The 72089-nt window shown below is 43.5% G+C and overlaps 1 protein-coding gene and 1 pseudogene across 2 annotated transcripts; one reads left to right on the forward strand and one right to left on the reverse strand.

Annotated features, from left to right (window-relative positions):
* The first annotated feature begins 24867 nt into the window (after window positions 1-24867).
* LOC117502104 (C3a anaphylatoxin chemotactic receptor-like) lies at window positions 24868-52761 on the forward strand. Of its 2 annotated transcripts, XM_034161121.1 has the most exons (4): window positions 24868-24981; window positions 28642-28830; window positions 29484-29639; window positions 51969-52761. In XM_034161121.1, exons 2-4 carry the CDS (start codon window positions 28651-28653, stop codon window positions 52707-52709), a joined length of 1077 nt encoding a protein of 358 aa, XP_034017012.1. In that variant the 5' UTR covers window positions 24868-24981; window positions 28642-28650; the 3' UTR covers window positions 52710-52761. The 2 variants fall into 2 exon arrangements, with proteins under 2 accessions (XP_034017012.1, XP_034017011.1); XM_034161120.1 differs by lacking the exon at window positions 51969-52761 and having other exon boundaries at window positions 29484-30458.
* On the reverse strand, window positions 51121-51774 carry LOC117502109 (annotated as a pseudogene).
* Window positions 52762-72089: the final 19328 nt, after the last annotated feature.

Below are 72089 nucleotides of genomic sequence, written 5' to 3' on the forward strand. Positions count from 1 at the left end.
TTCTGCCTTACAGAAACTTGGTTACAGCAGGATGAATATGTTAGTTTAAATGAGTCAACACCCCCGAGTCACACTAACTGTCAGAATGCTCGTAGCACGGGCCTAGGGGGAGGATTAGCAGCAATCTTCCACTCTAACTTATTAATTAATCAAAAACCCAGACAGAGCTTTAATTCATTTGAAAGCTTGACTCTTAGTCTTGTCCATCCAAATTGGAAGTCCCCAAAACCAGTTTTATTTGTTATCTATTGTCCACCTGGTCGTTACTGCGAGTTTCTCTGTGAATTTTCAGACCTTATGTCTGACTTAGTGCTTAGTTCAGATAAGATAATTATAGTGGGCGATTTTAACATCCACACAGATGCTGAGAATGACAGTCTCAACACTGCATTTAATCTATTGTTAGACTCGATTGGCTTCGCTCAAAATGTAAATGAGTCCATCCACCACCTTAATCATACTTTAGATCTTGTTCTGACTTATGGTATGGAAATTGAAGACTTCACAGTATTCCCTGAAAACCCCCTTCTGTCTGATCATTTCTTAATAACATTTACATTTACTCTGATGGACTACCCAGCAGTGGGGAATAAGTTTCATTACAGTAGAAGTCTTTCAGAAAGCGCTGTAACTAGGTTTAAGGATATGATTCCTTCTTTATGTTCTCCAATGCCATATACCAACACAGGGCAGAGTAGCTACCTAAACTCTGTGAGTGAGATAGATTATCTCGTCAATAGTTTTATATCGTCATTGAGGACAACTTTGGATGCTGTAGCTCCTCTGAAAAAGAGAGCCTTAAATCAGAAGTGCCTGACTCCGTGGTATAACTCACAAACTCGCAGCTTAAAGCAGATAACCCGTAAGTTGGAGACGAAATGGCGTCTCACTAATTTAGAAGATCTTCACTTAGCCTGGAAAAAGAGTCTGTTGCTCTATAAAAAAAGCCCTCCGTAAAGCTAGGACATCTTACTACTCATCACTAATTGAAGAAAATAAGAACAACCCCAGGTTTCTTTTCAGCACTGTAGCCAGGCTGACAGAGTCAGAGCTCTATTGAGCCGAGTATTCCTTAACTTTAACTAGTAATGACTTCATGACTTTCTTTGCTAATAAATTTTACTATTATGGAAAAACATTACTCATAACCATCCACAAAGACATATCGTCCCTTTGGCTGCTTTCAGTGATGCCGGTATTTGGTTAGACTCTTTCTCTCCGATTGTTCTGTCTGAGTTATTTTCATTAGTTACTTCCTCCAAACCATCACATGTTTATTAGAACCCCATTCCTACCAGGCTGCTCAAGGAAGCCCTACCATTAATTAATGCTTCGATCTTAAATATGATCATCTATCTTTATTAGTTGGCTATGTACCACAGGCTTTTAAGGTGGCAGTATTTAAACCATTACTTAAAAAGCCATCAACTGGACCACGTATCTTAGCTAATTATAGGCCAATCTCCAACCTTCCTTTTCTCCCTCAAAATTCTTGAAGGGTAGTTGTGAAACAGCTAAACTGATCATTTGCAGAGGAACTGGTCTATTTGAAGAGTTTCAGTCAGGGTTTAGAATTCAATCATAGTACAGAAACAGCATTAGTGAAGATTACAAATGATCTTCTTAGGCCTCAGACAGTGGACCTCATCTCTGTGCTTGTTCTGTAGACCTCAGTGCGCTTTTGATACTGTTGACCATAAACTTTTATTACGAGATTAGAGCATGCCATAGTATTAAAGAGCCCTGCGCTGCGGGGTTTGAATCATATTTATCTAATAGATTACAATTTGTTCATGTAAATGGGAAATCTTCTTCACAGACTAAGGTTAATTATGGAATTCCACAAGGTTCTGTGCTAGGACCCAATTTTATTCACTTTATACATGCTTCCCTTAGGCAGTATTATTAGAAAGCATTGCTAAAATTTTCATTGGTTACGCAGATGATACCCAGATTGATTATCCCTGAAGCCAGAGGACACACACCAATTAGCTAAACTGCAGGATTGTCTTACAGACATAAAGACATGGATACCTCTAATTTCCTGCTTTTAAACTCCGATAAAACTGAAGTTATTGTACTTGGCCCCACAATCTTAGAAATATGGTGTGCTAAACCAGATCTTACTCTGGATGGCATTACCCTGAACCTCTAGTAATACTGTGAGAATCTTGGAGTCATTTTGATCAGGAATGTCATTCAATGCTCATATTAAACAAATATGTAGCCTGCTTTTTTGCATTGCGCAATATTTCTAAAATTAGAAAGGTCTTGTCTCAGAGTGATGCTGAAAACTAATTCATGCATTTATTTCCTCTAGTGTGGACTACTGTAATTCATTATTATCAGGGTTGTCCTAAAAGTTCCCTGAAAAGCCTTCAGTTAATTCAAATGCTGCAGCTAGAGTACTGACAGGGACTAGAAGGAGAGAGCATATCTCACCCATATTGGCCTCTCTTCATTGGCTTCCTGTTAATTCTAGAATAGAATTTAAAATTCTTCTCTTACTTATAAGGTTTTGAATAATCAGGTCCATCTTATCTTAGGGACCTCATAGTACCATATCACCCAATAGAGCGCTTCGCTCTCAGACTGCAGGCGTACTTGTAGTTCCTAGGGGTTTTAAGAGTAGAATGGGAGGCAGAGCCTTCAGCTTTCAGGCTCCTCTCCTGTGGAACCAGCTCCCAATTCAGATCAGGAGACAGACACCCTCTCTACTTTTAAGATTAGGCTTAAACTTTCCTTTTTGCTAAAGCTTATAGTTAGGGCTGGATCAGGTGACACTGAACCATCCCTTAGTTATGCTGCTATAGACTTAGACTGCTGGGGGGTTCCCATGATGCACTGAGTGTTTCTTTCTCTTTTTGCTCTGTATGCACCACTCTGCATTTAATCATTAGTGATCGATCTCTGCTCCCCCTCCACAGCATGTCTTTTTCCTGATTCTCCCCCAGCCCCAACAAGTCCCAGCAGAAGACAGCCCCTCCCTGAGCCTGGTTCTGCTGGGGGTTTCTTCCTGTTAAAAGGGAGTTTTTCCTTCCCACTGTCGCCAAGTGCTTGCTCACAGGTGGTCGTTTTGACCGTTGGGGTTTTTCCGTAATTATTGTATGGCTTTGCCTTACAATATAAAGCGCCTTGGGGCAACTGTTTGTTGTGATTTGGTGCTATATAAGTAAAATTGATTTGATTTGATTTGATAAACTAACTTGTTATGTTCTTCTGAAACAGTTGATGTATTTTTTAACTTTAAAATGGGACAGATGCTAACGCATTAGCATGTCTATGGCGTTTTCAATGTTAAAGGTAGCATTAAGCTGAGCCATTATCAAGCCTCCCTCCCCAGCGCGCAAAGGATTCTGGGATACTCTAAAACCGTGAATAAAGAATACAACCACTGCATCAATACTCATATTTTTATCTGAGTATCATCAATACTTCATTTTTTATCTGATTGGCTCTGCAACCAGAGGAGGCTGGACACAAATGCAAGACTCATGCGCTGGGTGCTCAGAAGGGTTTAGTCGGGTCACAGGCAGGATTCGGTATACAAGCAGGCAGTCAATAATCAGCAACAGTAATAAATACATCAAGGCAGGTCGAACTCCAGAGAATGGGCAGGAGGTCAAAAAACACAGCAGGCAATCAGAACTAGGATACAAAAAACTCAAAAGGAAGACTGGAAGTGAAGGCGGTAAAGCACAACGATCTGGCATGGAGAGCAGGCACAGCCAGACTAAAACAGAGGGAGTGATTAACGCAAATCAGACTCAGGTGTGGGGGACGAGCAGGGGAAGGGCGTGACACACAAAGGGAACAGATGCACCTCAAACCAACACCGACACCCAAGGCAAGAGAGTGCAATCCATGAAACAAACCAGAAAACAAATCCACAAAAGCATGGAACACAATACAAAATAAAAACATACCACCAAACAATCCCCAACCATGACACCATAACCTCAGATGGCCTCAGTTTCTTAGTAAATCAATTTGAAGATGTCTAGAAATTCAGTCAAAAATAGCTAAGATTGATGCTTAGTCTTCAAGATGTCTGACCACCCATGCAAGTGTCTTCTTCAGTATCACCTGAACTTTACAACCCCTGGCAAAAATTATGGAATCACCGGCCTCGGAGGATGTTCATTCAGTTTTTTAATTTTGTAGAAAAAAAGCAGATCACAGACATGACACAAAACTAAAGTCATTTCAAATGGCAACTTTCTGGCTTTAAGAAACACTATAAGAAATCAGGAAAAAAATTGTGGCAGTCAGTAACGGTTACTTTTTACACCAAGCAGAGGGAAAAAAAAATATGGAATCACTCAATTCTGAGGAAAAAATTATGGAATCATGAAAAACAAAGAACGCTCCAACACATCACTAGTATTTGTTGCACCACCTCTGGCTTTTATAACAGCTTGCAGTCTCTGAGGCATGGACTTAATGAGTGACAAACAGCACTCTTCATCAGTCTGGCTCCAACTTTCACTGATTGCTGTTGCCAGATCAGCTTTGCAGATTGGAGCCTTGTCATGGACCATTTTCTTCAACTTCCACCAAAGATTTTCAATTGGATTAAGATCCGGACTATTTGCAGCCAATGACATTGACCCTATGTGTCTTTTTGCAAGGAATGTTTTCACAGTTTTTGCTCTATGGCAAGATGCATTATCATCTTGAGAAATGATTTCATCATCCCCAAACATCCTTTCAATTGATGGGATAAGAAAAGTGTCCAAATATCAACATAAACTTGTGCATTTATTGATGATGTAATGACAGCCATCTCCCCAGTGCCTTTACCTGACATGCAGCCCCGTATCATCAATGACTGTGGAAATTTACATGTTCTCTTCAGGCAGTCATCTTTGTAAATCTCATTGGAACGACACCAAACAAAAGTTCCAGCATCATCACCTTGCCCAATGCAGATTCGAGATTCATCACTGAATATGACTTTCATCCAGTCATCCACAGTCCACGATTGCTTTTCCTTAGCCCATTGTAACCTTGTTTTTTCTGTTTAGGTGTTAATGATGGCTTTTGTTTAGCTTTTCTGTATGTGAATCCCATTTCCTTTAGGCAGTTTCTTACAGTTCGGTCACAGACGTTGACTCCAGTTTCCTCCCATTCGTTCCTCATTTGTTTTGTTGTGCATTTTCGATTTTTGAGACATATTGCTTTAAGTTTTCTGTCTTGACGCTTTGATGTCTTCCTTGGTCTACCAGTATGTTTGCCTTTAACAACCTTCCCATGTTGTTTGTATTTGGTGAAGAGTTTAGACACAGCTGACTGTGAACAACCAACATCTTTTGCAACACTGCATGATGAATTACCCTCTTTTAAGAGTTTGATAATCCTCTCCTTTGTTTCCATTGACATCTCTCGTGTTGGAGCCATGATTCATGTCAGTCCACTTGGTGCAACAGCTCTCCAAGGTGTGATCACTCCTTTTTAGATGCAGACTAACGAGCAGATCTGATTTGATGCAGGTGTTAGTTTTGGGGATGAAAATTTACAGGGTGATTCCATAATTTATTGCTCAGAATTGAGTGAGTCCATATTTTTTCTCCCTCTGCTTGGTCTAAAAAAGTAACCGTTACTGACTGCAACAATTATTTTTCCTGATTTCTTATAGTGTTTCTTAAAGCCAGAAAGTTGCCATTTGAATGACTTTAGTTTTTGTCATGTCTGTGATCTGCTTTTTTTCTACAAAATTAAACAACTGAATGAACATCCTCCGAGGCCGGTGATTCCATAATTTTTGCCAGGGGTTGTAGATTAACTCACTGTGAATTCTGTCAAATAAGTAGAAGGTTAAAGCATTAACTTGCATTAGCTGGTGTTTGGTGACCATCATTTCTGCAAAATAAAAAAGCAAAAAGTCCTTCTAGATTTTATCCAGAGTCTAGACTGTAGGATGCGCCTACATTGTGTGACATGGTTAACATATTGATGGAATTTAATGTGCAGGGATGGTCAGTTTTATAGTAATAGTATTGTTATACATTTCCAATTAATCTGCCTTTGCTGAAATGAAATTCTGATATGTGAGAACTATTATGAAGATATGTTGAATTTATTTCTTCCTCTCGTAATTTCGGTAATTTCAAAAATCACATTTAAGGTATTTAAAACTTGAGTTTTTGACATCTGGAATTCGAGTCTCAATAGTCATAAATGTGGTATTAATGAGTCAAAATGAAATGAGAAAATTCTTAAATGTCAGTTTTGTTGCAGTAAGTGAGCATGTTGTATGTTTTGTGGGGATTATATGGGAGAGTCTCTACTAGATAGTGTTTTTTTTTTTTTTTTTGCAAGCAGGTCTCATTATTTCATCATTTCCCCAACCACCCACATTCCGGATGTCTCCTTTTATTTAATTCATTCACTTGTTCTCTCTTTGCTGATCTCTGTTAATGGGACAGAATGTGAGGAATGCAGCGGCAAGCTTACAGATTTTTCATCAGTTTTTCTTCATTGAATCATATAGAACTAAAGTTAAAGAAAGGCATTAAAAAGGGCAAGAACTAAACATGCACACAAAGCAAATATGAAAATATCAAAGGCCAGAGTTTGTTGACTGATTGTGAACGTGTGAACAAGATGAATACGCATCCAGCTCTGATCATCTAAGTTTAAGTGTTCTCACAAAGCCTCCAGACAGCAGACAGATCTCATTATTGACCATAACTGAAGCATGACATCAAAGCTAAACTGATCGCTCGTCATCAGTTTGCTATTTGTTAAAAATGCTCAGTGTGCTGTGGGTGGGCTTCCTGTCTGAGATCCCAAAATTCCTCTGATGTCACCCTTGGAAAACCACCACGGGTTTTGGCAGTTTCAGCTGCAGAAAGATGTGATGTTTCTATTCATAACTCAGCTTCACTGTAAATCTGACATGTTGAATTTACTGGAGGAAAGCTAAAAAAACGATTACCTTCCCAAAGCGATCTTACAAGAAAAATCCAAGCTATTTCACCAAACTATATTTTCTTATAGTGACATTTATGACCATTTCACCCACAGTTGTTGCAAAAACTGAACACCCCCATACAGATGTAGAAGAATATCTTCTGTGTCCAGGTTTTGGTCCGGTTTCATAAAGCAGTCTAACCTTGTTTAGTGGACTAAACTCACTTTGTCAACAAATCTCTTGACATTAGTCTTTGCACAAAGCGCTTAGTTGGCTAAAGTTTTGCATTAGCCGACTAAAGTTTTTAGTCTAGTACAGAGGATGTTAATCTTATTTTAGTCGACAAAACTTCAGTGGCTATCAAAAATAGTGGCTATCATGTACCACCAATTGATGGAGCACTAAGGAAGGAGAGCCGTGCGGTGGGAGTAGGTGGTACCTAAAAATCGGTCCTGCCTGCCTTCACTGTGCAGGTATCATTTCGGAGTGTCAGCAAGGATTCACTGATTATTGTCTGGTTTCAGTGAGCCCCGCAGCTATCAAATGATCACAGCTCACGCATGCCTACTGAGGCAATCAGATGATCTCAAACAACTGTGTAGATGCATGTACTACTGTGGACAGTTATAGTGAGCCCATTCATGTGACCGCTTTGCTGCTCTGTACAAGGGGGCGTCACTCGTCAGTGATGTCTTCAGTTATGCGTTTGCCAGGGGACCATGGTTGACATGTAATCACATCATAGGTTGGATGTCATTTAAAATCAAGCAGGGAGGGAGCTGACCATGGCCCACAGCCAGTGGCTGCATCCCTGCGGTTTGTGCCGCTCCACATTGCAGCCACCAGGTCGACAACAAAAAGCTGGTGAACACATATATGTGCTCCAATCACCCATGTACAAGGCACAGTGGTCCATGTGTGTCTGCAAATGACAACGACATGGGGAAACTCAAAAACAAACAAGATTACCTTTGGCTCACCCCCAGCCATGTCTCAGTGCCCATGACGATGACCATGCAGTCAGGTGGGCTGCAGCAGCCATGAACTTTACTGGCCTGACCTCCGGTCACTGTGCGAGGGAGGGAGGGATGTTCTTATTTCATTTCATTTCATTTCATCTCATTCATGTACTGTCTTTAATTCCTTGGTTACTTCCATGGGCATGGTTCTTGTACAAAAAGGAACAGCAGGACGATAATTCTTGTATTCTCTGCTCTTTATAACAGGAATGAAATAGTTTAACAGACAAAAAGAAATCCAATGGTTTTCTCAATTCCAAGACAAATGCCATCCCAGTGTCAAGTGATCAAGCATCAATTAAACATCATTACCAGTATATGATTTTCTTACATTTGATGGTACATTCATTGTTCTTATTATGTTCTATGGCCTCATTATTTGGTCCTTACACATTTTCTTCGATTTATGAACATTTGTACAACATTTAATTGCTTCCACTGCTCTGAGGGTGTAATGTGGTATCACACTTCTCACCATGGTCACACTGTGTTAGTACGCGTGCACACCATCATGCACAAAACTGTTGCCGCGGGATCTCACGCCATGCAAACATGGCTGTCTAAGCATCTGTCCCTCCCGACTGCAGCTGGAATTTTTCGGGTTTAGCCCATTCGACCTGTTTCGGTCTGATTTGCCCAACTTCGTGTTATGTATATTTTTAGTATTTTCAGACATCGTTTTCCAAAATCAGGATGATTTATGTGGATACGTTTTTGTCAGGCTGTGATGAGGAATTTGACTCAAATGAACAGGTAAGATTAAGACTTTTTATTATATGGCTGCGACGCTACACTCACTCTGATTGGCTAATTTCCAGTCCGATATTTTCCCATATCCAACCAGTTACCATGACAATCAGTCATTTCATGAAACTGCTTCTTCTGTGCATGTGGTCAATGATTAGAAGGAAAAATGAATCAAGAAGTATTTTATTTGAAAGTTCAGCTACAGAAGATTAGTCACCTTCCTGCTCCGAGTAGAGATGACGAGGATAATTCACTGCCAATTTCTCTGATTGTAGGGGAAGTTTGTACTTACCTTCAGGCTCCAGGAAATACTTTGGAGGAGAATAAAAAAACCCAAATAATGAAAGAGTGGCAGCCAAAAACCACAAGGAAGGATTATTGTCAAAGCACTGTGTAAATGTCAAAAGCAATTTTCACAATATGAAATGCTACTACCCCCCCCCCCCCCAAAAAAAAAAAAAAAAAAATTGTTTAAGGGTGAAATATGCAACAAGTTTACACCAGTGGTTCACTTTTCAGTGATATTTGCAGTATTTTGTTTCAGCGAACTTCTTAAAAGGGAAACAAATATGTAACTTATTTGCCAGACAACAACAACAAAGATGAGCAAGAAGTGCCTCTGCCCTGACTTAAGTACATTTTAACTGCAAGTTCCACACAGAGAAATATGAGGGAAATATAAAAAGTTTGCTAAGTAATCTGCAACCTTTTTTTTAATATGCATATGTCGCGGACATGAATGAGTGAAGCTCGTCAGCATCCCACCATATCATTTAGGTTCTTCAGACTTTATTTTGAATAAATGCTTCAGGGGAGCATTAGCATGGCAAAAACCTTTCAGCTTCTGGGGGAGCTCTGCCCCCCGAGCCCCTGCCTTTTATTTTTCTTTATTTGCCTCTCACATACTTGGAAAAGCTCCTCGCCATCTAACCATGTCATGTAGGTTCTTCAGACTTTATTTTGAGTAAATGCTTCAGGGGAGCATTAGCATGGCAAATCCTTTCAGCATCTGGTGGAGCCCTGCCCCTCCCAGACCCCCGCCTTTATTTTTCTTTATTTGCCTCTCACATACTTGGAAAAGCTCCTCGCCATCTAACCATGTCCTTTAGGTTCTTCAGACTTTTCCAGTAAAATGGTTCTTGGGAGCCATTGTCATGTAAATGTCACTTATATACGAGGGCTGTCAATAAAGTATAGGTCCTTTTTATTTTTTTCAAAAACTATATGGATTTCATTCATATGTTTTTACGTCAGACATGCTTGAACCCTCGTACGCATGCGTGAGTTTTTCCACACCTGTCGGTGATGTCATTCGCCTGTGAGCACTCCTTGTGGGAGGAGTCGTCCAGCCCCTTGTCGGAATTCCTTTGTCTGAGATGTTGCTGAGAGACTGGCGCTTTGTTTGGTCAAAATGTTTTCTAAACCTGTGAGGCACATCGAAGTGGACACGGTTCGAAAAATTAAGCTGGTTTTGGGTGAAAATTTTAACGGCTCATGAGAGATTTTGAGGTGATACTGTCGCTTTAAGGACTTCCCACGGAGCGGGACGTCGCGCAGCGCTCCCAGGCGCCATCGTCAGCCTGTTTCAAGCTGAAAACCTCCACATTTCAGGCTCTATTGATCCAGGACGTCGTGAGAGAACAAAGAAGTTTCAGAAGAAGTCAGTTTCAGCATTTTATCCACATATTCCACTGTTTTTTGTAATGAAAGACGTGCGGACAGATTGCAGCGTCTGCTCGCAGCAATCCGCCACAGGAAAAACACTTCTGTTGGAAGCCTTAAGGACAAGTTGGAACATCGGGACGCAGCCGGCGCGGTGCGGCGGCACAGGAAAAACACCTCCGTGTTGATAACCATTTGTAAAATCCAGGCGGCTTTTGATGGCTTTCAGTGGAGTGAGTATATGAGAAATTGTTTAACAGCTGGACATGTTCCAACTTGTCCTTAAGGCTTCCAATGGAGGTGTTTTTCCTGTGGCGGAGCGTCGCAGCGGCTGCGAGTCGACGCTGCAATCCGTCCGCACGTCTTTCATTAAAAAAATCTCCTTTAACAGTGGAATATCCGGATAAAATGCTGAAATCGACTTCTTCTGAAACTTCTCTGTTCTCTCACGACGTCCTGGATCAATAGAGCCTGAAATGTGGAGGTTTTCAGCTTGAAACAGGCTGACGACGGCGCCTGAGAGCGCTGCACGACGTCTCGCTCTGTGGAAAGTCCTTAAAGCGACAGTATCACCTCAAAATCTCTCATCAGCCATTAAAATTTTCACCGCAACCAGCTTAATTTTTCGACCCGTGTCCACTTCGATGTGCCTCACAGTTTAGAAAAATTTTGATCAAACAAAGCGCCAGTCTCTCAGCAACATCTCAGACAAAGGAATTCCGTCGAGGGGCTGGACGACTCCTCCCACAAGGAGTGCTCACAGGCGAATGACGTCACCGACAGGTGTGGAAAAACTCACGCATGCGCACGAGGGTTCAAGCATGTCTGATGTAAAAACATATGAATGAAATCCATATAGTTTTTGAAAAAAATAAAAAGGACCTATACTTTATTGACAGCCCTCGTACATGCTGTCCATATTCTTGAGCCGCTTAGGTGGGTAGGGATAGTTCCCATGGGTTAAAAAAGCTTTTCAACCTACCATCTGTGGTTCTCAAGACCAGGCACCTAAGTGGCTCCACTCTTCTACATACAAATGAATTATTAAAAAATCATACATAGTGATTTCCGGATTTTTTTTTTTACATTAGTTCTCTCACAGTGGACATGCACCTAAGAGGAAAATTTCCCTCCATGATTTCTATGTGGGAGAACTTGCAAAATCGCAGGGTGTTCAAATACTTATTTTCCTCACTGTAGGTCAAGGCTGAAGCCATCTAGCTTAAGTTCCCTAACTCACTTCTTCTGAGTAAATATTAAAAACAAAACATTGCTGTCAGACTTCAAACAGTAATACAAAGACAGTCACAATGAATCACTAGTACTTTTCATTTTTTTTTTTTTTTTACCATTTTAAATATTTTAGTGAACCATGTAGCTGCTTAAGATAGATTTTTTTTTTGTACATGCTTTTAAAATGATTTATGTTGGTGCTCTGTTTGAGCTCCAGCCCCAAACTGTTACACAAATCCACCTCATTGATTGATTTCAGCAGTAAATTGTTTCTGGCTTTGTACATGATTTGTGATGATTTCAATTTTACCAAATCCATAAACGTCAGATGGTAGATTTTAGAAATAGTGGGTTGGTGTGTTCTCTGTATCCCACTTTATTTCTTATACTTATTACTCTTTTCTTTAGCATACATAGTGGCTGCAGGGTGCTTTTGTAGTTGTTTCCCCATACTTCCACACAGTAAGACAGACAGATACGGTAAAAATAATAAACAGTAGAGTATGTGTAAGGCTTTATAGTCCAGTGTGTATTTTGTCTTCCCCAGAATTGCAGTGGAGGATGCAGAGGAGGATGTTGAGCAAACTGCTTAGCTCCATCAAGCTGGACCAGAACCAGGTCAGAACAACCCTGCACTGAATCAACATGAGGAAAGCTCCTGGTCCAGATGGGGTCTCTGGAAAAATTCTTAAGGACTGTGCAGACCAACTACCAAAAAGTCTTCACTACCATCTTTAACCTCTCACTTGAACAGTCTGTGATCCCCACCTGTCTCAAAACACCTACAATCATCCCAGTACCCAAGAAAAACACAGTGAGCTGCCCAAATGACTTCCACCCGGTTGCTCTAACCCCTATTATCATGAAGTGTTTTGAGAAACTCATTATCCCTCACATTAGGTCCGTCATCCCTGCTGACCTAGACCAACACCAGTTTGCTTACCGAACAAACAGGTCAACAGAAGATGCTGTGATCACAACTCTCCACACAGCCCTTACTCACCTGGACCATAACAACACATATGTAAGGATGCTATTCATGGACTTCAGTTCTGCCTTCAATACAGTTATACCCTTGAAACTGGTTGAAAAACTGAGCAACCTGGGCCTGAGCAGCTCACTGTATGCATGGATCTTGGACTTTCTCAGTAACAGACCACAACACATCACAATGGGTGGCTGCACATCCTCCACCCTCGTCCTGAACACAGGAACACCATAGGGATGTGTCCTCAGTCCTCTCCTCTACTCCCTTTTCACTCATGACTGCACACCACTAACACCATCATCAAATTTGCTGACGACACCGCTGTTGTAGGGCTTATCACAAATAACAATGAGACAGCCTACAGGGAGGAGACCATCTTCTGGAATAGCGGTGTCGCAATAATAACCTGGATCTCAACATCAGCAAGAGCAATGAACTGATTCTGGACTTCAAGAGATCTACACGCACGGAACACCATGCCATCTGCATCAATGGTGAGGAAGTAGAGAGAGCGCAGAGCTTCAAATTTCTTGGTGTGCACATCTTAGCTGACCTCACCTGGGCTGTCAACATCTCCTGCTAGGTGGGGAAGGCCCAACAGAGGCTCTACTTTCTCAGGAAACTGAAACAGGCTCACCTCCCCCAACGGCTGCTGATTAATTTCTACCGAGCCACTATGGAGAGCCTTCTGACATATTCCTGGCCAGTGTGGTTTAACAGCTGCACTGCAGAGGATAGGAAGAACCTTCAGTGGGTGGTGAGAGCAGCCGAGAAGATCATCGGAACCACACTACCCCCTTAAATGAGACATCAGCCGCCTCCAGAAGAAGGCCTCTTCCATCACAGGGGACCCCACTCACCCCGGTCACCTCGTTTGCTCCCCCCTCCCCTCAGGAAGAACATACCAGTCTTTGAAGTGCCATACCAACAGGCTGAAAAACAACTTTTACCTCAGGCAGTGAAAGCCATCACCCCATCCCAACCTGTGACACCCAACCATCCCCATCATCATTGCCATCCACCATCCAACCTCCCAGCTCATAAACCATCACACACCTCCCTATTTCGCACAAGCCACTAAATTTGCACAAGCCACTTTTCAGCTCTGCACTGTTAAACCAAACACTCCATTTTAATACAATAATTAAGTTAATGTAACTCAAACTGAAAAAAGTTATAGTCACTCATTTCCATTAATTAAACTAACTCAAAAATGAATTGTTGTCATAACAACTCAGTTCATTTAAGTGCATTTAAAGCTTTGGGGTATTTAAGTGTTGGTGATGTATTTCCAGTGCATTCCATTCACTCATTTTAATTGAGTTTATGTAACGGAGGCCAGCAGGTGTTGCTGTGCATATGTAGTTAGTAAACCTCACTCCCAACAGCTCAAAAGGATTCTCTGGTCACAAGGCCAGAGCCCTGGGTTTTAGCCTTCTGGTTAGAGAGTCCGACTTCCATGACGGAGATCATGAGTTTGTGTCCCGAGGGGAGTGAATGGGTGGAGTCATAACACCACAACACAGAGTCAAAAAGTAAACCAAAGAATGCGTAAAAAAAATCTAATCCAAAATGTAATACAAATTTTTTAGGCAATTTTTTTAAATTGAAAAACATAAACTAGATTTACATAAGTTGAATTAACTATAAATTGTTAAATTAGTAAAACATTACAATTAATTTTTGAAACTTGTTTTATTTAAGTTGGCAAACTCAAATGGTTTAAGGCAATCGGTTTCCTCAAATGGTTTGAGTTCAACTAACTCATTGAGTTTTACAGTGTGTTGTATACCGAAATGCACTTTTTTATATGAGATATTTTTAAAAGTACTTATTTATTTATATTTTTAATATGTTTACTTTCTTTGCTGCCACAGAGGAGAGGATGCTAAACTGCATTTCACTATATGAACTTTGTTTTTATAGTGACAATAAAGATATTGATTGATTTCAGTCTAGATTCCATGCTGTTACACGAGCAGGGGCAATATCTCTACTATCCAGTAGTGTTTAACTTCAAGCAATATATTGATTTGAGGTAGCTGCTTCTACTGTGGCAGGGCAGAATTTAGCCAAAAATAAATTTTCAGTAACATCAAGGGAGCACATTTACTGTCTAGTATTACTACAACCTACTGAAAACTGTACTGATCTGTTTTAGAACAGTTATTCAGTAGTATAGTAGTGTTCTAATATTAGCTGAGGTATCATTGCTAGCTAAAATGACAGCCACATTTTGGACATTGTTTGGCAATTCTGCCACCTGTAGGACAGGAGTATCTCTTGGAATTTGTTTAACCCCCCCCCCCAAAAAATGTGAAGCCAACTACAGCATCATGTGATGTTATGGGGCCACTCGGGCTCAAAGGCAGACAAACAGGCATCAATCATTTCATTTTATACTTACCGTATTTTTCGGAATATAAGTCATGTTTTTTATATTTATTTTTTAGTAGTTTGGAAGGCCCTACAATTTATTCGCTGATGCAACTTACAGTTGTATGTAAACGTTTGGGCACCCCTGATGATTTCCATGACTTTCCTTTATAAATCATTGGTTGTTTGGATCAGCAATTTCAGTTAAATATATTATATAGCAGACAAACACACTGATATTTGAGAAGTGAAATGAAGCTTCTAGGATTTACAGAAAGGGGCACCCCAACAGAAAAAGTACATCAATATTTAGTAGATCCGCCTTTTTTTTTTTTTTTTTTTTTTTTTTTAGAAATAACAGCCTCTAAACGCTTCCTATAGCCTCCATTAAGAATCTGGATTCTGGTTGAAAGTATTTTGGAGCATTCTTCTTTACAAAACATCTCAGGTTTGTTGGTTTACTAGCATGGACAGCCCACTTAAAATCACACCACAGATTTTCAATAATATTCAGGTCTGGGGAATGAGATGGCCATTCCATAACGATGTACTTGTTCCTCTGCATGAATGCCTTAGTCGATTTTGAGCGGTGTTTAGGGTTGTTGTCTTGTTGAAAGATCCAGCACAACTTCAACTTTGTAACTGATTCATGAACATTGTTCTCAAGAATCTGCTGATATTGACTGGAATCCATGTGACCCTCAACTTTAACAAAATTCCCAGTACCTGCACTGGCCACACAGCCACACAGCATGATGGAACCACCTCCAAATTTTACGATAGTATATATAGCAAGTGTTTTTCTTGGAATGCTGTGTTTTTTTTCAGCCATGCATACCGCCCCTTGTTATGTCCAATTAACTCAATTTTAGTTTCATCAGTCTACAGCACCTTATTCCAAAATGAAGCTGGCTTGTCCAAATGTGCCCTTTTCTCCTTCCTTACTGTTCAATGTCTTGTACAGCTCCCTATATGCCCTTTCCTTAGCTTTTTGTTAGGGTTGTGACCCAAATGCCGGATAGAACTCCAAAGCAGGAAGTTGAACAGATGAACCTTTGTTGAGTTCTAACTTTCTTCTTCTTCTTCTTCTTCTTCACCCCTTCTTCTTCTTCACTCATAAGTCAGCCTACAAACCACCATCCTATGCTGTCTAGCTACACTCTCCCCTGCCACCACCTTACAGCCTCACAGGGCACCTCAGTCTGGTTTGAACTCTGCATGATATTGCGGGATTTGAACACTTATGGGGACCTCTGATCCCGTTGTGCAATATATACACAGCATAACTTCTGTTTTGTTTTTGGCTGCCATAACCAAAGCAATCACGAAAAGTGTTTTTTTTTTTTTTTTGGTTTGTTTCATTTCATTTCATTTCATTTCATCATTTCTCTGGCACTGTATCTAAAATGTATCACAGTTCCAGAGATGTAGCAAAGGAAACTTTAACCACAAATGTTATTTGTTCTTCTTTAGTGAATAAAGTGTATTTGATACACACTTTGCAGAAAATGCAGAAAATTGTAACTGTAACCTCCAATTACTATTATCCCTCAATATCCCTCAATATTTATGTATCCTTCAACATTTATTTTCTTTAATTTAACCTTTATTTAACCAAGTCAGTCCCATTGAGATCGAGACCTCTTTTGCAAGGGAGACCTGGACAATTATAAAGTTTCCAATCCACCGAACCTGCTTGTCTTTAAACATGGGAGGAAACCGGAGCACCTGGAGGAAACCCACGCAAACACGGGGAGAACATGCAAACTCCACACAGAAAGGCCACAGGTTGGCATCAAACCCATGACCCTCTTGCTGTGACGCAACAGTGCTAACCACTAAGCCACCGATATCAGTGATGGGCTTCCATTACCAGGTCTGTTGGTGGTTTCAGGAGGTGAGTTGAATCCCGCCTGCGGTGAGGACGCCTCGATCCAGTACAGAGAGATTTTAGCAGGACAGGTTGAGCTTTTTGTTCCTGCTCTTTTCTTCCACTTGTTTCCTCCTGGATGGTTCAAAGTGATGTTTGAAGGATCCCACAGAGTCAGCACCTTGGGGAATAAGGGATTTCCAGGTTGGAAATTCCTAGTCTTAAGACGGCACCTGCTGCCAATATGCTAATAGGGTTATGTTATGTCGCAGGTCATTTGCATATGGACTGCAAAGTTGGAATTTGCCACATCAGTATGATCACCTCGATATGTTCATGATGTAGAACCAGCGCAGAGGGATGCCAAAAATTTGATTCCAGGACTTCAGGATTTATCTTATAAGGAAAGACTGAGGATGCTGAACTTGTCCACATTAGTATTTTAACAGCTGAGAGGGGACGTGATACAAGTTTATACATTTCTACATAGACTGTGAGAGGGTATTGCCTTTGAAACAAGATACTAGGATGAGAGGACCCTCCCTGTGCTTGGAGAATTGATGACAGGTGAAGGGGACAGCAGGATCAGTACAATCGCATTTTTTTTCCCTCCCAGCATATGGCTAATGAGTGGAACAGACGACCTGAAGAAGTTCTATCTGCAGAGAAACTCAGTGCTTTCAAAGTCAGACTAGACAGACATTGGAAAAACCATCCACTTTCAATATAAAGTCGGAGACAATGTGTATTGTAGACAAAGGGGTACTGGAAGGCCTACACCGCTGTAGACCTTCCCACCGTATGTATATGTATGTATATCTACCCTCCAGATTTCCAGGGAGTTAAATGGCCACTGGAGTTGAATTCCACACTGTATCAGTAAGTAATTTTGTTGTCGTTGTTGTTGTTAACCCTCACGGAATGAGAAGGAGTGCTGCAGTGGTGTGAATGTTGATGTGAAGCCCCGATCATACGTCACTAATGAAGGACACCAAAGCCAAAATAAAACCAGAAATCTGGACTTATGTTGACTTTTGGAGACATCGTTTAACTGTCGTCCAGGTTCGTTCCTGTAGTTAGCGCTTTGTCAGAATTTAAAAAAAAAATGTGAACAAATCCCGACAACAACTTCAATTCATCCATATTACGTTTCGCTTTCTGTCATGACGGTTCCTCATCGTTTGCGTAGAACCCGTACTGCCAGCGTTCCGTTTGACTGTTGTCCAACTTCGTCCAACCTCCCAAGTCCAACGTCTTGCATGAACGTCGTTGGCTATATCTGAACGGATCAACAACTAAAGATCCGACGAGCAGAACGTGACTCGTCCATGTGTGGGACGAAAAAGCAACGTTGTCTTACAGAAACGATAGCGGCAAACCGTGTCTCCCTAACCAGAAAGAGTTGTAGGTGCTGCTCTAGCGGCAACTTGAAAATCATCCATTGTGAGATATCATGTGAGATCTCAAGTTGATCTGATCTTGTTCGAGCGTTTCCATCTGTTAACACCAATGTTGCTGCTCTTGACCGTTACTTTAAGGATGTCCTTCTGGCACTTCTTCTTCTCTCCTTGATTGCTTTCTTTCCTTGATTGGACCATGAAATACCCAGCTCAATTCAGGGAAAGGTATTCCAACAAAACATTCATTGTCACTCATCAGTGTGTTTGTGGATGAATACATTAAAGCTTCCTCTCCTCCCTTCTCTTCCTTTTCCTTTTGTACCTCTTTCAAGCCTTAGTATGGGAGTCTTCAATCATCTCCTCCAGTCTTCCTTTTGCCTCTCATTCCCTTCACCTTTTCATCTTTCTTCCTCCTTTTCATCCTCAGTCACTGCTTTTGCTCTTTCTCATCTTTTTTCCTTCTCGTTCCCTTCATCTTCTTTCATCTTTCACCTCATCGTAAATTTTATTATATAGGTTATATACCGCCATCTAGTGGTCACAATAAAACACGACAACCTTTTTCCCTTATTTTGTCTGTTCCCTCCTCTCAAACCACCACTAGAGGGCAGCAGGACTGTCTTTATATAGTATTCTGCGTGTTCTTTTTAGCCCCTGCCAGGTCCAGTAGAAAGGTTGGTAGTTTGATTACTGCACTAGGAAAAACAAAAAAAGAGAGAACTTAAAAACTCAAGGCAAATGGCTGCCCAGAACACTTTGTGTTCACTTCGCCTTTATAATAATAATAATAATAATAATAAACGGTAAATAAATGATAAATGGACTGCATTTATATAGCGCTTTTCCATCTGCATCAGACGCTCAAAGTGCTTTACAATAATGCCTCACATTCACCCTATCAGGGTGCTGCCATACATGGCACTCACTACACACTGGGAGCAATAGGGGATTAAGGACCTTGCCCAAGTGTGCCCTTAGTGATTTTCCAGTCAGGCAAGGATTTGAACCGAGGATCTTCTGGTCTCAAGCCCAACACCTTAACCACTAGACCATCACCATCACTACTACTACTACTACTACTACTACTACTACTACTACTAATAATAATAATAATAATAATAATAATAATCATTATTTAACCAGATAAAATCCCATTGAGTTGGAGACCTCTTTTACAAGGGAGACCTGGCCAAGAAAGGCAGCAGCACATGTCATAATAGACAGGTTAACGCCATCAAGAGAACGTTAAAAACAAATAAAATACAATCATCTTGGTCAATGTGAGTTGTAACAATGTGTTGAGAAAAAACAACATATTACAATTTAAAGACATTTAAAGACACAGGCACTGTGCAAAATAATTCCATTCCTGATCTCTTAAAACAAAGCAGAATCAGAATCAGAATGCTTTTTATTGTCATTATACATTGGTACAACAAGATTAGGGCCATCCAGTTGCAGTGCAATAAAATAGAATAAAAATAAAAATAGTGCAAAAAAAGAGATAAAAATAGTGCAAGAGTATGTATCAAAAACAAGATATAAAGAAAAATTCAACAATGTAAGGAAAAATATATATACAATTGACACTAGTGCAAGGTGCGGCTAGGATATAAATATATTGCACAGAAATGTATATTGTCCATGGATGATTGGGTTATTTAACATGGTTAGGATTGCACGAGGAGGATCAGTGCATGCTAGAGTTCAATGTGGTTAAGGCTGTTATGTGTCGACGCGGGTTGAGGAGCGGACCTGCGTCTGACAGAACCCAGCGCTAAAACAACCAGAAAGCGGTTCCAATAACAAAACAATTTATTTTTCCACCCTTTGGTGCATAACAAAGTGCACAAACAAAAGCTGCGTCAGTCTGGCGGAGTGAAGGACGGCACGCTCTCCAGCGCCCAAAAGGATCGAAGCCCGGTGCTTCTGGACTCACGTTCACTGCCAAACACCCCCCAGGTGGACACGACAAACCGACTCACTGCGAAGGATAGAAAAGGTGAGGTAAGTCAGCAGCTACAACTAATATCCTTCAAAAGGCACACACTATCAGCAACACATTCAGGTCTGTATTTAAGCTTTATGTAAATGAGCAGCTTCTCACAACAGGTGGAGGATCATCAGTCCGCATGCCACGGCAGTGAGAAGCGAGCTGCACAATTCTCATCAAAGTTCAAATATACTGCGTAACAAAATACCAAGTTACTATTAACAATTATTCAGACAATTAATCACCTCTGATGTGTGCTGACAGCATGTGTCCCTCACCCTTCCTCCTTCACAGGCACGATGTGTCAAACCCAGGCGCGGTCCTCAGCGTCTCACAAACGAACATCACAAAGTCGAGTTCCCTGCAATTCTGCTTGAATCACACATGACTTAAATGCAGAACGCCATCTCATTATCTGCTTCAGCTGAAAGTCTTTAAGGTTGCATGTGAGCACCATACACAGGTGCTGCACATCATGTTGATGAGGGTGAAGGACTCTTCTGCCAGCACCTTCTCCACAGACAATAAATCAGTTTTCATACCACCTGGAGAGCAAAGAAAAGAAAAGAACACCAAAACGTCCAGCCACACCCCCCCAACACACAACAAAGGCTTTGTGGAAGAAACTGTTTTTCAGTCTGTTTTTGTCCTTGTGAGCCTGTAGCGCCTCCCTGAGGGCATCAGGTCAAACAGGGCAGAGCCAGGGTGAAAGCAGTCTTTGGAGATCGCTTTGGCTCTGCTGAGGCAGCAGGAGGTGTAAATGTCCAACAGGGAGGGGAGAGGGCGGCCGATGATCTGTGCTGCCTTAACAACCCTCTGCATTCTCTCCCTGTCAGCAGCGGTGGAGCTGCCAAACCATACTGTGATGCAGTATGTCAGCAGGCTCTCAATGGATGAGTGGTAGAAGGCCAGCAGCAGGTCAGCATTGAAGCAGAAGGCATTCAAAGAGTTTAAAGTCAAAGAAGTTAAAACAACCTTTAAAAGTATTAGTGAAAATGTCGTACGGCTACTTTGAGTTGAGATTTTACAGTTTTTTGTTTGTTTGTTTGTTTTGTTTTGTTTTTGCAAAAAAAATTTAAACAGTGTAAAGGTTCTCTTGAGCAACAAACTGAACCTCAGAGTGATCCTACATTCTGAGTCCATTAAAGTGGGCCAGGTTTAGTATCAGGAAAAACATCCAGCTGTAAACCTTCAAACAAAAAGGATAAAGTTAATCAGAAATCACATACAAGTGGAATAAAATAAAGAGTTAAAAACAATTCAACTTTGCATTTTCAGTTTATTTTTCAAACCGGTGTCGGCGACCGAACGGTCCCCCCCTAAAAATCGATCCACCTTTTATATCTGCGCATGCGTCATTAGCCGTGGTTCATGGATTAAAACCTTGTTTCTGCTTCAAACTGCACTCCAGTCATAATCTATCTCAGCGACAGATAAAGCTTTTGTACAACAACCATTTCCACATAAATTCAGCATTATTTCATCATAAAAGACAGAAAGAAGCGATCTGAGCGCTGCGGCTAAACGAGCTGCTAGTTGATGTGTTCACTGTGTGTCGGTCATTTCAAAGTGTCACCGAATTTCGCAGAGTTTCTGCTTAAAACAGCCTCGTTTCTACTTAAAACTGACTTCAGAATGTTAAAGAGGTTTTACCTTTATCATCTGATGGTTAATAATCTCATTAATCCATTTGATTGCTTTGGGTGAAGAGACTCCATCTCAGACGTGCTGCTGTGGTCCGAAATGACGCATGTGCAGAAGTAAAAGGTGGATTGATTTTAAGGGGCGGACCGTTCGGTCTGTGACACCGGTACAACGTGCCGTGGTGTCCGACAGTAAATGTGCGTTAATATGCAACACTTTGTGTTTTATGACTTCACTTTGCCACTCTGTGACGTTTCTCAAATACAACATTGTGTAACATTATCAGGCGATGATCTGTGTTTAAAACAGACTGAGTGACTGAGAGGAAGTAATACATTTACAAAAAGTATCTTCCTCTGAGGCAGAGGAAGGAAGAATGATGAAATAAAGTAACAAAGGGGATGTTTCTGACAGATTTGTCAGGCGTGGGGCGAGGGGGCATGTAGGGCTGAAAAAAAAAATCCAGCAATAAACCGAGCAACTACCCATGTATTAAAGCTTTATTTCTGAAGGAATTCTTTATATTCAAATAAATTTTGAAATGAAACCTTTTCTCAGTTCCATCTTTTATTATGATCGTTAAATTACACTCATTCCTGCCCAAACTTTTGTGAAGTTACACTAAAACATATGAAAATGAGAAATTTGTCATATTTATACAGCAAAAATGTCAGCAATACCATAATTTTGAAGAACCAAACAGCTTGTAAGTGCAGGGAGCGTGTTGACTGTGGTTCGTCTATAGCGCCTCACTGGGCTACAACAACCTGCAAACAGCACAGGCCCGGCGCCAGAAAAAAAATATTAAGGGGGCGATGAGTTTATCACCTCCTTCCCCCCCCCACACACACACAAAATGTGCACACCGGAGGGTACGTGTCTCTGAGCGTGCGTAAAGAATTGGGTGCGCTCCTGGAAAGCTCGTGTATTTAGGCTACACCGTTGTAAGAGACTAAGAGTAAAGAGTGATGATAGTATTTTTTAATTATTATTTGAATGTATAGACCCTCGGTCAAGTGATCTCCTTCATACCACAAAACCAAACCAACAACTGATCTGAGAAATAACACGAGACAGTAGATTAACCCCACATACAGCCCTCCATCACAAGCGCAAACACAGCGCAATTGGGCATGACAGTCACACAACGGGTCAAAGATAAACCTTTCATACAGTGGTCCCTCGTTTATCACGGGAGTTACGTTCTAAAAATAGCCCGCAATAGGCGAAGTCCGTGAAGTAGTCAGCGTTATTTTTTACAATTATTATAGATGTTTTAAGGCTGTAAAACCCCTCACTACACACTATACACTTTTATCAAACAGGCATTAACATTTTCTCACTTTAATGGCTTTTAGAACTAACAAATTTAATTTTAACGATCAACCTCCGAGGGTTAGGGACACATAAGAAATTATTAATTGTGACTGACCAGTATTTCACTGTTCCTCTGATCGCGCCTCTTCGTCGTGGCACCGCGCCACTGTCGTGCCTTTTTCCACTCACACCTCGCTGCAGGTGTCTTTTTCCAAGTGAAGAACACAGTTATGGGTAGTTGTTGGCGCTCTTTTTTCTTCTGGGCGAGAAGATTCTTATAAACAGACACGCAGAACACAATCCGCGTGCTCTCCCTTCGCAGTGCCGCAACAGGTGTCCCGTCATCTCGACAGAACACCGGCCTGCTTGATGAGGATGCAGAGCACAATGCACTGTAAAAAAAAAAGCATGCAAAATTGGACTAAAAAAATCCGCGAAACTGCGAGGCGCTATATTTTCCAGTATTTCTTTGTCTTTCTTTTTTATTTTTATTTTTGATAACTCTCACATCCGAGGGGGCGAGGTTGATGACGTGAGGGGGTGTCGCCCCCAAACGCCCCCTCGTGGCGCCGGGTCCGAAACAGTATCTGCTAGGAAATTTGTGCACTTTGGCATGAGATTCACAACCGTGCATTGCTTGATTTTTCACCAGATCAAATCGTCAGGCGGGCGGTTTGTACCCCTCACTATGTAGTCTCTGCAACTCAGAATGTGCACAACATGAACAGCGCTTCTGGAAGCGGCTGAACGAGACCACCAGCCTCCAGCCACCTGGCTCCATTACCAGGCTGGCACCCATCCACCATGCACGTGTGTGAGCGGGCTAAACACGTCTGTCTGGCCAAGGAGAAGCTGCATGAAATGGACTTATTGTCTTTTCTTTTTCTTTTCCTCCTTTTATTTATTTATTTTTTTGAGGACTGCAGTGGAAACAAGTGTAATGCTGCCAGGCCGGCGGTGACCCTCGTGTATGTGGGGACAGCAGGCTACACCTGTGTGGACAACGTGGACAAGGTGATCTGGATTTATTGTTTTATTTTCATTGTCTGTGAGGACATCAATGGAAGTTGGGAGACGCAGCTCCTGGACATCATTCTGTAAGTCTGTGAGTGATTGTTCACACTTTTCTTCTTGTTATTAAATTATTTCTTTATTATTTTACTATTATTTTCAGTGCTTTTTCTGCCTAAAGTCAAGGAAATTTTCAGAGCCTCTTTCACATAATTACAATGTAATATTCCACATCCACCCTGAGCACAGTGTGCGCAAACATGAAGTCGTTTCAGCCATGCCAGTGGCGCTCAACGTCCATGAGAGTGCCGTGTGGTACTGACACACAAATCCTTGTGCCTGCAAAGACTGCGCCAGTGCTGCTTGACTTTTTTGTGTGTGCTGAGCGGCATGTCAGTGGCTCTTGCACCGTATGTGTGCGGACTGCTAGAGATTTGTGGCCGTATTTTTGCTGCCACTCACATGGTTTGGGGTTAGCTGGCTGGAGGCTACGAGTCAGTCCACAGTAGCTTATCTTTGGCAAATGCAAAATAAATCTGGGCACTTTTGCAATTCTTGAACTTGCTTCTGCAATTGTTTTTGCATTTTTTTTCTGCGCATTTTTCATTGATAAAGTGCACCCTGAACACTGCCCTCTCTCTCTCTCTCTCTTCCTCTTTCTGGGTGTCTTCTCTTGTCAGTCACATGTGAGTCTGTTGTCTCATTTTGTTGCAGCAGCACTCATCTCATTTCCTTTATTTGCTCACACTCCCGTCAGTGAAGATGCTGTTTCGCTTCTGGCTCTGAATATAGAAATCATCTGTAGGTAAGAATAAAAGATCTACACTGTATTATCTGATTTGATTGAGTTCTGATTTCTCTCACCAACTTTATTTCCATAGATGAGCTTCATATTTTTATCAGATAAGATGACAGCAATGTGTTTTTCTCAGTTTGTTTGGAATATTACGGAATTACTTAAATTTGGGTAATGAATTCATTCCTATCCTAAGGGCAAAGTAAATGAAAGTTTTGTTTGTGGTTTTGTTTGTTCATTGTGCTGTCTCCAAAATGATAAATTATAGTGAAATGGAGTCAAAAAGACACGTATATATATATATATATATATATATATATATATATATATATATATATATATATATATATATATATATATATATATATATATATATATATATAATAATATATATAATAATGTTCATTCTTTTCAGTCACTACTACTCACAGACTACGTTGGTCTGGTTTCCACACTGATTCTGAGGTGCTTCACCTTCAGTTGAGCTGAATTCTCACCATTCAGCTGATTGTATGTTTCAATCACTGCTTGTATTTGTTTGTCTGTGTGTGTTCTTCAACAGGACACAAAAAGAAACAGATGTTTCAACTTTTCAACAAATTTTAAGAACCAGCTTTATGATGTCACAAAGGTGTATAGACCTGCTGCGTACACTTCAGATGTGATGTTTTAATGGAACTCATACCCTGGTGTCTCAGTGGAACATGTGCTGGGGTCTCTGATGCCTTTCAGTGTATCCCTGATTAACTTCATTTCCTCTGAATATATTGAATGCAGATATTCTGAAGGTTCACTGTGATGAATTAAGTCCTTTTTACCAACAAGTGTTTTTTCACGGCGTACCAGTCATGAAGCGTGCTGCAGGTTATTGAAAGTTTTCAGTTCCCTACTGAAGATCAATTTTCAGTTTTCACATCTGAGAAAGAAAAACTGGAGTTATGATGGATTTTTTCAAGGCTGAAACTTTTTTTCACGATTAATCAATCTATCAATAACTTTTTTTCAAAACAATTATTGACTTCATAAAGTGTCTTAAGTATTCAAAGAGAATTCTTCAAATAGCCAAAAATCCAAAAGGCAAAATCAGTTTATCTTAATTTTGAAGGCAGTTTAAAATATTTTGGTGTTTGTTCTTAAAATAACTGTAAAGTATATATACTCAACAAAAATATAAATGCAACACTTTTGGTTTTGCTCCCATTTTGTATGAGATGAACTCAAAGATCTAAAACTTTTTCCACATACACAATATCACCATTTCCCTCAAATATTGTTCACAAACCAGTCTAAATCTGTGATAGTGAGCACTTCTCCTTTGCTGAGATAATCCAGCCCACCTCACAGGTGTGCCATATCAGGATGCTGATTAGACACCATGATTAGTGCACAGGTGTGCCTTAGACTGCCCACAATAAAAGGCCACTCTGAAAGGTGCAGTTTTGTTTTATTGGGGGGGATACCGGTCAGTATCTGGTGTGACCACCATTTGCCTCATGCAGTGCAACACATCTCCTTCGCATCATCCGTGAAAAGAACACCTCTCCAATGTGCCAAACGCCAGCGAATGTGGGCATTTGCCCACTCAACTCGGTTACGACGACGAACTGGAATCAGGTCGAGACCCCGATGAGGATGACGAGCATGTAGATGAGCTTCCCTGAGACGGTTTCTGACAGTTTGTGCAAAAATTCTTTGGTTATGCAAACTTATTGTTTCAGCAGCTGTCCGAGTGGCTGGTCTCAGACGATCTTGGAGGTGAACATGCTGGATGTGGAGGTCCTGGGCTGGTGTGGTTACACGTGGTCTGCGGTTGTGAGGCTGGTTGGATGTACTGCCAAATTCTCTGAAACGACTTTGGAGACGGCTTATGGTAGAGACATGAACATTCAATACACAAGCAACAGCTCTGGTTGACATTCCTGCTGTCAGCATGCCAATTGCACGCTCCCTCAAATCTTGCGACATCTGTGTCATTGTGCTGTGTGATAAAACTGCACCTTTCAGAGTGGCCTTTTATTGTGGGCAGTCTAAGGCACACCTGTGCACTAATCATGGTGTCTAATCAGCATCTTGATATGGCACACCTGTGAGGTGGGATGGATTATCTCAGCAAAGGAGAAGTGCTCACTATCACAGATTTAGACTGGTTTGTGAACAATATTTGAGAGAAATGGTGATATTGTGTATGTGGAAAAACTTTTAGATCTTTGAGTTCATCTCATACAAAATGAGAGCAAAACCAAAAGTGTTGCGTTTATATTTTTGTTAAGTGCAGTGATTAAAAACGCTATTTTGTTCCAATTAAAGAACAAGATTGCCACAAGTGAAATACTGGAACAAATCAAACCTTCACAGTTATTCTTCATACATCATTTTAAAGATTAATTAATTATCAAAATATTTGATGATTAGCTTCATGTTGATCGGCCAAATCATCTCAGCTTCAAAGAACTTTAAAGTGGTCCTACTGACACAAACACACACACATGCAGAGACGTTTGTCAGACAGAAAATGAATCAGCCCGTCTGATGCGTCAGCATCACGCACCTTAAACACACTCAGACTTTAAAATATGTGTTCTATTTTCAGAGCATCTTGTGCCAACGAAGGCTCGTCATCCCATAACATAATCCCACTGAACACCTCACGGATATGTGCTGTTTTATTTATCTTACAGATAAAAAGCCTGAAATCTATGAATATTAAGAACATTATATAATAGTATTCAAATAATGAATGTTTATGAGTGCAATGGTATGAAATATTCGCACCATTGAAAGAATGAAAAAACATTCATTATTTGTTTTATATAACAGCTAAAATAGATGCTTGTCATTTGATATTTTATTCATTTATAAACAACCGAAAAGGGACTTACATTTCGGTGTTCCACTGGTGCTTAACAGTCCAACATGAACTTTCAATTGGAGTCCAAAATTGCAACAGTGTAGTCTGAGATGCCGTGCACTGACTTCATATGCTTCCAAGAAAAAAAAAAAGCTTTGCGTAGTTCCTTAGTCCAGTGAAAAATCACATCAGAAATTTGTCCAGCTTTTCATCCTAACAGCTCTTCATGCCTCCAGACGGCTTACAGTGCAGTGCATTTTTTGTGTGTGTTTGTTAGAAGAATTAGCAGCATCAATTATCTCCTCCAAATCATTGTTCACCAGCAAAACAAGCTCCACTATATTTAGCTAAATGCCACCCCTGGTAGTGTGAGCGCGCACGCTGATCAGGGTGTGCAATAGCAAATTTCATATAGCACCAAAATTGCACGCTAAAAAAGAACTATTGCATGGTCAATGAAACACAACAGTAAATTGTATGAATAATCCATGTCCAGCCCAGTCTCACTTTTTTTTTTTCGTGTTCCCTTTGCGAAATAATTCAAATTTTTGTGAGGGTTTTTTTTTTTTAAACTCACTATTACTAACCCTACTCCTACCCCAAACCCAACCCCAACCTTAACCATAACTTATCCCCACTCCTTCCCCTAACCCTAACCACTGAGACTGGATTGTCCATGTCATGAGACATACAACCCACCAATCAAATGACAAGGATCCACACAGCTATAATAGAAAATGGCTTAGGTTTATGTTCTTTTGTACAAATGAGGGTAATTTCAAAACCATAAATGGTGCATTTTAATTTTCTCTATTTTCCAGCCACACACAATGTCTTTAAACGCATCATGGCCTCTGCACATCACCAGATCCTTCAAAAGCAGTAAGGATGAGACGGTGGACATCGAAGCCATCATGGACAACGTCTCCATTTTTCTCTATGCGCTGACGGTCTGCCTCGGCATCACCGGGAACTCAGTGGTGATCTGGGTGGCCGGATTCAAACTTAAGGTATTTATGTGGGGGAGGCACAATGTGTGGGGTTCCTGCATTAACGAGAAGAAATGAGCTCTGTAGAATGGTTATGCATGTTATGTTGACCACATATGGCGGTCTGACATTATTTGCCACGTCACTCCTAGTCATGACTTTAGCATGTAAAATTCACTAAAATCTCCAATTAATTAGAAAACACAGTTTACAAGCTTTTTCCTGACTTTTCCATTTGGCCTATGACCTTGAAAATTGAAGTAATTCTTGCCTATTAGGGTATGAATATTCAGTAAAAATTCCATGATATCCATGATATATAAAAAATTGTGGGCTCCAGGCTGCTCACAAACAAATAAACAAAAAAAAGATGAACAAATAGGGGCGAAAACATAACCTCTTCTAACTTCACTGGCAGAGATAAATATCAACGATAAGGAGGAGTTTTGAACCCTGAAGGTAGCTCCAGTGCGTTTGTTTGGTCTGGGTTTCATGCACAGTAAATAGTCCAATTAACAGGATAAGTGTAAGATAAATGGAATCAGTAACTGAATGAGCAAATCTACAAAAATTCCTGTAAGTTGTAAAAAGGAAATTTCCTTTTGTGTTTCTATGAAGCCCTTCTATGGCCTCCTGATACATAATATTATAATTTTTTTTTTTCTCTTCCTCAGCCAAAGGTCAGCAACGTGTGGCTGGTGAATCTCGCGATAGCCGACCTGATATTCTGCATCACACGAGTCCTCTCCCTCGTTAAGAAGCTCTTCTTCGACCACTGGCCCTTTGGCGTCTTCCTCTGCAAATTCAACGGCTTCTTTAAATACGGCAACATGTTCTGCTCTGTCTTTCTGTTGGCTGTCATCAGTCTGGATCGAGCTCTATGCATCTGGCAGCCTGTCTTCACCAAACGTCGGCGCACCATGTGTGCTGCCAGGGTGGTAGCCATCTGTGTCTGGATGGTAGCCATCATCTTCAGTAGTCCATACTTTGTGTATCGTGAAGTTTACCTGGGAAAAAACAACCGGAGTAAGTGTTCTTTGGAAGTCAAAGAGTCAACAGACGGGGGCAACTCCACTAAACTGGCTCTGTACTCCATTCGCTTTCTCTGTGGATTTCTGCTGCCTTTCCTGGTTATCCTCATCTGCTACATCCTAGCCGGCATTGGAATCCGCCGTACTCGCCTGTCGGGGAAGTCCCGTCCACTTCGCATATTAGCATCATTAGTAATTGCGTTCTTCCTGTGCTGGGCACCTTACCACTGCCTCCTTCTTGTGAAGATGGTGAACAGTAAGAGTAAGGTGGTGAAGATCTGGCATCCTGTGGCGAAAGGGATCGCCTACTTCAACAGCTGTGTAAATCCTCTGTTGTACTTCTGCATGGGTCTGGACATGAAGAGTCGCATCAGGCAGAGTCTGATGGGTGTCTACAAAAGAGCTCTGGCAGATGACGTGGACGGACAAACCACCCAGTCCAATGACCATACCCTGGATGAGAGTTCCGGCTCACGACAGCACAGTACTGTTGTGGGAGCAGGAATCCACCAACCTCCAGTGCAAGTAGCTAAAATCTGAGTCCTACCACCAGTTCCTAAATATGACTTTCAGCTCTTGTGTACCCTCCTGTTGCTTTGACATGTTTTGAGAACATTAACTACAGTATTCGAGAAGGATTCACAACCTTTCACATAAAAATCTACAAAATGCAGGATAGGAGGCAGCATGAAAGTAACATCTTAGAGCTACAAATCAGTCATCCTAATGGGTGAGACTAATGCACGGGCTGAGTGTGCAGTGCCGACAAACCATTCAGAGGATGGGGGTGTCAGTGAAAACTGTTTTTAACCAGCATGTTGGACGTGCCGAACTGAGCCGGGCCCAGAACTTCGGAACTTGTCGCTTGTATGTGCAGCTTGTCTTGCTGCTCCAACAAAAATAGCTATAGATTTGTGGAGATATATGTCATTTCTTGCTTATTTCAATTACACCCAAAATTTTGCTTCATTTCTGGTAGTCCTTGCATTTTCTTTCTTCTTTTTTGTTTTGTAATTCTTACTTTATATTTCTCTGTATTTTGACAACACTTTTATTGTATGAAAGTGTATAGTCCCTACGAGAAGATGTATTTTTATCTATATTCTGTTTTATTATGTTCAATTTTTTAAAAAAAGAAGTGAATCTTTTCTTGCTGATGGCCACAAGTTTCACAAAAGAACCAGGGTAGCTGTGAATCCTCGTGAATGACATGAACTGAGTGCCATAAACTTATGTTATTAAATATTACAAGGGGAATTTCCCAGTGAGGGAGGTATTATTATTATTATTATTATTATTATTATTATTATTTTCGGCCAAAGCATACGCGCCATCTACCGCCGACACCCCCAACCGAATGGTTTGTGCTGACATTGCACACTCAACCCATGCGTTAGTCTCACCCCATCCTAATGTAATATTTAGCTTATAATTTGATTTGATCCACTTCATGTTTTCTCACTTGTGTGATAGAAGTGTTGTTTGTTTGTGTTGCCTAATTGCACCTTATGTTGTGAATTAGCCCAACACAGTTTCATCCACACGTTTGAGCTCTGCTGGGTGGCTGTTGATCTTCTGGGTCGGATGAATCAGGCAGAACCCTCACTGTTGGAAGGGTCCATGTTCAGGTTTCACGCTAAGCAATGAGAAGTGGCCACATAAAGTTTCAGTCTGACCAGTTTCATGTCAGAAAAGAAAGAAAGGCCTGGAAGAGAGAACAAGTGCAGATTGTCTAGTTTCAACAGAAACCACAAAGGGGTGAAATCAGAACCTGTAGTGTCACTGAAGGAAGTGAAGGAGGTACTGTATTGTTCCGGATTGGTATGCACCATGTTGGGAAATTGGTTTTCAGTATTGACCAAAATGTTTATCTTTCTTTTGTGAATCTGACAAAGGTTAGCCTGAACTTTAACCTTTAACCAAAATAGCAGTCAGACCAGAAAAACAGCATCAGATTTTCCCATAATCACATCTCTCGGGGTGTTGATCTGCTGACATTGTGTGAAATGGTTTAAAACTGATCAATAATCAACAATTTCTTATGTGAGGTGCTGTAAAAAGTTATGAAAAATATAGTTTCAAATGATTAAACTGATATCAAAATAGATACAAATGGGCAGTTTCTTCTTCTTCTTCTTCTTTGTCTTTCGGCTGTTCCCGTTAGGGGTCACCACAGCAGATCAATCGTTTCCATCTCACCCTATCCTCTGTATCTTCCTCTGTCACACCAACCACCTGCATGTCCTCTCTCAGCACATCCATGAACCTCCTCTTTGGTCTCCCTCTTCTCCTCCTGTCTGGTGGCTCCATCCTCAGCATCCTTCTCCCTATATACCCTGGGTCCCTCCTCTGCACATGTCCAAACCATCTCAATCTCACCTCTCTGACTTTGTCTCCAAACCGTCCCACCTGAGCTGTCCCTCTGATATTTTCCATTCCTAATCTTGTCCATTCTTGTCACTCCCAAAGAGAATCTCAACATCTTCAGCTCTGCCACCTCCAGCTCTGCCTCCTGTCTTTTTGTTAGTGCCACTGTCTCTAAACCATACAACATAGCTGGTCTCACTACTGTTTTGTAAATTTTCCCCTTCACTCTTGCTGATATTCTTCGGTCACAAATCACTCCTGCCACCTTTCTCCACCCACTCCACCCTGCCTGCACTCTCTTCTTCACCTCTCTACCACACTCTCCATTACTTTGAACAGTTGACCCCAAATATTTAAACTCATCTACTTTCACCACTTCTACTCCTTGTAACTGCACTATTCCACTGGGCTCCCTCTCATTCACACACATGTACTCAGTCTTGCTTCTACTGGCTTTCATTCCCCTTCTCTCCAAAGCATATCTCCACTTCTCCAGACTAGACTCAACTTGCTCTCTACTCTCACTACAGATCACAATGTCATCTGCAAACATCATAGTCCATGGGGACTCCTGTCTGATATCATCTGTCAACCTGTCCATCACCACTGCAAACAAGAAAGGACTCAGAGCTGATCCTTGGTGTAATCCCACCTCCACCTTGAATGAGTCTGTCATTCCGACTGCGCATCTCACCGCTGTCACACTATTCTTGTACATGTCCTGCACTACCCTAACATACTTCTCTGCCACTCCAGACTTCCTCATACAATACCACAGCTCTTCTCTTGGCACCCTATCATATGCTTTTTCTAAGTCCACAAACACACAATGTAACTCTTTCTGTCCTTCTCTGTCGTTCTCTGTACTTTTCCAACACTATTCTCAGAGCAAACATTGCATCTGTAGTGCTCTTTCTCGGCATGAAGCTATATTGCTGCTCACAGATCTTCACCTGTTTTCTAAGCCTAGCTTCTACTACTCTTTCCCATAACTTCATGCTGTGGCTGATCAGCTGTATGCCTCTGTAGTTACTGCAGCTCTGCTCATCACCCTTGTTCTTGAAAATAGGAACCAGCACACTTCGTCTCCACTTCTCAGGCATCCTCTCACTTTCCAAGATTTTATTAAACAATCTGGTTAGAAACTCTACTGCCATCTCTCCTAGACATTTCCATGCCTCCATTGGAATGTCATCTGGACCAACTGCCTTTCCACTCTTCATCCTCTTCATAGCAGCCCTCACTTCTTCCTTGCTAATCTCTTTTACTTCCTGATTTACTCTCACCACATCATCCAGCCTTTTCTCTCGCTCATTTTCTTTATTCATCAACTCTTCAAAATATTCCCTCCACCTTCTCAGCACACACTCCTCACTTGTCAGCACATTACCATGTGCATCTTTTACCACCCTAACCTGCTGCACATCCTTTCCAGCTCTGTCCCTTTGTCTGGCCAATCGGTACAAGTCCTTTTCTCCTTCCTTACTATTCAACTTCTTGTACAGCTCACAATATGCCTTTTCCTTTGCTTTTGCCACTTCTCTTCTCGCCTTACGCCGCATCTCCTTGTACTCCTGTCTACTTTCTTCATCTCTCCGACTATCCCAAAACTTTTTCGCCAACCTCTTTCTCCTTATGCTTTCCTGGACCTCTTCATTCCACCACCAAGTCTCCTTGTCTTCCTTCCACTGTCCAGATGTCATACCCAGTATTGCCCTAGCTGTCTCCCTCACCACATCTGCAGTACTTTTCCAGTTGTCCAAAATTGCTTCCCCTCCAACTAGTGCTTCTCTCACCTGCTCGCTAAATTTCACACAACAGTCTTCCTCCTTCAGCTTCCACCATCTGATCCTTTGTTGAGCTCTCACTCTCCTCTTCTTCTTTTCTCTAAAGTCATCCTACAAACAACCATCCTATGCTGTCTAGTGACACTCTCTCCTGCTACCACCTTACAGTCTGTGATTTCTTTTAGCTTGCATCTCCTATAAAGAATGTAGTCCACCTGTGTGCACCTTCCTCCACTCTTATATGTTACCCTGTGCTCCTCCCTTTTCTTAAAGTAGGTATTCACCACAGCCATTTCCATCCTTTTTGCAAAATCAGCTACCATCTGTCCTTCCCCATTCCTATCCTTGATACCATATCTACCCATTACTTCCTCATCACCTCTGTTCCCTTCACCAACATGCCCATTGAAGTCTGCTCTATCACCACTCTTTCATGCTTGGGCACACTCTCCACCACCTCATCTAACACACTCCAGAAATCTTCTTTCTCCTTCATCTCATAACCTACCTGTGGGGCATATGCACTTATGATATTCATCATCACCCCTTCAATTTCCAACTTCACACTCATCACCCTGTCAGACACTCGCTTAACCTCCAACACACTTTTAACATACTCTTCCTTTAAAATGACCCCAACACCATTTCTCTTCCTGTCCTCACCATGGTACAACAACTTGTACCCACCGCCGATGCTCCTGCTCTTGCTTCCCTTCCACTTGGTCATACTACCAACATTCAAAGTCCCCACTCTCATTTCCACCCTTCTAGTTTTCTTCTTCTCCCGCTGTTCGTGGCAACGTTTTCCTCCTCTTCTTCGTCGTCTTCGCCCAGCAGTAGCCCAATTTCCACCGGCACCCTGTTGGGCAATAGCACCGGTGGCGGACGTTGTTAACCCGGGCCGCGACCGATCTGGTATGGGAGTTCGATTCTGAGTCTGCATAGTTGGGTTGGCTTGTTTTACGCTGGATGCCCTTCCTGACGCAACCCTCCTCATTTATCCGGGCTTGGGACCGGCACTCAGAATGTACTGGCTGCACACCCCATGTGGCTGAGTTGGGCAGTTTACATTCATAAATTGAGTTTTTCTGTTTGTTTTTGAGTCAGTCGCAGTTAAAAAAAAAGTTAAATTTGATCAGATTGTTGTAAATAGTTTGGGTGTAAATTGGTTTGAAGGTTCTGCTCAACTTTTGTGCTCTACAAAGTGCTCTTCTTGTAAATATTGATAAAGTTTGTCAGTATCCTTGAAAAAGTTATTTTGCACATTCAGGGATGTTAGAAACGTGAGAAGAAGAAATACGTATTCTGTCAGCCAGTAAGTTACCAGGTTTTGCCTACAAGTTGATTTATTTAATTCATAATCTAATTCATGTTTTTTAATTGTTTTCTATAAGTGATTTTGAAATTAAGTAAACTATACAAGTACATTTTGTACACATAATGTTTTTTTTCTGGATTTGTTGTAGAGAGACAAAATCTCTGGTTCATTTTTGAATTGTGATTTTGTTAAACAGTATTGTGTTTTTAAAATAAATTTGGCCTTTCGCAACTTAATTTTTAAGAAAGTGACTTTCATTTCCTCAATGACCAAATGTTCTTTAAATGAACTGAAGTCAGGTTCTCACATATCTGTAGAATATTGACCAATAGTTTTCACACTTCCTTATGTGTCGTGTTTTGGATGCTTGTGGTTAAAATTTCTGAAAAAAGTGGACGTGTGGTGAAGCTGGAGGTATATGAAGGAAAAGAGAAGTGAGGCTATTAGAAAGAAGGCCAGTAATAACTTGTCTGGGGTACAGCGGTCACAAGTAGCTGCATTCCTTCACCATTTGTCACATTGGAAATTTGTTCTAATGTGGTCTGCTCGAGGTTTGTTCCTATAATCAAAAACACCTGAGAGTTTCGGGTTTTTTTTGTTTTTTTTTATACCGGGGTGGGTAAGGTACAACCTCATTTATGCAAGTGACCTAGAGTGATTTGGCGCTGCATTACTTCCAGTACAAATTTTTTCAAGCCTAGTGCTAGTAAAATAAATAAATAAATAAATAAATATTACTGGGTGCAAATCATGTTAAAAATAAAAATGTCTCCACAGAAGATTGCTTTTGTGCGAGATTATCAGAACTCTGCACTCTGGATGCACTGACGTGATTATTAATATCTAAATTAATGAATATTTCACCAAATTTTTTGTTGGCATTATTGACAAAATATTTCTGGCCTGATGGTGGCTGTTGTTAATCTGATGGCCAGCCAGCTGTATAAAAGAAACACTGCGCTGTATAAATGAATTAAACGGAATCGATGTGTGTATTTTGAGAAAAGCAATAGTCGTACTGATTTTGTCTGTAGAGATGAGCGTTCCTCAGAATTCCGTTTCTTTTGTAATTACCCTGTTAATCCTGATACATTAGTCCAATAAAAAAAAAAGTAAAAAAAAAAAAAATGAATGCAAGCATTTGTTGTGTGCTGGGGGGCTGGGGTGGATATGGTTTTTTGGATGTGTGTTTATTTTCCTTCCTAGGTGGTTTGGAACTGATCTCTGGGAAAGCTGTGCTGCAGAAGAGTCTCTCACCTTTATTATGATGATTGGCTGCACCTGCTGTGATCTCGTGCGGCTCTCTATTAGGAGGAAGTTACGACACCTGTGATATTCACGTGCAGATCTAAGGGCTTTCAGCTGGTACCTATGTGGTAATGAGAAGCTGCATTTAAGCCAGCAGTGAGTTGGACTGGATTGCCGGAAAATTGAACTTTGTTGCATTTTTGTGACGAGTATGTGAGGACGCCGAGGGCTGCTCCAGAAGCTGACATCACGTCTGTGAAGGAGGATGAGGGTGAGAGGCAAGCGCTGTCAGCACACGTCAGAGGTGATTATTCCTAAAAGCTAAATTGTTCATATGTTGTGGCGTTTGACACAGTTAAAATTAAAGAATTGAAGATAATTGTTCTGATTGCTCCTCACGGCTGTGGTGAAGGGATTGATGATCTTCCACTCGCTGTGAGCAGCTGTTTGTGTAAAGTAGGTCCGCAGTAAGATCTGAACGTGTTGCTGATAAGTGTGCCTCTGTGGAGAAAATTGTGGATAATAATAGTATGAATAACCTCACTTCTGCTCCTCCTTCACAGAGCATTGTTCTGGAAAGCCACCTGGGGGGGGGGGGGGGGGGGGGTGTTGAGGGAACGATTGAGTCCAGAAGATTCGGGCTTGGATCTGTTGTGGCGCCGAGAGAGTGCGCCACTTGTCCACCTCACCAGACTTTTATTATTTAGATTTTATGTACAGCACAGGGTGACAGTAATAAATCTGTTTTTCTTTCTGGAGCTGCAGCTCTGGTCAATTAGTGCTGGGTTCTGTTGGACTCTGGGCCGCTCCTCGGTCCGCGTCCCTCACATAACAGAATTCTCCGGCCATACTTGGTATGGATCCAGCGACCGAAGCGGCTCCGTTTCAGGAGAAGGTCCAGAAACACCTGGATCTGATCTGGGAGCAGGTACAGCACTTGTCACTCCAGATTAAGCAAACTGATGCTCGTGTGACGGAGCTTATAGCGCAGGCTGCTCCGCTTCCCACGGCTGCAGGCTCGGTTCCGTCGCGTTCGGTGCAGACTAGATCGTTATCTGACGATTCGGCTCCTGACTCGGTTATGTGCCATCCGGAGCCTTATTCTGGAAACGTAGAGGCTTGTGCTCCATTTCTTATGCAGTGTTCTTTGATGTTTGCTCAGCGACCGGCGTCTTTCTCGTCTGAGAGTAGCCGTGTCGCATACGTTACTAGTTTGTTGCGGGGTGATGCCCTGGTGTGGGTAACCGTGCTGTGGAGCAAAAAATCACCACTGCTGGAGTCGTTTGACGATTTTTCTCGTGAGTTTCGTTTGGTTTTTGATCATCCGATGGAGACAAGAACTAAGGTCCAACGATTGTTGAATCTCCGACAAGGGCGACGTAGTGCAGCCGATTATTTGGTGGAGTTTCGAATCGTATCAGCACAGTCTTGTTGGGAAAGTGTCAGTACACGGACCCACAACAGGGGGCGCAAATGAACGGACAATGGAGAAAGTCAAATAACAAGGCTTTACTGTTGTGAACGTGCACAACGAATACAACCAATCACGAAATGGACAACAGTCAATTCACAAAAGTGTCGTGTGGGCAGGCTCGAAGATAGGAGACGCCTCTCCAAGGTAAGACCCGAACCACACGGCTTCCTCCGCCACAGGACCCTGGAAATACCGGAGCCGCCAAGTCCCGAACTCCCAGGTGGCCACTGCCTCCGCGTGTCGGACCTGGTACTGCTGGCGAGGAACAAAGAACAGTTAGATAAGGGCGCGTTTGCACCCAAGACTCCGAACAGCAGGGAAGTTACCTCCACCTCTCGTTGGAACAGTAATCCACAAGCTATACACTAATCCAAAAGGATACACTCCGTCAGCTTTGATACGTTACCTCGTAGGTAGAAACGATATCTCGGCAATGAGGTGGAGGTGCCGTCCTGCTGATATACCCCACAGATGATTGCCGTCAGCTGTCTCAGGTGATGGGTGACAGCTGTCACCGTAGCTGCTCACGTGAGGCGGCGGCGCCCTCTGGTGCCTGGAGCCCACACTCCAGGCAGGGCGCCCTCTGGTGGTGGTGGGCCAGCAGTACCTCCTCTTCAGCGGCCCACACAACAAGTCTGGTTGGAACGCGACTGCCTTAAAAGGGGTGTTTGTAGATGGGTTGAATGAATCTTTGAAGGACGAGTTGGTGGTCCGTGACGAACCTAAGGAGTTAGATGAACTAATCTCCTTGGTTATTCGTCTGGATGATCGGATTAGGGAGCGTGGACGTGAGAGGGGGCGTGGGTCTGAGCGGGGTTTTGTGTCTCGTGGTTTATCCAGACACAGGTCCGGGCCACCTCTTCCTCGTTCCAGTGACTCTCCTCCGACGGGACCTCTAGCTCCTCCTATTGATGAACCAATGCAATTGGGCAGAGTAAAAGTGGCCGTCTTGCCCCGGTCAAATGAGCGGCAGGAAATTGCGTAGTAGGAGTGCTCCAGGTGTTTTTGGGGCTTAGGTGGGATTGAGATGTGTGTGGGTAAGCTGTTTTTTTTTGCACAGCACAGTATGTGTAGTCTGGTGGGGTGAGCAGGTTGGACGGAGTCTGTTGACTCAGTCGAATGGGAGTTTTTGTTTTTTTTGTTTGGGGTTGGTTTGTTTGTGTTTTGGTGGGTTGGGTTGTTTTGTTTTGGTTTTTCTTTTTCCTGTCCCCTAACCCCAGCCTCTCGCGCTTCGGGCCGTCTGTCTTTGGTGTGATGGGGTGGTGCAGGTTGGCTGTGCTGGGCCTTCCCATGTGAGCCTCTGCGCCTGGGGGGGGGGTTCGGGTTTTTTGGGTTTTGTTGTTCCCGGTTCCGCTCCAGCCCCGGCGGGCCTCTGACCGTTCGCCATTGGCTTTGCTGGGGTGTTGGGCAGTGGGGATGCACTCCGGTCGGAGCGGTGGGGCCGATCTGTGCTGTTTGCCTTTTCCGCTGGCCACCCCTCCTGATGGGCTGGAGTGTGGTCGTGGGGTCGACACCGGCCGTGTTGCCGGTTTCTCCCCTGTCCTTGGGGTTGGAACTAAGTTTCGTTTTTCCCGTCGTCCTCTCCGGCTTATTGGTCTTGGGCCGTTTGCCGTTAACCGATTGGCTCTGGGGGGGTGTTCCGGGGTCTTTTAGGTGTGCTGGGGTGGACTGCGGGGCGCTCCTTTGTTTTGTTTGCCCCTGGGGTGGTTTTTGGGGCCGCCTGGGGTTTTTTTTTTTTTTTGGCCTTTTTGGGTTGCTTTTGTTTCCACCTGCCTGATGCCACCTGATGGGACGGTCCTCTGGGGGGGGGGGGGGGGGTTGCCTGTGGGGCCGGCTGGCCGCGTTGGCTGGGGTGGGGGGTTCTGGGTTGTGGGGGTGCCCCCTGGGGTTTGATGGGACGGTCCTCTGGGGGGCGTTGGGACTCCCAGATGCGCCTGGGGCTTCCTAGATGGTCCCGGCCGTGGTTGTAGTTCCTGGAGTTGACGAAGGGGTCCTCTGGGTGTTGTTGGGCTCTACGGGTTGGGGGGGTTTGTGGTTTTTTTTTTTGTTTGTTTTGTTTTCCGCTGGCCTTCCGGCCGCTTCTCGCGGCCCTGTGGCCTGTTTTTTGTTTTGGGCCCCGTTGTGGGGGTGGGTTTTGTTTCTGGCTGTGCGGTCGCCTGGGGGCTTCCCGTTGATGGGGGGGTACTGTTGTGTGCTGGGGGGCTGGGGTGGATATGGTTTGTTGGATGTGTGTTTATTTTCCTTCCTAGGTGGTTTGGAACTGATCTCTGGGAAAGCTGTGCTGCAGAAGAGTCTCTCACCTTTATTATGATGATTGGCTGCACCTGCTGTGATCTCGTGCGGCTCTCCATTAGGAGGAAGTTACGACACCTGTGATATTCACGTGCAGATCTAAGGGCTTTCAGCTGGTACCTATGTGGTAATGAGAAGCTGCATTTAAGCCAGCAGTGAGTTGGACTGGGTTGCCGGAAAATTGAACTTTGTTGCATTTTTGTGACGAGTATGTGAGGACGCCGAGGGCTGCTCCAGAAGCTGACATCACGTCTGTGAAGGAGGATGAGGGTGAGAGGCAAGCGCTATCAGCACACGTCAGAGATGATTATTCCTAAAAGCTAAATTGTTCATATGTTGTGGCGTTTGACGCAGTTAAAATTAGAGAATTGAAGATAATTGTTCTGATTGCTCCTCACGGCTGTGGTGAAGGGATTGATGATCTTCCACTCGCTGTGAGCAGCTGTTTGTGTAAAGTAGGTCCGCAGTAAGATCTGAACGTGTTGCTGATAAGTGTGCCTCTGTGGAGAAAATTGTGGATAATAATAGTATGAATAACCTCACTTCTGCTCCTCCTTCACAGAGCATTGTTCTGGAAAGCCACCTGGGGGGGGGGGGGGGGGGGGGGGGGGGTGTTGACGGAACAATTGAGTCCAGAAGATTCGGGCTCGGATCTGTTGTGGCGCCGAGAGAGTGCGCTACTTGTCCACCTCACCAGACTTTTATTATTTAGATGTTATGTACAGCACAGGGTGACAGTAATAAATCTGTGTTTCTTTCTGGAGCTGCTTCTGGTCAATTAGTGTTGGGTTCTGTTGGACTCTGGGCCGCTCCTCGGTCCGCGTCCCTCACATAACAGCATTACCACCACCAACCATTACAAAGCAACCAAACACAGTGCTCTTTGCACTCTCGAATCCAAAATGTGGCGCCACTTTTATGCAGCGCTTCTCCACAGAAATTTCAAATAAAATAAATGAAACAAAACAGCAACTCGGAAGTTTTCCCCTTAATTGTGTGTTAACTCCAGTGAGAGCCGATCTGTGTATGTGCGTGTGCGTCAGCGTTTGCGCGTTTGGAGTCCAAAGCGTAGATGGCCCCCTTTTCACCTTCCAGTCTCCTCTTCCTCAGTGAGGGCATGCCATCTTTTATTATTATTATTGTTGTTATTATTATTAATGTCTTTTAAACTTGTTTTATGTCAAACATGGCGCTTGCTGCAGGGGTGAAAGGCAGACCCCTGCGCTCCTGCTGTAAGACTGTATCTCTTCCCGGTACAGCGCACCGCTGCTTTCACCTCTGTAAACAGGCATTGCCAAATCAAATTTCTTCTACTTTTATATTGTAGTAATGAGTAACAAAATTGGTTCAGGGAAATGTATTGGAGAAAAAGTATACATTTTATTGAAGAAATGTAATAAAGTAAAGTGAAAGTGTCCAGAAATGTAAATAACGAAGTAAAGATATTTCTGTGAAGGCTCTCAGTTGTCCAGGTGGTTTCCATAGTAGAGAAGCTTGAATCTTTGACTGGACTGAGGTGCTTGACAAGAGGATGTTTCGCTTCAAATCGCAGAAGCTTCCTCAGCTAAAATTCTTGCTCTGGTAGTCTGACTTCTGTCTTGACTCTTGTAGAGAAGAATAACAGAAGCCACAAAAGCTGGAGTTTTAAACCCAACCAGACCCCTCCTACTGAGAGGCAGACTGCTATTGGCTAGCGACTAAACAATTGTTTTAATTAGCACCTATTGTGCTCTAGTTAGCACCCTCCTAATGACAGAGTAGCTGTCCGTCCTAACAATGGGACTGACGCCTCTCCTGACGAGTCTCCTGATGACGTGAATGACTGATAACCATGAACAAAAGACTGAAACTGCTTTGATCTGAGTACCCCATTGTAAACGGGGGACAAAGCGTGTCTCAGACCCCTCCCCGGTTAAGGCTGGGTTTCAACTGTTTCACATACAATGCCTCCTTCACTCCTCTCTCAAACCATTTCTTCTCTCTGACTAAGATTTTAACTTCCTTTTCCTCAAACGTGTGGTTAGTGTCTTTAAGGTGGAGATAAACTGCAGACTGCGGTCCACTGGCACCCTCTCTGCGGTGCTGGTATAGCCTTTTGTGCAACGGCTGTTTAGTCCCACCTATGTAGTGTTCGTTACAGTTTTCCTGACATCTGATAGAATACACTACATTGCTCTGTTTGTCACTAGGGATCCTGTCCTTAGGGTGAACTAATTTCTGTCTCAAGGTGTTAACAGGTTTAAAGTAAACTGGGATTTTGTGCTGTTTGAAGATCCTCTGTAGTTTTTCCCCTACTCCTGCTAAATAAGGGAGAGACACTCCTCTTCTTCTTGTCTCTGTCTCCTGTCTGTCTGGTCTCTTTATTCTTTGGGAATTCTGCACTTTATCCAGGGACCATCGTGAGTACCCACATATTGTGAGCACTTTCCGGACACGTTGTTGTTCTTTAGCCCTTCCCTCTGTAGTTGTGGGCACCTGTAGGGCTCTGTGCTGAAGAGTCCTGATCACCCCGAGCTTGTGTTCAAGGAGGTGGTTTGAGCCAAAGAGTCTGCTTAAAGAGACCAGACAGACAGGAGACGGAGACAAGAAGAAGAGGAGTGTCTCTCCCTTATTTAGCAGGAGTAGGGGAAAAAAACTACAGAGGATCTTCAGACAGTACAAAATCCCAGTTTACTTTAACCTGTTAACACCCTGAGACATTAGTTCACCCTAAGGACAGGATCCCTAGTTACAAACAGAGGCAATGTAGTGTATTCTATCAGTTGTCTGGAAACTGTAACGAACACTACATTGGTGAGACTAAGCGGCCGTTACACAAAAGGCTGTACCAGCACCGCAGAGGAGGGCGCCAGTGGACCTCAGTCTGCAGTTCATCTCCATCTTAAAGACACTAACCACATGTTTGAGAACAAGCTTCTGAGATCTGATGGGATCAGGCTCATACAGAGCAGGCCGGCTGCTGTTGCTGATAGCAGTAGATGTACTTTATCAAACAGCAACACTCAGGGATTCAACCACCAACTTTCTAGTTTCAGAACAACACACTCTTCCAGTACACTGTTTGTCCCAAAGCGGCAAGTACTTATTTACACACAAATGTTAGTTTGTTTTTTGTTATTGGATTCCAGAATATAAATCTAAAAGAAAGAAAGTAATATTTAATGAAATGAAGTGAGCAGGTTGTTCACAAACCAGAAGGTGCTGGTTTCATGCCCGACTGCCTCTGTGTGTTTGAAACACTGAAACTTTTTAGGATGTTATTCTCATTTGAGGTGATTTGGACTGCATTTATATAACACTTTTTCATCTCTATACCAGAAGCTCAAAGCACTTTTACATTAATGCCGGGGGGTACTGCCATGCAAGGCGCTCACTACACACCAGGAGCAACTTGAGGATACGGATCTTGCCCAAGGGCCCTTGATGATTTTCCAGCCAGCGGGGGTTTGATCCTCTGGTCTCAAGCCCACTGCTTAACCACTAGACCATCACATTTAATACAAGTTTACCATGTTTATTTTACTTAAATAAGTTTTCATAGTTAAAGAATTTGAGTAAATCGTTTGAAGTAAATAGTTTTCTTCGAATATTTGATTGGAAATGTGCATTGTGTATAATACAGACTTTAAGCTGAGTGTCAGCAGTCTGAGCCGTTAGGTCAAAGGGCATCAGTGAATCACAAGCAGCCTTCACGGCTTTAATGATACGTGTGCCCCCGGACATGAGGCAGAGCGAACTCTCATCAGAAAACAATCCTTGACAACTGGCTCAGCACCGCCGGACAAAGCCGCCCGTGTTTGCATACAGGATAATTAAACATCGTCTGTTTGAGCGTTTTTTATGTTTAGTTTGACCTCAGCGCTCCATAAACTGAACTGAAATAAACGCCATCAACAGCTCTGTTTATGTTTTACTGCATTTCTGACACGTGGCTGTGGAGCATTGTGGTGATACTTTTGCCGATGTTACAGAACATATTTTGTTGTTGCGTTAATGCCTAATATTTTAAAACATAAAGGTGACACGAAGGTAGCTGTGGCTTCCTGTTGGGATAAATCTAATTTTGTTGTGTGTGCTTTGTGTAAACAGTGCTCGTAATCTCAGGTGAGGTATTCTGCCACCTTCAGGCAGGAAATAAAATACAGTCTTTTTTCACTGTCTGAGATGAAGCATCCATCTGATCTGGCACTTTGTGAACGACTGTCTCAAAACAATTTGTCTTTTAGCTCTTCATTTGTTTGTGGTTTTTGGACACTCACGGTTGTACTCACAGGACTTAAGGTGAAGATGATATTGTGTTTCAGGAGGTCTACCTGTGATCTGTGTCACATGGAGGCCCCACATGGCACCAACAGAACTGAAAGTGCATATGATTTTTTAATCTTGCACGACTTCACTCATTCACTCGCCCTGGACAGGACACCAGTCTGTCACAGCAGGGCCACGGACAGACAGACAAACACAATCACACCCACCCGTTTAAAGTTTACAATCCACGTAACTACCTGTCTTTGGATGTGAGAAGAAGCCAGCGCACCTGGAGGAGAACCCAAGCAAACACAGAGAGAACATGTAAACTCCACACATAAGGCCACAGGTGGAAATTGACCCCATGACCTTGCTGTGACAGGAAACAGTCCGTAACTACAAAGACACTGTGGCTTCCCTCTTGCACTTCAGTTCTACATAATATTTGGAGAACTTGTGACACAAATAAAGGACGGCCTATCAGAGCATGGAATGGACCTTAACAGTTATGACCTGCGGATCTGATGTATTTTTGACTGTAGCAAACACTCTCAGTACTAAAACAAAGCCCATTCATTTGTAGTTCCTTCAGATTTCTAAGGAATACCAGCTTTGAATGTGATCAAGAGGTGATTAGAAATGTCCATTCAGGAGAAAATTAAAATATGTTGTTGAAATGATTTTTATCTCCATAATAATCTGAGCTTGTTCATATTTTCAAATTTTTGAGAATTTGTGCATGTGAGACCTGTTAGCTGCAGCTGAAAGGTCTTTCTACCACAAGACTTAGCAGCTTAAGAAAGGAATTTATTACACAAGTTGCTATAAGGTGCAATGTTCATTTTGGCCTTGGTCCCTGTTGCGGTAGTGGGATGAGTAATGTCTCTTGAGTCCCACTGATGCAAGAGGTGGTGGGCGGGAGCCTGTCCCCAAAAATAAGGATGCCGTGCAACGGGAACCAAGCCTGAGTGGTAGGAGGAAGTCAGAGCCTGATTAACTCATGCTTAACTGTAGTAATGTGATGAGGGAATTAGTAAGGAAAGCCTGAGTGGACTCTAATGGTGACCAGGTAGGGTTGCAGGGTGAGCGAGTGAGCAGGTACGTGTCGGCAGCACAAAGTACAAGTTTAGATGGAAATAAATAATACGTAGATTTTGATTTTCGTGGAAGAAGTGTAACGGCTGCACTCTGCGTTGTGTTGTTTATGACTCCGCCCATTCGCTCCTTTTCGGGACACAAATACTCACGATCCTTGGCATGGAAGTCAGACTCTCTAACCAGAAGGCTAAAAACCAGGACTCTGGCTTGTGACCGAGCATCCTTTTGAGTGTTGGGAGAGGTTTAGAACTACATGTACACAGTGACACCTGCTGGCTCCGTTTCACTTTCCCCTAAACTCACTCCCATCCGGTTCACTGGTACCACCTGTAGCGACTGCAATCTGCATTGTGTTGTTACGACCGCCCCATTCGCTCCCCTCAGGACACAAACTCATGATCCTTGGCATGGAAGTCGGACCTCTAAACAGAAGGCTAAAACCCAGGGCTCTGGCCTTGTGACCCGAGAATCTTTTTGAGCTGTTGGGAGTGAGGTTACTAATTACTATGCACAGCGAACTGCTGGCTTTCACTGCACATGGTCTGCAAATGGATGTCAGGCACCCATCACACTATACCCCGTCACACTAGAGGTCCGAATGAGCACGAATGCAACAGACTGAGTGTCTGTCTGAGTGCATTCCAAACAGTCAGGCTCATTGGCATGGCCACTCTGAATGTAGAGCACATGCTCCCATCTCTCAAGGTGCGTTGAGGTGGGAAAAGGTCGAACGGCAGTCGAAATGCAGTCTGACCGCAGCCTGAGTGCATTCTAAATATTCTCATGATGTCAAAGAATTTGAAACAGTCTGATCGCATTTGAGGGAAATTTGCCATTGTCAGGCACGTCAATTCCTGCTGGCATGTCCAGAATGTGGCACGGATGAGCTGTACGTGCACCTCCACTACATCCCGTTTGAGGTTCGCAAAGGAAATATGTTTATGTGCAATGTCTGTGATACACATTCATCTTGTGAATTACGCATGAACATTGCATAATCAAACCGAAAGCACCGTGTGTCCCTGTGAGTCAATGCATCCCATAGCCGTGGGACACCGCACACACATGTGAATGGGGTGTTATATCCATAATAAACCTTAGATTACAGATACATTGTCATGGCCTTCATGGGTTACATAATGTATGTGAATTATGATGATCATCATAGCTGTAACACCATATGCAGCTGCACGGCGCCGTGCTCCTGCCCCACGGCGAGTTACAATGTTCCAGAGGCTCTGTACAGTGCATCACAGTACAGCTGACCGTGGTGTCACAGCTAAACAAAAACCATATTGTGACATGTACACCATCAACTTCTGAACAAGCTACGGCAAGCCATCAGAACATAATTAAAAATAAAAACACCTTTGGAATGCCTCCACCTGTGTGTCATGGTGCAGGGCGAACACCAGCCAGGTGATCAAATCCGTGTCATCCTGTGTTCAGCCAACTGGCAACGGCAAATGCCACATCCACCATAAAATATATATCCCATATGATGCGCTGTCCTGTGGCGCAACATGCACCATCCTGCCAGACAGTGGGACGCACAGCTCCTCCATGAGCCTGGAATCATCAGGTCACCCCGCTGCTGCGGTGCAGCTCGTGAAGTTTGATCACACAGTGCAGGTCACATGTGGGACACATGTTCATTCTGATGCCACAGTGTCCTGCTGACCAGTCAGCGCATGCAAGGGAGGGAGGGAGGGAGACAGTGAGGCGGGGGGAGGGATGGCAGCGACATATTTAACACATATGACATGTTTCCAGTTCATACGTTAAATGTATTTTAACATCCCGTATCGGCAGGTATTGTGAAAAGGGCAGACACAGCGCTGCCTCACACCCTCCTCTCCCTGTGTTTGCTGTCCAGACTTTTAGACATCAGGCGGAAACCTAACCTTATTCATCTGACACTCGGTGTGAATTATTTATAGTCAAGGTGCATTCTAACAGAATTGTACGTGGTCGCACTGTGGTCCACCAGTGTTTGACCTGCAATCGTACACATACACCACATATGTGTACGATTCATCAAGGCAGGATCCGCCCACATTCTAAGTGGTCGTACAGCATCTCGTACATGGCTGTCTGAATATCTGTCCCTCCCGACTGCGCCTCGAAGTTTGGCTTTTTTGCCCATTTGCCCTGATTCTGCCTCATTCATGCTCAGTGTGATGGGGGCTATAGCATGAAAAAAACACTGTTAAGTGCAAAAACTGGTTTAGTAACCAAAACCCCTCTAAAGTGAATTACCAGACATCAGTGTGCGTGCTACATGTATCACCTGAGGTCAAAGGTAACTTCCGGTCATGCCATAAGCCTGCAGACGTGTGCATTCACTACGTCCTTCAGACAACAAGTGAAAAACCTACCATTAAGAACTCGCATATCATATCATAAGCAAGCATGTAAATTGGTCATGTGATAATTAAGTTGCTGATGTTATGGTTAAGGTTTGGGATTAGGCCGAACCGGAACTTTAACTGGACTCAAACGCAGGAGCAAAAAGGAAAAATGAATATGAACAACAGAAGGTTTATTCACAATAGTCACTAAATTGTGGCAACAGAAAATAATAAGTCAGAAGGCCCTGAATAGTGGAGAACACAGCCCGCTCCAAGCGGTTGAAATTAGGAAGCTGCAGCGAAGATGGACCAGAGAGAAGGATTTGGTGTGGGTTGGAACCCAAGACAGGAACGGAGTGTACCTGGCGCCAGGATGGCCGCTCACCGGAGCTGAGGGTCTGAGGAGCACATGCAGAGGTGAGTGGAATGCACTTCATAAGGCTGACAGCTCACTTTGGAATTGTCTCAGATAATTCAGTCAACTTCAATGGCAGTTACCTTAGGACCCCTTCAACCCCTTCGCTGTGCGAGCCCATCGAACCCCTCTCACTGCAGGTGGCGGACAAATTCCAGCTGACACGCACACATCTAACCCCCTGTCATTTGGCACTTAAGCCCCTTTCACATTGACGTATTCATAGAGCTGCGTATTGCAGCGTTGTATTTCATTTAAATACACCCGAAATGTGCGTGTACTCATCCTTTTTCTGTGTAATTTCATACTTGCAGTTGCGTGTGTTCGCTTATTAATGTGTGCACACAGTCGCGTGTACCATGCCGCTATTATTAAACCAGTTCAGTGCTATTTTCTGCCTCTGTGGAAGTGCGCTCTGTTCTCTACTGCTGGTGTGGTGTGGCTCAAAAACACAGAGTAATTTAACATTATTTATTATTATTATTATTTGTCTTGGTGGATCACTTTCATTGTGTACAGATGCTGCTGAGTCTGGCTGTGGTTAAAGGCTGCCATGAATGAAACACTGTGACTCGTTAAACTTTTAAACCGCCGGTTGCTCTGATCAGGTCTGCTGATTGACCAGACCTGATCGATCAGGGCGTTTGAATGAGCACACCGACATGCAGCGAGTGCGCTTTTATTTTAAAGTCACAAGTTTGATCAGACACAGAGAGACTAGAGCACGACAGAGGGAGAGAGAGAGAGAGACAGAGTGAGAGTGAGGGAGAGCTGCGCGCGCGAGGAGACTGAGGTGACCAACTGCTGTTCTGTTGTTGTTTCTGGATTTCTGAGATGAGGTTCTATTCCCTGTTCTGATCACACACAGGTGCATTCAGTTCTATAAAATTCAGCTTGATGCATGAATACTCGATCTCTATGTTGAAATTCAACTGTGGAGGAAAAACTAATGATCCTGACTTTAATGTCATTGTGGCAACTCATAATATGTGGACAAAAACCCAGGTATGTGATACCGCTATGCGGTTGTGTGTACTGTAATAAAGCTGATTTGGTGTGATTTGGAGGTTATAAGGATTTTGTGTTGATTTTATGGATTTTCTCACTTGGGTATACAGGTGGACCCTCCAAAGGGTGTTGACATGTATGCGAAAAAAGTTGTTTTCACCCAGAGACACCAGACTGATTACGAGTGACTGCAATGAAGTCAGGCCGATTTGTCATGAGTCATGTCCGGTTAGGCTTTTTTGCAGTTGCGCACTTGGGGGGTGTTTGTCAGGAAAATGATAATTTCTCTACATTGATTACAGACCTGCAGCGGGTCTGTAATCAACTTTTCTGCAGCACGGCTTTGCTTTGAACATTGAACCAATCAAAGCAGTGATTCGCAGATCGAAGCAGTGCTTCGATCTACGATTCATGGAGTCTTTGTTTTTCCCCGCTAAAACCCTGAAGAGCATATGTTTGTGAGTAATATTTAATATTTTTATGTTAAACCGACCTGTTATGGTCTTCTGAAACAATTGATAGATGTATTTTATAACTTAAAAAAAAACAGGACCGATGCTAAAGCGTTAGCATGTCTATGGCGTTTTCAATGTTAAAGTTAGCGGTTCTGTATAATTAAAGGCTCAGCGTTCGTTGTCGTAAAAGAGTCAAATTGTAATTTTTAAAATGTATTTTATTCATGTATTAATATAATAGCAACACAATAATAGTCTACATAATAGACAATAATAGTCAATAATAATAGACTAATAATGTTACAATACAATTTTAGAGAAAGAAACAAAAAGAACCTAATGAAACAAAACACAACAGAAAAGATAAAACCATGTAACAATGAAAATAAATAAATACATATAGAAATACCTGTTTCCTGTGAACACCTAGTGAGTAGCCTACTCTCATTTAGGTTTTGAAACTTTAAGTGTTTTTGTGTGATGTGCACAATTTTCAGTATTTTGACTAATACTACCAGTCATTTACAAACCTAGATAAACTTTAATATAAAAAAATCAGTCCGTTTTTGATTATTAACATTTACTTGTACTTTTACTTTCAATACTTGAGTACATTTAGTTGTACGTTACTTGTCATACTTAAGTACAATAAATACTAGATACTTTAAGACTTTTACTTGAGTAGCATTTCAATCAGTGACTTGAACTTATACCAAAGTAATTTTTTAAATGGGTATCTGTACTTTTACTTAAGTGTGATTTTCCAGTACTTTATACAACACTGTATATTCCTGTGAGATAATGAGTATATCTCATCTAAATCAATTCTAAAATTTACCAGTAATAAAATTATAAAGATAACTGAAGAGTGGCAGTAATACATATTCAAGAAACTTAAAGTTTATGAGCAACTTCACCTGTTATCACTCAAGCACATTGTAAACATTGACACAATGGAGTTTGATGTGGAAGAGTTCAGAAAGTGTGGCAAAGTGTTACATCTTTCACAAATGAAGCAACATGAAAATCTTTTGGTGAATCAAAAAATAGTTTAATCTCTGATATGATTTAAAACAAAATGTTTCAAAGACTCTTTCACTGAGTCTGATTTGTAAAATTCTGATTGAACTACAAGTCCTTTACATTTTTTGCAGTGTAGTCCTTCCTTCCAGAAATAAAAAAATATAAATAATCCAGTTGTTGAGTTCCACGTCAGAGGGGTTGTGATCAGAGCTCATGCTGGCTGTGTGTGAAGGTCGTCCTCTTGATTTTGTTCATGTCCTCCTACACGTCCAGGTGTGTGCTCTGGTCCACCTGCTGCACTTTCCTCTCAAACGTGGGGTAACTGGAGGCCAGAAACATTCCCCCGACCAGCATCAGAGCAAAGGAGACCCAGCCGAGGTACAGAGCCGGGCCCCAGGTTTGCCGCAGCAGTGCTCTCCAGTGGCTGAGTTGTGTGATGGCATGTCCACGCCACGGGAACCAGCAACAGGATTGCAGACACAACAAACAGAGCACCAGAAACCACTTTGACCTGGCCTCGCTTGGGAAGAACATGGTCCCAGCTGAGCCCTTCACCACAGTAAAGGCCCCGCCTCCAATGGCGGCCATGATGAATGCTTGCCATGTGTGAAAGCTTCCAGACAGAGACATGAGGGACTTGTAGAAGGAGCAGTGCAGGCTGCCATCGTGGCCCAAGTCCCAGTGGTCCCATTCCAGCCACACGCCGTCCCAGTAGGCAGGCAGACTGGCTGTGGTGTTTTCCAAGGTGCCGCTGATGTTCCACAGAGCGAGGCAGCGCATCAGAACGGCACAAAGCCACCCGGTGAAGCCCAGCTAGAGCCAAGGCCGCCAACTCCAGCTGCCGCTTCATGACTTGGGCCGCTGGCCTGCTGTGCACGCTCTTACAAACTTGGAGTTAACTGGAATCCTGAATTGAAAATGTATTTGACTTAATTAGCACTAAGTTTTCAGTGAGGTACAGTGATGCCGGTAATGCGTTACTCTAATCTAACCACTTTTTTTTAGTAACGAGTAATCTAATGCGTTAATCTTTCCAACGGCAACATGTTCTGCTCTGTCTTTCTGTTGGCTGTCATCAGTCTGGATCGAGCTCTATGCATCTGGCAGCCTGTCTTCACCAAACGTCGGCGCACCATGTGTGCTGCCAGGGTGGTAGCCATCTGTGTCTGGATGGTAGCCATCATCTTCAGTAGTCCATACTTTGTGTATCGTGAAGTTTACCTGGGAAAAAACAACCGGAGTAAGTGTTCTTTGGAAGTCAAAGAGTCAACAGACGGGGGCAACTCCACTAAACTGGCTCTGTACTCCATCCGCTTTCTCTGTGGATTTCTGCTGCCTTTCCTGGTTATCCTCATCTGCTACATCCTAGCCGGCATTGGAATCCGCCGTACTCGCCTGTCGGGGAAGTCCCGTCCACTTCGCATATTAGCATCATTAGTAATTGCGTTCTTCCTGTGCTGGGCACCTTACCACTGCCTCCTTCTTGTGAAGATGGTGAACAGTAAGAGTAAGGTGGTGAAGATCTGGCATCCTGTGGCGAAAGGGATCGCCTACTTCAACAGCTGTGTAAATCCTCTGTTGTACTTCTGCATGGGTCTGGACATGAAGAGTCGCATCAGGCAGAGTCTGATGGGTGTCTACAAAAGAGCTCTGGCAGATGACGTGGACGGACAAACCACCCAGTCCAATGACCATACCCTGGATGAGAGTTCCGGCTCACGACAGCACAGTACTGTTGTGGGAGCAGGAATCCACCAACCTCCAGTGCAAGTAGCTAAAATCTGAGTCCTACCACCAGTTCCTAAATATGACTTTCAGCTCTTGTGTACCCTCCTGTTGCTTTGACATGTTTGAGAACATTAACTACAGTATTCGAGAAGGATTCACAACCTTTCACATAAAAATCTACAAAATGCAGGATAGGAGGCAGCATGAAAGTAACATCTTAGAGCTACAAATCAGTCATCCTAATGGGTGAGACTAATGCACGGGCTGAGTGTGCAGTGCCGACAAACCATTCAGAGGATGGGGGTGTCAGTGAAAACTGTTTTTAACCAGCATGTTGGACGTGCCGAACTGAGCCGGGCCCAGAACTTCGGAACTTGTCGCTTGTATGTGCAGCTTGTCTTGCTGCTCCAACAAAAATAGCTATAGATTTGTGGAGATATATGTCATTTCTTGCTTATTTCAATTACACCCAAAATTTTGCTTCATTTCTGGTAGTCCTTGCATTTTCTTTCTTCTTTTTTGTTTTGTAATTCTTACTTTATATTTCTCTGTATTTTGACAACACTTTTATTGTATGAAAGTGTATAGTCCCTACGAGAAGATGTATTTTTATCTATATTCTGTTTTATTATGTTCAATTTTTAAAAAAAAAGAAGTGAATCTTTTCTTGCTGATGGCCACAAGTTTCACAAAAGAACCAGGGTAGCTGTGAATCCTCGTGAATGACATGAACTGAGTGCCATAAACTTATGTTATTAAATATTACAAGGGGAATTTCCCAGTGAGGGAGGTATTATTATTATTATTATTATTATTATTATTATTATTTTCGGCCAAAGCATACGCGCCATCTACCGCCGACACCCCCAACCGAATGGTTTGTGCTGACATTGCACACTCAACCCATGCGTTAGTCTCACCCCATCCTAATGTAATATTTAGCTTATAATTTGATTTGATCCACTTCATGTTTCTCACTTTGTGATAGAAGTGTTGTTTGTTTGTGTTGCCTAATTGCACCTTATGTTGTGAATTAGCCCAACACAGTTTCATCCACACGTTTGAGCTCTGCTGGGTGGCTGTTGATCTTCTGGGTCGGATGAATCAGGCAGAACCCTCACTGTTGGAAGGGTCCATGTTCAGTTTCACGCTAAGCAATGAGAAGTGGCCACATAAAGTTTCAGTCTGACCAGTTTCATGTCAGAAAAGAAAGAAAGGCCTGGAAGAGAGAACAAGTGCAGATTGTCTAGTTTCAACAGAAACCACAAAGGGGTGAAATCAGAACCTGTAGTGTCACTGAGGAAGGTGAAGGAGGTACTGTATTGTTCCGGATTGGTATGCACCATGTTGGGAAATTGGTTTTCAGTATTGACCAAAATGTTTATCTTTCTTTTGTGAATCTGACAAAGGTTAGCCTGAACTTTAACCTTTAACCAAAATAGCAGTCAGACCAGAAAAACAGCATCAGATTTTCCCATAATCACATCTCTCGGGGTGTTGATCTGCTGACATTGTGTGAAATGGTTTAAAACTGATCAAATCAACAATTTCTTATGTGAGGTGCTGTAAAAAGTTATGAAAAATATAGTTTCAAATGATTAAACTGATATCAAAATAGATACAAATGGGCAGTTTCTCTTCTTCTTCTTCTTTGTCTTTCGGCTGTTCCCGTTAGGGGTCACCACAGCAGATCAATCGTTTCCATCTCACCCTATCCTCTGTATCTTCCTCTGTCACAACCACCACCTGCATGTCCTCTCTCAGCACATCCATGAACCTCCTCTTTGGTCTCCCTCTTCTCCTCCTGTCTGGTGGCTCCATCCTCAGCATCCTTCTCCCTATACCCTGGGTCCCTCCTCTGCACATGTCCAAACCATCTCAATCTCACCTCTCTGACTTTGTCTCCAAACCGTCCCACCTGAGCTGTCCCTCTGATATTTTCCATTCCTAATCTTGTCCATTCTTGTCACTCCCAAAGAGAATCTCAACATCTTCAGCTCTGCCACCTCCAGCTCTGCCTCCTGTCTTTTTGTTAGTGCCACTGTCTCTAAACCATACAACATAGCTGGTCTCACTACTGTTTTGTAAATTTTCCCCTTCACTCTTGCTGATATTCTTCGGTCACAAATCACTCCTGCCACCTTTCTCCACCCACTCCACCCTGCCTGCACTCTCTTCTTCACCTCTCTACCACACTCTCCATTACTTTGAACAGTTGACCCCAAATATTTAAACTCATCTACTTTCACCACTTCTACTCCTTGTAACTGCACTATTCCACTGGGCTCCCTCTCATTCACACACATGTACTCAGTCTTGCTTCTACTGGCTTTCATTCCCCTTCTCTCCAAAGCATATCTCCACTTCTCCAGACTAGACTCAACTTGCTGTCTACTCTCACTACAGATCACAATGTCATCTGCAAACATCATAGTCCATGGGGACTCCTGTCTGATATCATCTGTCAACCTGTCCATCACCACTGCAAACAAGAAAGGACTCAGAGCTGATCCTTGGTGTAATCCCACCTCCACCTTGAATGAGTCTGTCATTCCGACTGCGCATCTCACCGCTGTCACACTATTCTTGTACATGTCCTGCACTACCCTAACATACTTCTCTGCCACTCCAGACTTCCTCATACAATACCACAGCTCTTCTCTTGGCACCCTATCATATGCTTTTTCTAAGTCCACAAACACACAATGTAACTCTTTCTGTCCTTCTCTGTCGTTCTCTGTACTTTTCCAACACTATTCTCAGAGCAAACATTGCATCTGTAGTGCTCTTTCTCGGCATGAAGCCATATTGCTGCTCACAGATCTTCACCTGTTTTCTAAGCCTAGCTTCTACTACTCTTTCCCATAACTTCATGCTGTGGCTGATCAGCTGTATGCCTCTGTAGTTACTGCAGCTCTGCTCATCACCCTTGTTCTTGAAAATAGGAACCAGCACACTTCGTCTCCACTTCTCAGGCATCCTCTCACTTTCCAAGATTTTATTAAACAATCTGGTTAGAAACTCTACTGCCATCTCTCCTAGACATTTCCATGCCTCCATTGGAATGTCATCTGGACCAACTGCCTTTCCACTCTTCATCCTCTTCATAGCAGCCCTCACTTCTTCCTTGCTAATCTCTTTTACTTCCTGATTTACTCTCACCACATCATCCAGCCTTTTCTCGCGCTCATTTTCTTTATTCATCAACTCTTCAAAATATTCCCTCCACCTTCTCAGCACACACTCCTCACTTGTCAGCACATTACCATGTGCATCTTTTACCACCCTAACCTGCTGCACATCCTTTCCAGCTCTGTCCCTTTGTCTGGCCAATCGGTACAAGTCCTTTTCTCCTTCCTTACTATTCAACTTCTTGTACAGCTCACAATATGCCTTTTCCTTTGCTTTTGCCACTTCTCTTCTCGCCTTACGCCGCATCTCCTTGTACTCCTGTCTACTTTCTTCATCTCTCCGACTATCCCAAAACTTTTTCGCCAACCTCTTTCTCCTTATGCTTTCCTGGACCTCTTCATTCCACCACCAAGTCTCCTTGTCTTCCTTCCACTGTCCAGATGTCATACCCTATTGCCCTAGCTGTCTCCCTCACCACATCTGCAGTACTTTTCCAGTTGTCCAAAATTGCTTCCCCTCCAACTAGTGCTTCTCTCACCTGCTCGCTAAATTTCACACACAGTCTTCCTCCTTCAGCTTCCACCATCTGATCCTTTGTTGAGCTCTCACTCTCCTCCTCTTCTTTTCTCTAAAGTCATCCTACAAACAACCATCCTATGCTGTCTAGTGACACTCTCTCCTGCTACCACCTTACAGTCTGTGATTTCTTTTAGCTTGCATCTCCTATAAAGAATGTAGTCCACCTGTGTGCACCTTCCTCCACTCTTATATGTTACCCTGTGCTCCTCCCTTTTCTTAAAGTAGGTATTCACCACAGCCATTTCCATCCTTTTTGCAAAATCAGCTACCATCTGTCCTTCCCCATTCCTATCCTTGATACCATATCTACCCATTACTTCCTCATCACCTCTGTTCCCTTCACCAACATGCCCATTGAAGTCTGCTCTATCACCACTCTTTCATGCTTGGGCACACTCTCCACCACCTCATCTAACACACTCCAGAAATCTTCTTTCTCCTTCATCTCATAACCTACCTGTGGGGCATATGCACTTATGATATTCATCATCACCCCTTCAATTTCCAACTTCACACTCACACTGTCAGACACTCTCGCTTAACCTCCAACACACTTTTAACATACTCTTCCTTTAAAATGACCCCAACACCATTTCTCTTCCTGTCCTCACCATGGTACAACAACTTGTACCCACCGCCGATGCTCCTGCTCTTGCTTCCCTTCCACTTGGTCATACTACCGACATTCAAAGTCCCCACTCTCATTTCCACCCTTCTAGTTTTCTTCTTCTCCCGCTGTTCGTGGCAACGTTTTCCTCCTCTTCTTCGTCGTCTTCGCCCAGCAGTAGCCCAATTTCCACCGGCACCTTGTTGGGCAATAGCACCGGTGGCGGACGTTGTTAACCCGGGCCGCGACCGATCTGGTATGGGAGTTCGATTCTGAGTCTGCATAGTTGGGTTGGCTTGTTTTACGCTGGATGCCCTTCCTGACGCAACCCTCCTCATTTATCCGGGCTTGGGACCGGCACTCAGAATGTACTGGCTGCACACCCCATGTGGCTGAGTTGGGCAGTTTACATTCATAAATTGAGTTTTTCTGTTTGTTTTTGAGTCAGTCGCAGTTAAAAAAAAGTTAAATTTGATCAGATTGTTGTAAATAGTTTGGGTGTAAATTGGTTTGAAGGTTCTGCTCAACTTTTGTGCTCTACAAAGTGCTCTTCTTGTAAATATTGATAAAGTTTGTCAGTATCCTTGAAAAAGTTATTTTGCACATTCAGGGATGTTAGAAACGTGAGAAGAAGAAATACGTATTCTGTCAGCCAGTAAGTTACCAGGTTTTGCCTACAAGTTGATTTATTTAATTCATAATCTAATTCATGTTTTTTAATTGTTTTCTATAAGTGATTTTGAAATTAAGTAAACTATACAAGTACATTTTGTACACATAATGTTTTTTTTCTGGATTTGTTGTAGAGAGACAAAATCTCTGGTTCATTTTTGAATTGTGATTTTGTTAAACAGTATTGTGTTTTTAAAATAAATTTGGCCTTTCGCAACTTAATTTTTAAGAAAGTGACTTTCATTTCCTCAATGACCAAATGTTCTTTAAATGAACTGAAGTCAGGTTCTCACATATCTGTAGAATATTGACCAATAGTTTTCACACTTCCTTATGTGTCGTGTTTTGGATGCTTGTGGTTAAAATTTCTGAAAAAAGTGGACGTGTGGTGAAGCTGGAGGTATATGAAGGAAAAGAGAAGTGAGGCTATTAGAAAGAAGGCCAGTAATAACTTGTCTGGGGTACAGCGGTCACAAGTAGCTGCATTCCTTCACCATTTGTCACATTGGAAATTTGTTCTAATGTGGTCTGCTCGAGGTTTGTTCCTATAATCAAAAACACCTGAGAGTTTCGTTTTTTTTTTGTTTTTTTTTATACCGGGGTGGGTAAGGTACAACCTCATTTATGCAAGTGACCTAGAGTGATTTGGCGCTGCATTACTTCCAGTACAAATTTTTTCAAGCCTAGTGCTAGTAAAATAAATAAATAAATAAATAAATATTACTGGGTGCAAATCATGTTAAAAATAAAAATGTCTCCACAGAAGATTGCTTTTGTGCGAGATTATCAGAACTCTGCACTCTGGATGCACTGACGTGATTATTTATCTAAATTAATGAATATTTCACCAAATTTTTTGTTGGCATTATTGACAAAATATTTCTGGCCTGATGGTGGCTGTTGTTAATCTGATGGCCAGCCAGCTGTATAAAAGAAACACTGCGCTGTATAAATGAATTAAACGGAATCGATGTGTGTATTTTGAGAAAAGCAATAGTCGTACTGATTTTGTCTGTAGAGATGAGCGTTCCTCAGAATTCCGTTTCTTTTGTAATTACCCTGTTAATCCTGATACATTAGTCCAATAAAAAAAAAAGTAAAAAAAAAAAAATGAATGCAAGCATTTGTTGTGTGCTGGGGGGCTGGGGTGGATATGGTTTTTTGGATGTGTGTTTATTTTCCTTCCTAGGTGGTTTGGAACTGATCTCTGGGAAAGCTGTGCTGCAGAAGAGTCTCTCACCTTTATTATGATGATTGGCTGCACCTGCTGTGATCTCGTGCGGCTCTCTATTAGGAGGAAGTTACGACACCTGTGATATTCACGTGCAGATCTAAGGGCTTTCAGCTGGTACCTATGTGGTAATGAGAAGCTGCATTTAAGCCAGCAGTGAGTTGGACTGGATTGCCGGAAATTGAACTTTGTTGCATTTTGTGACGAGTATGTGAGGACGCCGAGGGCTGCTCCAGAGCTGACATCACGTCTGTGAAGGAGGATGAGGGTGAGAGGCAAGCGCTGTCAGCACACGTCAGAGGTGATTATTCCTAAAAGCTAAATTGTTCATATGTTGTGGCGTTTGACACAGTTAAAATTAAAGAATTGAAGATAATTGTTCTGATTGCTCCTCACGGCTGTGGTGAAGGGATTGATGATCTTCCACTCGCTGTGAGCAGCTGTTTGTGTAAGTAGGTCCGCAGTAAGATCTGAACGTGTTGCTGATAAGTGTGCCTCTGTGGAGAAATTGTGGATAATAATAGTATGAATAACCTCACTTCTGCTCCTCCTTCACAGAGCATTGTTCTGGAAAGCCACCTGGGGGGGGGGGGGGGGGGTTGAGGGAACGATTGAGTCCAGAAGATTCGGGCTCGGATCTGTTGTGGCGCTGAGAGAGTGCGCCACTTGTCCACCTCACCAGACTTTTATTATTTAGATTTTATGTACAGCACAGGGTGACAGTAATAAATCTGTTTTTCTTTCTGGAGCTGCAGCTCTGGTCAATTAGTGCTGGGTTCTGTTGGACTCTGGGCCGCTCCTCGGTCCGCGTCCCTCACATAACAGAATTCTCCGGCCATACTTGGTATGGACCAGCGACCGAAGCGGCTCCGTTTCAGGAGAAGTCCAGAAACACCTGATCTGGGAGCAGGTACAGCACTGTCACTCAGATTAAGCAAACTGATGCTCGTGTGACGGAGCTTATAGCGCAGGCTGCTCCGCTTCCCACGGCTGCAGGCTCGGTTCCGTCGCGTTCGGTGCAGACTAGATCGTTATCTGACGATTCGGCTCCTGACTCGGTTATGTGCCATCCGGAGCCTTATTCTGGAAACGTAGAGGCTTGTGCTCCATTTCTTATGCAGTGTTCTTTGATGTTTGCTCAGCGACCGGCGTCTTTCTCGTCTGAGAGTAGCCGTGTCGCATACGTTACTAGTTTGTTGCGGGGTGATGCCCTGGTGTGGGTAACCGCTGTGGAGCAAAAAATCACCACTGCTGGAGTCGTTTGACGATTTTTCTCGTGAGTTTCGTTTGGTTTTTGATCATCCGATGGAGACAAGAACTAAGGTCCAACGATTGTTGAATCTCCGACAAGGGCGACGTAGTGCAGCCGATTATTTGGTGGAGTTTCGAATCGTATCAGCACAGTCTTGTTGGGAAAGTGTCAGTACACGGACCCACAACAGGGGGCGCAAATGAACGGACAATGGAGAAAGTCAAATAACAAGGCTTTACTGTTGTGAACGTGCACAACGAATACAACCAATCACGAAATGGACAACAGTCAATTCACAAAAGTGTCGTGTGGGCAGGCTCGAAGATAGGAGACGCCTCTCCAAGGTAAGACCCGAACCACACGGCTTCCTCCGCCACAGGACCCTGGAAATACCGGAGCCGCCAAGTCCCGAACTCCCAGGTGGCCACTGCCTCCGCGTGTCGGACCTGGTACTGCTGGCGAGGAACAAAGAACAGTTAGATAAGGGCGCGTTTGCACCCAAGACTCCGAACAGCAGGGAAGTTACCTCCACCTCTCGTTGGAACAGTAATCCACAAGCTATACACTAATCCAAAAGGATACACTCCGTCAGCTTTGATACGTTACCTCGTAGGTAGAAACGATATCTCGGCAATGAGGTGGAGGTGCCGTCCTGCTGATATACCCCACAGATGATTGCCGTCAGCTGTCTCAGGTGATGGGTGACAGCTGTCACCGTAGCTGCTCACGTGAGGCGGCGGCGCCCTCTGGTGCCTGGAGCCCACACTCCAGGCAGGGCGCCCTCTGGTGGTGGTGGGCCAGCAGTACCTCCTCTTCAGCGGCCCACACACAAGTCTGGTTGGAACGCGACTGCCTTAAAAGGGTGTTTTGTAGATGGGTTGAATGAATCTTTGAAGGACGAGTTGGTGGTCCGTGACGAACACTAAGGAGTTAGATGAACTAATCTCCTTGGTTATTCGTCTGGATGATCGGATTAGGGAGCGTGGACGTAGAGGGGGCGTGGGTCTGAGCGGGGTTTTGTGTCTCGTGGTTTATCCAGACACAGGTCCGGGCCACCTCTTCCTCGTTCCAGTGACTCTCCTCCGACGGGACCTCTAGCTCCTCCTATTGATGAACCAATGCAATTGGGCAGAGTAAAAGTGGCCGTCTTGCCCCGGTCAAATGAGCGGCAGGAAATTGCGTAGTAGGAGTGCTCCAGGTGTTTTTGGGGCTTAGGTGGGATTGAGATGTGTGTGGGTAAGCTGTTTTTTTTGCACAGCACAGTATGTGTAGTCTGGTGGGGTGAGCAGGTTGGACGGAGTCTGTTGACTCAGTCGAATGGGAGTTTTTGTTTTTTTTGTTTGGGGTTGGTTTGTTTGTGTTTTGGGGGTTGGGTTTTTGTTTTGGTTTTTCTTTTTCCTGTCCCCTAACCCCAGCCTCTCGCGCTTCGGGCCGTCTGTCTTTGGTGTGATGGGGTGGTGCAGGTTGGCTGTGCTGGGCTTCCCATGTGAGCCTCTGCGCCTGGGGGGGGGTTCGGTTTTTTTGGGTTTTGTTGTTCCCGGTTCCGCTCCAGCCCCGGCGGGCCTCTGACCGTTCGCCATTGGCTTTGCTGGGGTGTCGGGCAGTGGGGATGCACTCCGGTCGGAGCGGTGGGGCCGATCTGTGCCGTTCGCCTTTTCCGCTGGCCACCCCTCCTGATGGGCTGGAGTGTGTCGTGGGGTCGACACCGGCCGTGTTGCCGGTTTCTCCCCTGTCCTTGGGGTTGGAACTGTTTCGTTTTTCCCGTCGTCCTCTCCGGCTTGTTGGTCTTGGGCCGTTTGCCGTTAACCGATTGGCTCTGGGGGTGTTCCGGGGTCTTTTCGGTGTGCTGGGGGCTACGGGCGCTCCTTTGTTTTGTTTGCCCCTGGGGTGGTTTTTGGGGCCGCCTGGGGTTTTTTTTTTTTTTTGGCTTTTTGGGTTGCTTTTGTTTCCCCTGCCTTCCCCTCTGGGACGGTCCTCTGGGGGGGGGGGTTGCCTGTGGGGCCGGCTGGCCGCGTTGGCTGGGGTGGGGGGTTCTGGGTTGTGGGGGTGCCCCCTGGGGTTTGATGGGACGGTCCTCTGGGGGGCGTTGGGGACTCCCAGATGCGCCTGGGGCTTCCTAGATGGTCCCGGCCGTGCGTTGTAGTTCCTGGAGTTGACGAAGGGTCTCTGGGTGTTGTTGGGCTCTACGGGTTGGGGGGGTTTGTGGTTTTTTTTTTTGTTGTTTGTTTTCCGCTGGCCTTCCGGCCGCTTCTCGCGGCCCTGTGGCCTGTTTTTTGTTTTGGGCCCCGTTGTGGGGGTGGGTTTTGTTTCTGGCTGTGCGGTCGCCTGGGGGCTTCCCGTTGATGGGGGGGTACTGTTGTGTGCTGGGGGGCTGGGGTGGATATGGTTTGTTGGATGTGTGTTTATTTTCCTTCCTAGGTGGTTTGGAACTGATCTCTGGGAAAGCTGTGCTGCAGAAGAGTCTCTCACCTTTATTATGATGATTGGCTGCACCTGCTGTGATCTCGTGCGGCTCTCCATTAGGAGGAAGTTACGACACCTGTGATATTCACGTGCAGATCTAAGGGCTTTCAGCTGGTACCTATGTGGTAATGAGAAGCTGCATTTAAGCCAGCAGTGAGTTGGACTGGGTTGCCGGAAAATTGAACTTTGTTGCATTTTTGTGACGAGTATGTGAGGACGCCGAGGGCTGCTCCAGAAGTGACATCACGTCTGTGAAGGAGGATGGGTGAGCGGCAAGCGCTATCAGCACCGTCAGAGATGCTATTCCTAAAGCTAAATTGTTCATATGTGTGGCGTTTGACGCAGTTTTAAACTTAGAGAATTGAAGATAATGTTCTGATCTGCTCCTCACGGCTGTGGTGAAGGGATTGATGATCTTCCACTCGCTGTGAGCAGCGTTTGTGTAAGTAGGTCCGCAGTAAGATCTGAACGTGTTGTCTGATAAGTGTGCCTCTGTGGAGAAATGTGGATAATAATAGTATGAATAACCTCACTTCTGCTCTCCTTCACAGAGCATTGTTCTGGAAAGCCACTGGGGGGGGGGGGGGGGGGGGGGGTGATTGACGGAAACAATTGAGTCCAGAAGATTCGGCTCGGATCTGTTGTGGCGCCGAGAGAGTGCGCTACTTGTCCACCTCACCAGACTTTATTATTTAGATGTTATGTACAGCACAGGGTGACAGTAATAAATCTGTGTTTCTCTTTCTGGAGCTGCTTCTGGTCAATTAGTGTTGGGTTCTGTTGGACTCTGGGCCGCTCCTCGGTCCGCGTCCCTCACATAACAGCATTACCACCACCAACCATTACAAAGCAACCAAACACAGTGCTCTTTGCACTCTCGAATCCAAAATGTGGCGCCACTTTTATGCAGCGCTTCTCCACAGAATTTCAAATAAAATAATGAAACAAAACAGCAACTCGGAAGTTTTCCCCTTAATTGTGTGTTAACTCCAGTGAGAGCCGATCTGTGTATGTGCGTGTGCGTCAGCGTTTGCGCGTTTGGAGTCCAAAGCGTAGATGGCCCCCTTTTCACCTTCCAGTCTCCTCTTCCTCAGTGAGGGCATGCCATCTTTTATTATTATTATTGTTGTTATTATTATTAATGTCTTTTAAACTTGTTTTATGTCAAACATGGCGCTTGCTGCAGGGGTGAAAGGCAGACCCTGCGCTCCTGCTGTAAGACTGTATCTCTTCCCGGTACAGCGCACCGCTGCTTTCACCCCTGTAAACAGGCATTGCCAAATCAAATTTCTTCTACTTTTATATTGTAGTAATGAGTAACAAAATTGGTTCAGGGAAATGTATTGGAGAAAAAGTATACATTTTATTGAAGAAATGTACTAAAGTAAAGTGAAAGTGTCCAGAAATGTAAATAACGAAGTAAAGATATTTCTGTGAAGGCTCTCAGTTGTCCAGGTGGTTTCCATAGTAGAGAAGCTTGAATCTTTGACTGGACTGAGGTGCTTGACAAGAGGATGTTTCGCTTCAAATCGCAGAAGCTTCCTCAGCTAAAATTCTTGCTCTGGTAGTCTGACTTCTGTCTTGACTCTTGTAGAGAAGAATAACAGAAGCCACAAAAGCTGGAGTTTTAAACCCAACCAGACCCCCTCCTACTGAGAGGCAGACTGCTATTGGCTAGCGACTAAACAATTGTTTTAATTAGCACCTATTGTGCTCTAGTTAGCACCCTCCTAATGACAGAGTAGCTGTCCGTCCTAACAATGGGACTGACGCCTCTCCTGACGAGTCTCCTGATGACGTGAATGACTGATAACCATGAACAAAAGACTGAAACTGCTTTGATCTGAGTACCCCATTGTAAACGGGGGACAAAGCGTGTCTCAGACCCCTCCCCGGTTAAGGCTGGGTTTCAACTGTTTCACATACAATGCCTCCTTCACTCCTCTCTCAAACCATTTCTTCTCTCTGACTAAGATTTTAACTTCCTTTTCCTCAAACGTGTGGTTAGTGTCTTTAAGGTGGAGATAAACTGCAGACTGCGGTCACTGGCACCCTCTCTGCGGTGCTGGTATAGCCTTTTGTGCAACGGCTGTTTAGTCCCACCTATGTAGTGTTCGTTACAGTTTTCCTGACATCTGATAGAATACACTACATTGCTCTGTTTGTCACTAGGGATCCTGTCCTTAGGGTGAACTAATTTCTGTCTCAAGGTGTTAACAGGTTTAAAGTAAACTGGGATTTTGTGCTGTTTGAAGATCCTCTGTAGTTTTTCCCCTACTCCTGCTAAATAAGGGAGAGACACTCCTCTTCTTCTTGTCTCTGTCTCCTGTCTGTCTGGTCTCTTTATTCTTTGGGAATTCTGCACTTTATCCAGGGACCATCGTGAGTACCCACATATTGTGAGCACTTTCCGGACACGTTGTTGTTCTTTAGCCCTTCCCTCTGTAGTTGTGGGCACCTGTAGGGCTCTGTGCTGAAGAGTCCTGATCACCCCGAGCTTGTGTTCAAGGAGGTGGTTTGAGCCAAAGAGTCTGCTTAAAGAGACCAGACAGACAGGAGACGGAGACAAGAAGAAGAGGAGTGTCTCTCCCTTATTTAGCAGGAGTAGGGGAAAAAACTACAGAGGATCTTCAGACAGTACAAAATCCCAGTTTACTTTAAACCTGTTAACACCCTGAGACATTAGTTCACCCTAAGGACAGGATCCCTAGTTACAAACAGAGCAATGTAGTGTATTCTATCAGTTGTCTGGAAAACTGTAACGAACACTACATTGGTGAGACTAAGCGGCCGTTACACAAAAGGCTGTACCAGCACCGCAGAGAGGGCGCCAGTGGACCTCAGTCTGCAGTTCATCTCCATCTTAAAGACACTAACCACATGTTTGAGAACAAGCTTCTGAGATCTGATGGGATCAGGCTCATACAGAGCAGGCCGGCTGCTGTTGCTGATAGCAGTAGATGTACTTTATCAAACAGCAACACTCAGGGATTCAACCACCAACTTTCTAGTTTCAGAACAACACACTCTTCCAGTTACACTGTTGTCCCAAAGCGGCAAGTACTTATTTACACAAATGTTAGTTTGTTTTTGTTATTGGATTCCAGAATATAAATCCTAAAAGAAAGAAAGTAATATTTAATGAAATGAAGTGAGCAGGTTGTTCACAAACCAGAAGGTTGCTGGTTTCATGCCCGACTGCCTCTGTGTGTTTGAAACACTGAAACTTTTTAGGATGTTATTCTCATTTGAGGTGATTTGGACTGCATTTATATAACACTTTTTCATCTCTATACCAGAAGCTCAAAGCACTTTTACAGTAATGCCGGGGTACTGCCATGCAAGGCGCTCACTACACACCAGGAGCAACTTGAGGATTAAGGATCTTGCCCAAGGGCCCTTGATGATTTTCCAGCCAGGCGGGGGTTTGATCCTCTGGTCTCAAGCCCACTGCTTAACCACTAGACCATCACATTTAATACAAGTTTACCATGTTTATTTTACTTAAATAAGTTTTCATAGTTAAAGAATTTGAGTAAATCGTTTGAAGTAAATAGTTTTCTTCGAATATTTGATTGGAAATGTGCATTGTGTATAATACAGAATTTAAGCTGAGTGTCAGCAGTCTGAGCCGTTAGGTCAAAGGGCATCAGTGAATCACAAGCAGCCTTCACGGCTTTAATGATACGTGTGCCCCCGGACAATGAGGCAGAGCGAAATCTCATCAGAAAACAATCCTTGACAACTGGCTCAGCAACCGCCGGACAAAGCCGCCCGTGTTTGCACTACAGGATAATTAAACATCGTCTGTTTGAGCGTTTTTTATTGTTTAGTTTGACCTCAGCGCTCCATAAACTGAACTGAAATAAACGCCATCAACAGCTCTGTTTATGTTTTACTGCATTTCTGACACGTGGCTGTGGAGCATTGTGGTGATACTTTTGCCGATGTTACAGAACATATTTTGTTGTTGCGTTAATGCCTAATATTTTAAAACATAAAGGTGACACGAAGGTAGCTGTGGCTTCCTGTTGGGATAAATCTAATTTTGTTGTGTGTGCTTTGTGTAAACAGTGCTCGTAATCTCAGGTGAGGTATTCTGCCACCTTCAGGCAGGAAATAAAATACAGTCTTTTTTCACTGTGAGATGAAGCATCCATCTGATCTGGCACTTTGTGAACCGACTGTCTCAAAACAATTTGTTCTTTTAGCTCTTCATTTGTTTGTGGTTTTTGGACACTCACGGTTGTACTCACAGGACTTAAGGTGAAGATGATATTGTGTTTCAGGAGGTCTACCTGTGATCTGTGTCACATGGAGGCCCCACATGGCACCAACAGAACTGAAAGTGCATATGATTTTTTAATCTTGCACGACTTCACTCATTCACTCGCCCTGGACAGGACACCAGTCTGTCACAGCAGGGCCACGGACAGACAGACAAACACAATCACACCCACCAGTTTAAAGTTTCCAATCCACGTAACCTACATGTCTTTGGATGTGAGAAGAAGCCAGAGCACCTGGAGAGAACCCAAGCAAACACAGAGAGAACATGTAAACTCCACACAGAAAGGCCACAGGTGGAAATTGACCCCATGACCTTGCTGTGAGGCAACAGTAGTAACTACAAAGACACTGTGCTTCCCTCTTGCACTTCAGTTCTACATAATATTTGGAGAATTTGTGACACAAATAAAGACGGCATATCAGAGATGATTGGACTTAACAGTTATGACCTGCAGGACTGATGTATTTTTGACTGTAGCAAACACTTCAGTACTAAAACAAAGCCCATTTCATTTGTAGTTCCTTCAGATTTCTAAGGAAATACCAGCTTTGAATGTGATCAAGAGGTGATTAGAAATGTCCATTCAGGAGAAAATTTAAAATATGTTGTTGAAAATGATTTTTATCTCCATAATAATTCTGAGCTTGTTCATTATTTTCAAATTTTTGAGAATTTGTGCATGTGAGACCTGTTAGCTGCAGCTGAAAGGTCTTTCTACCACAAGACTTAGCAGCTTAAAGAAAAGGAATTTATTACACAAGTTGCTATAAGGTGCAATGTTCATTTTGGCCTTGGTCCCTGTTGCGGTAGTGGGATGAGTAATGTCTCTTGAGTCCCACTGATGCAAGAGGTGGTGGGCGGAGCCTGTCCCCAAAAATAAGGATGCCGTGCAACGGGAACCAAGCCTGAGTGGTAGGAGAAGTCAGAGCCCTGATTAAATCATGCTTAACTGTAGTAATGTGATGAGGGAATTAGTAAGGAAAGCCTGAGTGGACTCTAATGGTGACCAGGTAGGGTTGCAGGTGAGCCTGAGTGAGCAGGTAGTGTCGGCAGCACAAAGTACAAGTTTAGATGGAAATAAATAATACGTAGATTTTGATTTTAGTGGAAGAATGTGTAACGGCTGCACTCTGCGTTGTGTTGTTATGACTCCGCCCATTCGCTCCTTTCGGGACACAAACTCACGATCCTTGGCATGGAAGTCAGACTCTCTAACCAGAAGGCTAAAAACCAGGACTCTGGCCTTGTGACCCGAGCATCCTTTTGAGCTGTTGGGAGAGGTTTATGAACTACATGTACACAGTGACACCTGCTGGCCTCCGTTTCACTTTCCCCCTAAACTCACTCCCATCCGGTTCACTGGTACCACTGTAGCGACTGCACTCTGCATTGTGTTGTTACGACTCCGCCCATTCGCTCCCCTCAGGACACAAACTCATGATCCTTGGCATGGAAGTCGGACTCTCTAACCAGAAGGCTAAAACCCAGGGCTCTGGCCTTGTGACCCGAGAATCTTTTTGAGCTGTTGGGAGTGAGGTTTACTAATTACATATGCACAGCGACACCTGCTGGCTTTCATTGCACATGGTCTGCAAATGGATGTCAGGCCCCCATCACACTATACCCCCGTCACACTAGAGGCCGAATGAGCACGAATGCCAACCGAATGAGTGTCTGTCTGAGTGCATTCCAAACAGTCAGGCTCATTTGCATGGCCACTCTGAATGTAGAGCACATGCTCCCATCTCTCAAGGTGCGTTTGAGGTGGGAAAAGGTCGAACGGCAGTCGAAATGCAGTCTGACCGCAGCCTGAGTGCATTCTAAATATTCTCATGATGTCAAAGAATTTGAAACAGTCTGATCGCATTTGAGGGAAATTTGCCATTGTCAGGCACGTCAATTCCTGCTGGCATGTCCAGAATGTGGCACGGATGAGCTGTACGTGCACCTCCACTACATCCCGTTTGAGGTTCGCAAAGGAAATATGTTTATGTGCAATGTCTGTGATACACATTCATCTTGTGAATTACGCATGAACATTGCATAATCAAACCGAAAGCACCGTGTGTCCCTGTGAGTCAATGCATCCCATAGCCGTGGGACACCGCACACACATGTGAATGGGGTGTTATATCCATAATAAACCTTAGATTACAGATACATTGTCATGGCCTCTCATGGGTTACATAATGTATGTGAATTATGATGATCATCATAGCTGTAACACCATATGCAGCTGCACGGCGCCGTGCTCCTGCCCCACGGCGAGTTACAATGTTCCAGAGGCTCTGTACAGTGCATCACAGTACAGCTGACCGTGGTGTCACAGCTATAAAACACATATTGTGACATGTACACCATCAACTTCTGAACAAGCTACGGCAAGCCATCAGAACATAATTAAAAATAAAAACACCTTTGGAATGCCTCCACCTGTGTGTCATGGTGCAGGGCGAACACCAGCCAGGTGATCAAATCCGTGTCATCCTGTGTTCAGCCAACTGGCAACGGCAAATGCCACATCCACCATAAAATATATATCCCATATGATGCGCTGTCCTGTGGCGCAACATGCACCATCCTGCCAGACAGTGGGACGCACAGCTCCTCCATGAGCCTGGAATCATCAGGTCACCCCGCTGCTGCGGTGCAGCTCGTGAAGTTTGATCACACAGTGCAGGTCACATGTGGGACACACATGTTCATTCTGATGCCACAGTGTCCTGCTGACCAGTCAGCGCATGCAAGGGAGGGAGGGAGGGAGACAGTGAGGCGGGGGGAGGGAGGCAGCGACATATTTAACACATATGACATGTTTCCAGTTCATACGTTAAATGTATTTTAACATCCCGTATCGGCAGGTATTGTGAAAAGGGCAGACACAGCGCTGCCTCACACCCTCCTCTCCCTGTGTTTGCTGTCCAGACTTTTAGACATCAGGCGGAAACCTAACCTTATTCATCTGACACTCGGTGTGAATTATTTATAGTCAAGGTGCATTCTAACAGAATTGTACGTGGTCGCACTGTGGTCCACCAGTGTTTGACCTGCAATCGTACACATACACACATATGTGTACGATTCATCAAGGCAGGATCCGCCCACATTCTAAGTGGTCGTACAGCATTCGTACATGGCTGTCTGAATATCTGTCCCTCCCGACTGCGCCTCGAAGTTTGGCTTTTTTGCCCATTTGCCCTGATTCTGCCTCATTCATGCTCAGTGTGATGGGGGCTATAGCATGAAAAAAACACTGTTAAGTGCAAAAACTGGTTTAGTAACCAAACCCCTCTAAAGTGAATTACCAGACATCAGTGTGCGTGCTACATGTATCACCTGAGGTCAAAGGTAACTTCCGGTCATGCCATAAGCCTGCAGACGTGTGCATTCACTACGTCCTTCAGACAACAAGTGAAAAACCTACCATTAAGAACTCGCATATCATATCATAAGCAAGCATGTAAATTGGTCATGTGATAATTAAGTTGCTGATGTTATGGTTAAGGTTTGGGATTAGGCCGAACCGGAACTTTAACTGGACTCAAACGCAGGGAGCAAAAAGGAAAAATGAATGAACAACAGAAGGTTTATTCACAATAGTCACTAAATGTGCAACAGAAAATAATAAGTCAGAAGGCCTGAATAGTGGAGAACACAGCCCGCTCCAAGCGGTGAAAGTAGGAAGCTGCAGCGAAGACTGGACCAGAGAGAAGGATTTGGTGTGGGTTGGAACCCAAGACAGGAACGGAGTGTACCTGGCGCCAGATGGCCGCTCACGGAGCTGAGGGTCTGAGGAGCACATGCAGAGGTGAGTGGAATGCACTTCATAAGGCTGACAGCTCACTTTGGAATTGTCTCAGAATAATTCAGTTCAACTTCAATGGCAGTTACCTTAGGACCCCTTCACACCCCTTCGCTGTGCGAGCCCATCGAACCCTCTCACTGCAGGTGGCGGACAAATTCCAGCTGACACGCACACATCTAACCCCCTGTCATTTGGCACTTAAGCCCCTTTCACATTGACGTATTCATAGAGCTGCGTATTGCAGCGTTGTATTTCATTTAAATACACCCGAAATGTGCGTGTACTCATCCTTTTTCTGTGTTAATTTCATACTTGCAGTTGCGTGTGTTCGCTTATTAATGTGTGCACACAGTCGCGTGTACCATGCCGCTATTATTAAACCAGTTCAGTGCTATTTTCTGCCTCTGTGGAAGTGCGCTCTGTTCTCTACTGCTGGTGTGGTGTGGCTCAAAAACAGAGTAATTTAACATTATTATTATTATTATTATTTGTCTTGGTGGATCACTTTCATTGTGTACAGATGCTGCTGAGTCTGGCTGTGGTAAAGGCTGCCATGAATGAAACACTGTGACTCGTTAAACTTTTAAACCGCCGGTTGCTCTGATCAGGTCTGCTGATTTGACCAGACCTGATCGATCAGGGCGTTTGATGAGCACACCGACATGCAGCGAGTGCGCTTTTATTTTAAAGTCACAAGTTTGATCAGACACAGAGAGACTAGAGCACGACAGAGGGAGAGAGAGAGAGAGACAGAGTGAGAGTGAGGGAGAGCATGCGCGCGCGAGAGACTGAGTGACCAACCTGCTGTTTCTGTTGTGTTTCTGGATTTCTGAGATGAGGTTCTATTCCCTGTTCTGATCACACACAGGTGCATTCAGTTCTATAAAATTCAGCTTGATGCATGAATACTAGATCTCTATTGTTTGAAATTCAACTGTGGAGGAAAAACTAATGATCCTGACTTTAATGTCATTGTGGCAACTCATAATATGTGGACAAAAACCCAGGTATGTGATACCGCTATGCGGTTGTGTGTACTGTAATAAAGCTGATTTTGGTGTGATTTGGAGGTTATAAGGATTTTGTGTTGATTTTATGGATTTTCTCACTTGGGTATACAGGTGGACCCTCAAAGGGGTTGACATGTATGCGAAAAAAGTTGTTTTCACCCAGAGACACCAGACTGATTACGAGTGACTGCAATGAAGTCAGGCCGATTTGTCATGAGTCATGTCCGGTAGGCTTTTTTGCAGTTGCGCACTTGGGGGGTGTTTGTCAGGAAAATGATAATTTCTCTACATTGATTACAGACCTGCAGCGGGTCTGTAATCAACTTTTCTGCAGCACGGCTTTGCTTTGAACATTGAACCAATCAAAGCAGTGATTCGCAGATCGAAGCAGTGCT

Source organism: Thalassophryne amazonica, chromosome 20, assembly GCF_902500255.1.
Source record: "Thalassophryne amazonica chromosome 20, fThaAma1.1, whole genome shotgun sequence".
Lineage (NCBI taxonomy): Eukaryota > Metazoa > Chordata > Actinopteri > Batrachoidiformes > Batrachoididae > Thalassophryne > Thalassophryne amazonica.

What these genes read in the sequence shown, in the direction of transcription:
- LOC117502104 (XM_034161121.1), top strand. Translation starts at nt 28,651, where the DNA reads ATGTCTTTAAACGCATCATGGCCTCTGCACATCACCAGATCCTTCAAA. An exon ending in TGGCCGGATTCAAACTTAAG is followed by an intron (nt 28,831 to 29,483) that starts GTATTTATGTGG and finishes TCTCTTCCTCAG; the next exon opens with CCAAAGGTCAGCAACGTGTG. An exon ending in GCTTCTTTAAATACGGCAAC is followed by an intron (nt 29,640 to 51,968) that starts ATGTTCTGCTCT and finishes TCCAACGGCAAC; the next exon opens with ATGTTCTGCTCTGTCTTTCT.